Below are 72,089 nucleotides of genomic sequence, written 5' to 3'. Positions count from 1 at the left end.
GAATGTCAATGGGTTGATGATTCTTGTGATATATGATTAAACATAATTAGAAACTTACCTATATATTTTAATAATTAGATTATTGTAAGGTGTTTTAAAATATACAAATTATTTATTAAGCTTTTTTAATATTGGTAGTAAAGAGTAATGAAATAGAAAAGAATGATATTTTATGAAGTTAGATTGCTACATTAAACAATGGTTTAAATGACATATATTGCAATGGATCTTATCCCAAAATTTCATTCAACATTTTTATTTCTGTTTTCCGCCCAAGATAAAATAAAAATGATTTTATTTTATAATTATGTCTCGTTTGTCTTCTTGGAGAAACCTCGTCGGCTAATCGCCATCCCCACTTTCACTCGCTATGTTCATATGGCGTTGGGAATTATGGAGTGTCTCACTTGGCATTGGAAACTATGAGAGCGTTAACAATGACAGTAATGTTGGGCGCCAATATTGGTCTCATGGTCTTTCTTGGTTTTCTTTCGGTTTGTGAAGAATGGATGTCCACTTTCTAGGCATCAACACCCTTTACAAGGGGCATCTTTCTTCTTCTCACCGTGTTTCATCCCACTTATTCAGATACTTTTGTAGGTGTACCCAAAAAGCACAAAAGTTCAGAATGTTAAAGAAGCAGCGTTCTCTATGTTCCCTCAAGGTAATTCCGGCCATCAAAGATGTATTTGTAATTGTCAGTACGAATATTTATTTTGTTAATATCTAATTATTAAAATAATTCAAAAATAAATTATTTTTTTAAACTTTTTTTTATGTCACTATTAGGTGCAAAACTTAATTTTTATTATTTTTCAAAAAAATTTATATATCTAGAAGAAGAAACTTATATTTTTTAATATTTTTTATATTAAGCAGATGAAACTTGAAAAATAATGATACAATTTCATTTATACAGTATATAAAATTTATTTTTAAGTTTGATGTGTCATTATTGTTTAAGTTTTATTTATTTACTATTAAAAAAATTAAAGTTTAAATATGTGATTAGTCCCTGTAAATATAATGTTATGCAATAAGTTTTTATTGTATTTTTTATTAAGATTCAGTCATCGAAATGTTTAAAAGATAATATTTACTCTCTTCCATCAATTTCCTTCAATTAAATGCTGAGCTGATTGACACAGAACTAGCTCAACACTCACACTTGAGATACCCCGTTATTTAATTTTTAATATTTTATTATTTAAAATTGTATTTACAAATAAGTCTCTAAATACATTTTAAATAATCATAGACAAGTCTCTTCTCTTTCTCTTTTCTCTTTTTGCTACCTCGCTCTTCCCTTCCCTACATTCCACCCTTCTAACTCCCTTTTACCACACCCACAACTATTGCATTGATTTCCAATATCTTAAATGTAGGCAAAAAACCTCTATCTACAACATAAAATCCTACAACACAACCATTAATTTGTGTAAAAGTACAACCACATTGAAAAAGATAAAGTAATGTCATAATATCCAAGTGACATGGTGATGAACACTTGAAATGTCTTCAATAAACACAATGACAATTAACACAATGACAAATAAAATAAAAATATTATGAGATATTCATTAAATGCAATAAAGATAGAATTATGAAAAGTAAGTTGCTACAAAAAAGATACCGCCTCAATTAAATAGTTTAGAGACAAAATCCAAAATATAATTAGTTAGCTCACAAAAAATCACATAATTAAAGGTAAAGAAAGCTAATGTGAAAATCCATCGTATATATATATGATACAAATCTAAGTTATATCTCCAATATATCAAGACTTTATTTTAAAAATATTTTAATTGATCTTTTTAGTGATTTGGTATCGTAAACATGCTGTTAATATATGTAAATACTTGTACTTACCTTTATTAAGCAACTATTGCTATCATTAGGAGATTGTAGTAACTTTATACAATATTTCTTAGGTAACTGCGTTATGTATATATTTTTATACTTATTATTTAACAACACCATATTTTGACACACACGATTTTAGCATGGTATCAAAGCTTTCCAAGCCCTAATAGGCATCGTGTACAAGCAAACCTTTGCTACTACAATGACAGATGCAAGCAAGATAACTCAAATAAAAGAGAATGTGAAGAATTAGGGGGATGGTGCCAAGAAGGGTCTGTGACCTTGTGATTTGAATGCAAGTGATAATTTAGGAAATGTGTTCACGCAAATGCAATTGCGTGGAGAAAACTATGAAGAATAGGCATGTGCTGTGAAGGTCTCACTACATGCCCGACTAAAGTAGGGATTCCTTGATGGAACCCATAAGAAACTAGAAGAGGACACAACAGAGATGGAAGATTGGTGGACAGTTCAATCTATGCTTGTCTCTTGGATATTGAACAGTGTTGAGCCAAGCTTGCGCTCCTCTATCACATATGTGAAGAATGTGAAGGACTTATGGGAGGACATTAGGGAGCATTTTTCTGTGGTGAATGGACCATAAATTCAATAGTTAAAGGCTGAACTGGCAGAATGCAAGCAATAAGGGACAACTATGGTTGCATATTATGGAAAATTGAAGACCTTTTGGGATAAATTGGTAAACTACGAACAAATTCCAAAGTGCACATGTGGAAGATGCAAGTACAACATTGGATTACAACTAGAAAATAGAAGGGAAGAAGAAAGAATCAATCAACTCCTAATGGGTTTGGATGATGTGGGTTATGGGATAGTGCGATCCAATATTCTAGCCGTAGACTCACTACCTTCCCTCAATAGAGTGTATGCAAGCATGGTGCAAGAAGAAATGATGATGATCACAAGAATGAAAGAAGAAAAAGGAGTAGTAATGAGACTCTCAGTGCAGATGACATACAAGAATAAGAGGCGAACTAAAACAAAATAGCTCTTGTGCTCGCACTATAATAGATCTGGACATGATGTCAAAGGATGCTTTCAACTAGTCGGATACCCAGAATGGTGGGGTGATTGCCCACGCAATGAAGGAAGTAGTAACTGAAGGACTTAGAAACAAGGTGGATGTGGGAGAAGTGGGTCAATACACGCAAATGTTGCACATGTCGCAGCTGAAACATGTAGTAAGTAAGGAGGAGAACCTTGCGGTATGGTGACTGGGCTTAGCAACGAGTGATGACAGACATTAATTGATATGTTTAATGCCAACAAGAGAAACAAAGCATAAAAGATGACTGGTAAGGGATGTTATGTTTTATGGATTATTGATAGTGGAGCTTCCAACCACATGACAAGGAGCTCAAGGAATTTAAGGGAATAACAAGATGTGGTAGCTTGTGCAATAGGGTTGTCGAACAGGGAGAACGTTCTCACAAATAAAGAAAGAACAATGATCTTTGAAAGGGAGTGATGAATCCATAGTTTGACTAATATTTTAGTGTAATTCTAACCCATTTGATAAGGAAAACATGTTAGAAACAGCAAAAAAACTTAGAAAAATATAATGATTGAAGGTTTTCTTTTATTATGTAGTTAGTTTAACATTTGTGAAATTTATGCTTAGAAATTAAAAATTTAATCTTGTTTTTGTAGGAATAATCTGAGCAAGGTTCATGGAAATCGAAGATCAATGGAAAGGAAGGGGAAGAATAACAATTCTGGACTCCAAAACACAAGAACAATGGAATGCAGGCTAGGCGTGACCACTATTGTTAGTGAAAGTGATCACTCCAAAGCTCAAAAGAGAAGTGAAGCCTAGGCATAACCACTTTTATCATTGAAAGTGAGTGTTCCAGAGAAGTCTCAGATTCAGCAAGCTCTGCGTAACCACTTTTATCAACAAAAGTGACCATTCTAGAGAAGGCAAAATTTCAGAGTATTCTGCGTAAACACTTTTATCATTGAAAGTGGATGTTCCAGAGAGTCCTCAACTTGGCAAGTTATGCGTGACTACTTTTATTCATAAAAGTGTTAACTGACAACCACTTGACCTCCTGCGTTGCAACTCTTAGCAGCAAAAGTGATAGTTCCAGACTTCCAGAATCACATTAGCCTCTGCGTAGCCACTCTTATGGAGAAAAGTGACACCGCACACAATCGAGAATTTCTATAAATACGTGATTAAGCTTAGAACTCGAGGTCTTTTGTTCATTTTTTATTTTTTCTATTAGATTCTCGTTGAGAGAGAGTGAGAGAGAGGATTGGGGTCAAATTTCGAAGCTCCAAGAAGAGGCATTGGATTGGAGCTCGTGGAGATGACTTCTCTGCAATTCTTCTCTTCTTCTCCTTCTTTCTTTTTCTCTATTGCAATGTGTGCTTAATTCTTCGTAGTTAGGAGTTTATGGATCTTGAATTGATGTATTGATTCAAATTTTGCTCCTTAAATTTGAGTTCTTGGATTAATTGAGTTGTTAATTCTGCTGTTATTGCAATCTTTGAATGGAAATTCGTATGATTAATCAAAGAGGGACATTTGCCAATGGAAGTTGGGTTTGCTTCTCTGATCTGAATTAGCAACTAGAATTAGGAATTTCTTAGGGATAAGGGAACCTAATCCTGCAATCCTAAGGTTCTAAGGCTTAATGCAACTTGAAATTAAACTTCACCTAAGGGATTAGGGTGGTTTAGTCACTTGTTAGGGTCAATGATTTAAGAGATTAAACTTTGACTATTAATAAGAGAAACTGATGGTCAATTAACCAATTGCTTGAATGTTTAGAGGCATAATTGAATTGATATTGACATTCTTGTGAAATAAATTCTTAAGTATCATTCATCCATTTCTAATCTCAACATCAAAGTCTGTACTATGTTTTCTACATGTTCTTTACCTTTTAATTGTTCTCATTTCTTGATTTCTGAATGTTACAACTCTTACAAATTCTTATAGCTCAAATAGTTATTGTTCTGTGAATTGATAACTGATTTCCTAATTCCCTGTGGAGACGATACTCTAATCTTAAAAATTACTCATTAGTTGCTGCAATTCCTAGTGTACTTACTAGTGTTTAGAATTGTAACAAGTTTTTGGCGCCGTTGCCGGAAAATTTGAGTTTCAATATCATTAGTAACAGGAATATGACTAGATTGAGCATTTCTTTTTGTTGTTTTACTTTCTAATTTTTCTGCATAATTTTTTCCTACATTTTGTGTAGTTTTCTGCATAATTTTAGATTTCATTTTGCTTAGTTACTAATTCCATTTGAATTTTCTTTACTTTCTTTTTGTATGCAAGGAAAAACTAGAAAAATAAATTGCTTTATTGTTTGATGTTAACCAACATGTATCAGAATTTTCACCAAAGCCAAAGTGTAAGAACAAAAGCTTATGAGCAGATGATTTGAATGCTTTAATTAATAATTTTCAGGCTAGAGTTGCCCAAACTAACCCCTTGGTTTGTGATTTTTACAGTGAAAACGATTTGAATGAAGCCTATGATGTGGCTGCACCAGAATTTCAAGAAGAAATCAATTTTGGAGGAAATTTTCAAAGATCTGAATATACCTTTCCTTATTATTATCAGTGGCAAGCTAATATGAGTCAGACATATTATGATTGGAATCAACAAATGCCAGCTGCAACAACACCATTCTCCAGTCCTCAAATTTCACAGCCTTGTTTTCAAGTATCATATTCTCAATCTCAAAGAGGAAAATAGCCTTCAAAGACTCTTTCAAAAAGAATAAATGAACTTGAAGAAACTTTGCTTCAATTCATGGAATTCACTCAGTCAAGTTTCAAGAATCAAGAGGCATCGGTGAAGAAGATGGAGATACAAATAGGACAAATTTCAGAACAATTGTTAAAAAGGAATGATGAGAGATTTCCTAGCAACACCATGATGAACCCAATAGAGCAATGCCAAGCTACTTTCACAAGGAGTGAGGTAGAAACTTCAAGTCCAAAAGTTGTTGAAAAAAAGAGAGCATTAAGTAAATATGAAGAAAACAAGATTCAGTATAAGCAACAAGAGGATTGCAAGGAAGAGCAATTAACAATTTTAAAGAAAGAAAAACCAAAGGACTGCAGCAAGACACAACATGAGAAAAGAACCAAAAAGCAGTTGTTTGAAGATGCTTGCAAGCCAATAGATGAAGCTCAATGCAAAAAGTTTTCATTTCCTCAAGGACTGCAGAATTCTAAGCAGGGAAAATAGAATGATGATTCTATTTTAAGAGAGATGTTTGCTGGAATTAGATATGAAGATAATAAAGAGCATGAAAGGAAGCTTGTTGAGTATATCAAGCTGCTAGAAGTTCCTCCACTTTTATTTCATCCATGTTCTAAATTAAATTAAGAGCTACAAGTTGGTAAGAAAAAGGGGAAACGTTTCAAGATAGAGCCAGAGCCATTATCATCAAAATCATCTCTTAGAATCAAAGATCAATAGGCGTCAAGCTAGTGACGTTAAAAGAGCGCTTGTGAGAGGCAACTCACATTTTTTGACCCTTTATTCTTGTTAGGATTTAGTATAGAAACTTTTACTTTTTAGTTAATTTTGAATTTTAGAATTCTGCATTTTCTGAATACTTAGCTTGAATGTAGTGGTTAATTCTGAATTTTCATGAGCAATAATGAAATGTAATTAAAATTTTGATGATTGTTTGATAAGTAAGAACGAAGTGATGAAATTCTGTTTTTAAGGATGATAAGCAATTGAGTAATCACTTTAAGGCAGAAGTGTTGGAATGCAGAAGTTACATCATGAGATTGATCATTTAGGTTAACACTGTGAGTGCATAAACTGTCCACGCAAAGGCAATTACTCTTGGTTTTTTAGTTAAAAATTTGCGCGTTAACACTCTGGTCACATAAAGTGTTAACGTACAACTGAGTTACATTGGGAGTTGTCACTCTTAGTGCTCACAGTGAAAGCACGCAAACAATTTCACACTGGGCGTTACTACTCTGATTACTTAGAGTGATAACGCGCGCCAGAGTACAACTTTTGCATTACTACTCTGAGCATTTACAATTACCACGCGCGCCAGTGGTAAATTGAAAGTCTTTACTTCAACCACTTGGAGTAGTCACGTGAATTGCACATTGCATTTTAAGTAATAACCTTGAATAATTAGAGTAAGTACGCACACATGGCATTTCATTAAATTTTTTCAGAGTGCTTACTTTCCCTAATTAAAGTGGTTACCTGCTTTGCGTTTCTATTTAAACCATTCAGAGTGATAACGCAAAAGCATCACACCCTAACCCTCACATATGCACTGAACCCCAGCTCTAGCAAAATTGAATTTCTTGCTCATTATTATTTGCGTTTTTGTTGATTATATATTTCATCGTTATCTTCGAGTAGGATTGCATCATTCCTGCACTTCAATTTCAGGTATTTCTTCCTCCAATCTTAAAATTTCTAATTAGGGTTCTTCAGAGTTTGAATTTGGGAAATTTTGGGAATTTAAAATTGGGGACAATTTCTGTGAAATTACTGGTTTGAATATGAAATTGAAGATTGATAGGGTTCGTTTCATGCTTAAATTGTAAATTTTAATGGAAAATCAACACTGCATCAGGGTTTTTCGTATGAATGTGTTGCTATGATTTGTGCTTATATATGGACTTGGTTCCTGAGCAATTTATTGTGAAATTCATGCAATTTAATGTTAGAATTTGCTTGAAATATGTCCTGCATAATTCTGAAATAATTTTGATAGGTCAATTGTGTACAAGGGATTTTCAAAGTGAATCTTGTAAGTACTAATGTGATTTTTGGTACTGAAAATTGTTTGATCAAGATATTATGGATTATTGTTTTGATACATTGCATTGAATTGTTCTGAATTTTTTTTTTTTTACGATGGAACTTTGATTCTGCATTTGTTGTCATACTACTCTTCATTTAGCACATTGCACATGAAAATTAAGAGTTGAGCTGAACCTAAAAACTTATCCTACACTTGGACATAGCTATATACTGATGAATTCCACTGGAATTATAACTTGCTGATGGTTCACATAGTTTTAAGATAGCATATTCTCTGTATTTGGAGTTAGAAAAAGTGCTGCAACTGTTGAAATAATTCATGCACACTTGGTTAAATTCTGAACTAATTCTTCCTTGGTTTAAAATTGTGATATGTACAGAAAATGGCAAGCACACCAAGGAAAACTCCAAGAACTAAAAGGGGAAGATTTTCAGCTGGTCCCTCTTCAAGAACAATCCCTGACCATGACCCAAGATTTCAAACTATTGTACATGAAAACTACTTCAAAGCCAAGATTTTGAGGAGGAAGATTGTGCATGATAGAAATTTTGAATTAAAAGAGGGAGAACATCCTAAATTCTCTAAACAGATTCAGAAGAGAGGATGGGCGATTTTCACATCTATTGCAGGAAAAGGTTCCAAGGAAATAATTCAAGAATTTTATGCTAATGCTTTGAGGACCAGAGAAGAACATCTACTCTCCAATCACACTGCTGTTAGAGGCACTGTAGTAAATTTTTTTGCTGAGAACATCAATAAAGTTCTGAAAATTGCCATTTAGAAGGAAGAAGGACAACAAGATTTCTTAGAAATTGGGAAAGCTATGGATAAGGATTACACTGAAATTCTTCACAGAATTGGCAGACCTGGAACTACATGGGAAATGAATGCAAGGGATGAAGCTAAAAACATCTTGACACCAAAGAATATTATGACTAAGAATCTGCTACCTTTTGCCAAAATATGGAGTATTTTCATACTTAGTTCATTCATGCCGGTGATGCACAATTCTACACTTGCTGTCAAGAGTGCTGAACTTATATTTGCCATAGTTAGTGACTTCTACATTAATGTGGGAGAAGTAATTAACAGCAGCATAAAGGCAATTCTGAAATCAAAGAAGGATTCTCTAGCTTTTTCAGGTTTAATTACTTTGCTTTATGAAGATGCAGGGGTAAATCTTGGTGAATTCTATGAGAAAATCAAAGCTACTCCTCCCATCACAGCAGCCATGATCAAGGACATCTATGCAAATACTCCAGTTACTGCTGCCACACCAGTCTCTACAAAATTTAAGAAGGATCCTCCTCTCAAACTCAGAACACAGCTGCAACAAATTTTGGATAGACAGGATTCTTTAGCTGAGAGGAAAAATGCTCTACGTGAAAGTAATAAGGTTGGAGTTATGCTATTGGAGAATATTGGTAAGAAGTTAGGCATGTCCAGGGAGCAGCTCTATGAGTCAGAGGTGGAAAATGCACAATGTCTTAGAGCCTCTACATTCAACAACCTCCCTATATTCAACCCTTACTTCAACACTCCACTAAGAGTTAATTCGGATGCAAGTGATGAGAGTGAAGAGGAAGATGAGAAAAAAGAGAAGAGCTTAAATGAAGAAGCAGCAGCAGAATCGATTAGGATTTTTAAGTCTGTTGTTTTTAATTTCAATTTATGTAAATTTTAACAATTAGGGATTTTTGTTTCTGTAAATGCAGTAGTTGTTCAGAACAATTTTAATACTTTATAGTTGTAATGAAGTTCAATTTCTTTTAGTTTTAGAATTCTGCATTTTTAATTACCTTACTTTTCTGATAATTGATGTAATTTTGGTATTTTGTGCAGAAAAATGTCACAATCACACAACACTCACACAGAATGGATGCTGACACCTGCACAAGCTGCCATGAAAGGGGGTTATTCTTTACCTCTTATTCATGTGTTAGCTTCACAATACACTGAAATGTTCTGAAAAGCACAAAAATATTAGAGTAGATATTAAACTGCTTTATGTGAATCAAATGAAGTCTAATTGATAATTCTGTGAACTATGTTTGACTTTTCTTTTGAAGTTGTTTTTCCCATTCTCAAAATGAGATCACACTTGTATTTTTAAAATGAGGCAGTCTTGCCACTAGGTGCATATAATTCTGAAAAAGTGAATTGTGAGTTCATTGATTAGCATGTTTACTTACAAACCTCTAGTGAGACTTGAGCTGCATACTTTTCTTGCACGTGTGATTAATCATATTTTGCTGCACCCTTTAGAACTTGCCTGGTTTCTTGATTAAATATGCAATTTACAGTTTTCACATATATGATGGAGGCCTTGTTTGAATATGCCTAGTTAGCCTAAATGACCTCCTTTGTGCTTGATTGTCTTAGTTCACCCCTTTGAGCTTAATATCCCTTTTCTTGAAATTATCTCATTATAAGCCTTGCTGAAAAACCAATTTTACCATTCAAATGAAAAGAGGCATAGTGAGTCTAATCAAGAATGAATTTTAAAACTAAGTTTGGGGTGGCATCCACATTTTAATTGCTTGAGGACAAGCAATGTTCTAAGTTTGGGGTGGGGAATAGCAAGCTATCTAAGTTTTGAGTTCAAAAAGACAAAAAGAAATAATAAAAAGCTGCAAGAAGATATGCAGCAAAGATGGTGAAAATAGAAAAATGTGAGTTTAAAAGAAAGAATTGCAGCAAAGTACTGCAGGAAAAGGAAAAGAAAATCAATGAAAAGAAAATAGTGAATGAAAGTAAGAAAAGAAAGAAGAAAAACTAGAATTTTGCTGCACGAGTGAAATTATATGCTGCATTATTGAGGGAGTTAGTGAGAAATGATGCAGACCCATGCTAGTTTTAAAGTCATTCACTCAAAATGTCTCTGATCTTTTGAAATTGCATGAATTGTTTTGCATTTTGTTCAATACCTACCTTGACCTTAGCCCTATTATAACGTGCAAAAAGTCCTTTGGATGTGTGATTGACTATATTAAGCAGAGGAAATTGAGAATATGGCAAGCATATGGTAGAGTGTAGTTAAATTGATGATGTAAAGAGAAAACAATACCTAAACATTGTTGAGTGATGAGGGAAACACTTCCAAGTGAGCTGTGATCATGTTTATTAATTGTGCTCACATAAATTTTGATGAAATATATGAACTAAGATAACAATTCTTACTCAATGATGATTAATGCAGTGTGACTATCATGCTAAGTATTTGGATGAACAATTTGATTGAAAATTTTGCAGAAAACACATAATTGGAATTTGAAATTTATGAGAAAAGTAGTTTGTAAAATGATTTTTGAAAAATAGAGGAATTACCTTTGATTTAGTTTGATTTGCTTGAGGACAAGCAAAAGTTCAAGTTTGAAGTAGTGATGAATCCATAGTTTGACTAATATTTTAGTGTAATTCTAACCCATTTGATAAGGAAAACATGTTAGAAACAGCAGAAAAACTTGGAAAAATATAATGATTGAAGGTTTTATTTTATTATGTAGTTAGTTTAACATTTGTGAAATTTATGCTGAGAAATTAAAAATTTAATCTTGTTTTTGTAGGAATAATCTGAGCAAGGTTCATAGAAATGGAAGATCAATGAAAAGGAAGGGGAAGAAAAGCAATTCTGGACTCTAAAACACAAGAACAATGGAATGCAGGCTAGGCGTGATCACTATTGTCAGTGAAAGTGATCACTCTAAAGCTCAAAAGAGAAGTGAAGCCTGGGAGTAATCACTTTTATCATTGAAAGTGAGTGTTCAAGAGAAGTCTCAGATTTAGCAAGCTCTGTGTAACCACTGTTATCAACAAAAGTGAGCGTTCCAGAGAAGGCAAAATTTCAGAGTATTCTATGTAAACACTTTTATCATTGAAAGTGGATGTTCCAGAGAGTCCTCAGCTTGGCAACTTGTGTGTGGCCACTTTTACTCATAAAAGTGTTAACGCACAACCACTCGACCTCCTGCGTTGCAACTCTTAGCAGCGAAAGTGATAGTTCCAGACTTCCAAAATCACATTAGCCTCTGCGTAGCCACTCTTATGGAGAAAAGTGACACCGCACACAATCGAGAATTTCTATAAATACATGATTAAGCTTAGAACTCGAGGTCTTTTGTTCATTTTTCATTTTTTCTGTTAGATTCTCGTTAAGAGAGAATGAGAGAGAGGATTGTGGTCGAATTTCGAAGCTCCAAGAAGAGGCATTGGATTAGAGCTCGTGGAGATGGCTTCTCTGCAATTCTTTTCTTATTCTCCTTCTTTCTTTTTTTCTGTTGCAATGTGTGCTTAATTCTTTGTAGTTAGGAGTTTATGGATCTTGAATTGATGTATTGATTCAAATTTTGCTCCTAAAATTTGAGTTCTTAGATTAATTGAGTTGTTAATTCTGCTGTTATTGCAATCTTTGAATGGAAATTCGTATGATTAATCAAAGAGGGACATTTGCCAATGGAAGTTGGGTTTGCTTCTCTGATCTGAATTAGCAACCAGAATTAGGAATTTCTTAGGGATAAGGGAACCTAATTCTGCATTCCTAAGGTTCTAAGGCTTAATGCAACTTGAAATTAAACTTCACCTAAGGGATTAGGGTAGTTTAGTCGCTTGTTAGGGTCAATGATTTAAGGGATTAAACTTTGACTATTAATAAGAGAAACTGATGGTCAATTAACCAATTGCTTGAATGTTTAGAGGCATAATTGAATTGATATGACATTCTTGTGAAATAAATTCCTAACTATCATTCATCCATTTCTAATCTCAACATCAAATTCTACACTCTATTTTTTATAAGTTCTTTACCTTTTAATTGTTCTTGTTTCTTGATTTCTGAATGTTACAACTCTTGCAAATTCTTATAGCTCAAATAGTTATTGTTCTGTGAATTGATAATTGATTTCCTAATTCCCTATGGAGATGATACTCTGATTTTAATAATTACTCATTACTTGCTGCAATTCCTAGTGCATTTGCTAGTGTTTAGAGTTGTAACAACAGGGAGCTTAAATTAAAGAATGTGCTATATGTTTTGAAATTGAGATGCAATTTAATCTCAGCATCACAATTAACTGATGATATGAATTGCTTAGTGTTATTCACTAATAAGCTTTATGTGATACAGGACCTCGCTTTGAAGATGTTGATTGGAGTGAGTGAATGAAAAGATGGGCCATCATTACCTTCTTGAAAATTCATTCCTTTCTTTTTTTCCATCAATGCTTTCTTCTCCATTAATAGTTGGTCTTCTAACTGGGCATCTTGAACCTGTTCTAAAATGCCACTTGTAACCCTTAACATTCCAAACTTGAGGCTCATGATAATTTGGTTTGAGAAGTTGGAGATGGAGCAAATGTGAACTTTCTAAACTGAATATGGTTTTGTGGATTGGATATTCTTCTCCATAAATAATTTTTTCCCCATATTGAAACATCTCTTTCTCTGAAGATTAAGGATATGATAGATGACAAAGGGGATGGGATATTGACCACTTTATAGCAATCCTTACTTCTTTTGAGATCTCTTTGGTCATGGAACAATAGCCTCTAGTACCAAACATGAATGATAAGGTGCATTGGGACTATGAGAAGGATAGAGCCTTTACCATAGCATAGGTGTATAGGTTGATTACTAGAGGCATAACTTCACCAAATTCCCCTAATTTTAATCTTGTGTGGAAGTGGCCTAGGATGTAGAGAATTTGTTTTCTTTCGTAACGCGTGCTGGTTGGAGCTTTACTAATAAATGAGCTACGATTTGTAAGGCATGTAACTAATGATCCTAGATGTCCTATGTGTAAGGTGGAAGTTAAATCAATCCTTCATATTTTTTGCAATTGCAGTTATGCTCGAAAGGTTTGGATGAATTTACTTCCCTCGTTGTGAAGGCATCATTTCTTTAGGCTGCCCTTGAAGGAGTGGATGGAGCATAACCTAAGATGCACTACATATAATTACCATGTCCAATGGCAAGTTCTAATTGGTATAGCTCTTAATGAATTATAAACTAATGATAGATGCAAAGTGGTTTTCAAAAATCATGCAATGACAGAGTGCGCAATGGTGGGATGAGTTCAAGCATTGGGAATTTCATTATGTGGTGTTTTGGGGTTGTCTAAGCCTTGCCTTGATTCGTTAATATAGGCAATAGAACCCCTATCTAAATCGTATCCATTGTTGGAAGGGTAAGTGAAGCTTAATTGTGATGGGACTTTTTCATAAATCATAATCTAGTGGGGTGTGGAGGTATAATGAGGGATGATCAGGTAGGTTCCTAGCTATTTGCTTTTGCTACGAGGTTGAAGCCATTATTGGTCTTGTTCTCTAAACTTATAAGGATCAAGCAAGGTCTCATGCTAGTTGTTAAGGAAGGATATGACTTTTTAGTGGTGGAATATGATAATGCTGACGCAATAGAAGCCTCATGTATACGAGCTCATGCTTTTCATGATATCCACGCTGACAGACAATGCTGAGTCGCTATCAAAACACCTAAGTTTCTCTAAAAATTTTGCGACATAGAGCTCAACCTAGGTCGATTCATAGAGACATCTATTCAGTTAAATTTAATTTTAGGTTCTTTAATAATGTGAGTAAAGTTTGGGGGTTTGAAAACTTGGAATCAATTAAATTAAATTACGAACACAATTAACTTAAATAAAAATAGATTAAGAATTATCATCCACAGAATCTCAAATGCATGTAATTTTGATTATCACAGTATTTAAAGATTTTAATTCAAATTTGAACAATTACCTAATCCAATTATTAATTCAATCAAATAACCTAATTGAATTGGATTACAAATTAAATCAATTATCATTTAACATAATATGAATTTAATTATTAAATCAAAATTCAATCGAATCCTAATTTGAATTCTAACAATAGAAAAGTTAATTATAACCACAATTCACAAATCTGACATTAGAGAAAAAAAAGAACAAACTCAGAGCAATTAGCCCAAAACTCAAATCGGATTTACACCATCTGAATTTCATGGATTGATTGAGAGGTTTATCCTTCCATTGAAATACTTAACCCAAGCGAGAATGAAAGGAAGATGAGAGAATTCGAGAAAATGTAAAAATAAGGATTCTTATTAAGAGTCAAATATTAAAAACTAAAGTATAAAAAATTGCACACCCTAATTCAGAACCTTATTAGTCTATTTATAGGTTTTGATTAGGGTAAACTAAATGGCTAAAATTTGGGTTTCATATTTATAAGCCTAAATACAATTTTTTAATAACAAGTGTCCAAATGCAATCCTACAAAAATATTCAGCAAATCTACCTCAACTTCAAAAAATTATAAAAAATAAAAAATAACTCTAAATCCAGTTATCCATATATGCATTTTGAAGTCCTAGATGTGTAGAATCCAATGCAAATGAAATCAGCAAAAAAAGATATCTGTAGAAAATGTTGTGAAAAAAAAAGTAGTCAGAAGTTAGAATAACCGAAAATACAAAATTAAAGCATTTATTTGTAACAAGCCTAATTTATTCAAATAATTAGAAAATGGTAAAAATTTTAAAAATAAAGTACATAAAAAGTATTTAGAAATCAAAATAAAACTATAAATGTAAACATAAAATATGTTATATCACACACATCAGTGCTTCAAATTTAGAACTGTATCCTCTTTTATTTAGGCCAAGATTGTTAGGAGATCCAACAAGATAGCTGATAACTTAGCAAGTCACGGTAAACAAGCGAAAGGCTTGAAAATTTTTTATTTTGTTCTAAATTTTATTTCTCTTGTGTTATTTTATGATGGTTGTGGTTCATTTTATTGTGAAACATAACTATTAGTTGCTTAAGCCTTTGCCCTTTTTATTCATCAAATTTTTTTTTCTTACTTCCACTATTTAACTAATAATTAAAGATCAATTACTTTGAGATATAAGAAGTTTTGCTCTTAAAATAATATCTTATTCAACTTTATTAATCTAAAGAGACTAATTTTAAATATTTAAAAATAATTTTTATATTAAAAGATAAAATTTATTATTTTTAATATAATAAATATTTTTTTATATAAATATTGTCATTTTTAGTTTCTTATCTTCAACCCTAAAAATTAGGGTTAACATTTTTCAATAGTATAAGATATTAAGGAGAGATTCTTACTTAAAAATAGTTTTTGTGGCCATATTTAATGTTACATAAGACAACTAAGGTGGTAAGCAATGACTAATATAGTAACACCTTTTTGCTATAATAAAATAATACTTTTAAAGCAAATAAAATCAGGAAAGTTATTTAAATATGGCATTTGGTTATTAAAAATTACAAAAATATAATGTTTTTGGCATATTTACTAGGTGGCATTTCAAAAAATGCCAATGACAACTTTTGCAGGAATAGAACCATGGCTGCATGCTCAAATAGAGTTTTAAGTACCATAAAGTTCTCAAAAAATGTCAATGGCGACTTTTAGAAGAATGTTTGGAGGGAAATTGTATTCGTTAAGAAGTAATAAAGAGTTCTAAATTAAGTTTCCGAATTATCGTTCCACAAGGATTATCTTCCAATTACTAAGAATTTCTTTATTTGATTGTTTGAATGTAAAGGACTGATGAATCCACATTTTATTGGATTTTTACTTGTCTTTTTATTGTTTCTTAATAGAAAAAGTAGACTTAGGAAGTGTAAATAACACAAAAACACCATTTTGGTCAAATATCATAGGTTTCTTAATTTTTGGTTAATTTACATTGATTTACATATATATAATTTACAATTTTGATCATTTGAATAATTGTGCAGGAATTTCTACACTTATTCCATGGATTTTTAGCATTTAAGAAAGTTTAAGTTGAAAATGACCACTTTGGATTCCATAGTGGACACTACAGCAAGCTAGATCCAGAAAAGCAGACCAAAGTGATCACTCTGATTTTATAGTAGACACTACAGAGGCCCTAGTTTGAAGAGGTGATGCGCGTAGCTACTATGGCCCATAGTAGACACTCTAAGATGGACCAAAGTGATCATTCTGATTCCAAAGTGAACACTCCAGAGAAGACAAAAGTCACCCAGTTTTGCGCATAGCTACTATGGCCCATAGTAAATACTCTAGAGAGGGTCAACAACATGGTGACCTGTGCATAACCAATATGGAACCATAGTAACTACTGTGGGAATGTTACGCATCATCACTATGAACCATAGTAACTACTATGGGCGAAAAATCTCTGTACTATAAATAGAACTTTAGAAATTAGGATACGAGCTTTTTACACACTTTTAGCTTCTTTTGCCATTTTAAGGAACACTTGCAGAGCTTAGGTCATCATTGGGTGACAGTCGAGGACCAATCCTAGGGTTTGATTCACATTTCTTCTTTACTTTTCTTTAATTTTTATATTGATGTTATGAATTTCCCTTTCTTCTCATCTTAAATTTGTAAGACCCATCCTCATGGAGGGATAAACTTTCTTGTAATCCATAGTGAGTTCATGGATTCTTGAATTCCTGAGTATGAATGTCAATATAATTCCCTTTCCTTCATGAATTTATATTTCCCAACTCTTTGAATTGAATTAATGGTTGAATGGGGGAACATTGCTTAATTAACCCTAATTTATTTTAATGAAATTCTTACCTTGGTTTGCTTAATCCTAAGTTAATTTCTAAGATTGCGTAATCTTGAGGAAAAGAGTTGGAGTTCATTGTCACACTTCTAAGGAGAAGTTAATTTGACTAGCAAGTGTACTAGTATTATTGATGTAGCAAGTTATAAAAATGATAGAACTGTGTTAGAGTCCCAAGTATTGATCTCAAGGAACAAAAGTATTCAATTACCACTTCACAAGGCCATAATTAATTGAGCTTCACGAATTTCAGAGAGTATTTGGAATTAAAACTAACAATTGTTAAAATCAAAAGAAAAATAGAACAATGAACAAGCAAATGTGAGAAAATAGAGGTAGAGACCATAGCTAGGGAGTTGTTTCACCAAAACTCCAATGTTGAATCAATAAAGTTCTAAACTTACAAGTAATTGGAAAGAATGACAATCAGTTTCACGTTGTATTATTCAGAGGTTAATTCCTTAACTCAGTGAACCTAACATTCAATTAAATGACTCTAATTCCTTAGATCTAGTTCAATTTATTGTTGCTTTAAGTGTGAGAAACCAGAGGATTGCAAGATCAAGTTCTCTTATCCCTAAGAAAGCTATAACCTTGGTGATTGGTTTAGATCTGAAGAATAAATTCAATTTCCATTGACAAGAGTTCCTCTGAAATTAGTTAATCAAATTTCCATTCAGTTACTATGTAAGGTGCAGAATCAATCACTTAATCCATTCCAAAACTTGAAATCCAGATCCAGAATCAATTCAACATGTTCATTTTGGATCTACAATCCCTAACTATGAAGAAATTACACAGCCATTGCAGTAGAGAAAGAAAAAGAAAGAGAAGAAGAGGAAGAACACAGAAGAGCCATCTTCAGTCGATCCTTAATCTGATTCCTCTAGGTTAGAGCTTGAAGTCCGTCCCCAATCTCTCTCTCAAACTCTCTCCACACCAAGGAACAAAGTGAAAACAAAAAATGAGCAAAACATCCAAAGATCTGAGCGTTTCTTCAATTTATAGATTTCTCGCCATGAGCGCATTATCACTTTACTTCACAAGAGTAGCCACGTGCAGGCTTATCTGATGTTCTGGAAGACTAGAGTGATCACTTTCATTCATAAAAGTGACAATGTTGGAAGTCGAGTTGTGCGCGTATTCACTTTCATGAGGAAAAGTGACCACGCGCAACTTGCAAAGCTGAAGGTCTCTCTGGAATACTCACTTTCGTTGGCGAGAGTGACCACGTGTTTCTCACTATGTATAGAGTCTCTCTAGAACACTCACTTTCGCCAGTAAAAGTGGTAACGCGCTCTTTGTTGTGAATGAGATTCTTTTGGAATGCTCACTTTTGCTAGCGAAAGTGACAACTCGCTACTTACTAAGTCTAAAGTCTCTTTGGAACGCTCACTTCCACCAGCAAAAGTGACAATGCATAGACTTCACTTCTCATTTAAGCTTTGGATCATTCACTTTCACTGACAATAATGATCACGCCCAGCCCAAACTCCATAAACCTTGTTCTTTGAGTCCAGACTTGCTACTTTTCTTCTATCTTTCCATTAATCTTTCATCTTCATGAACTTTGCTCAAAATTTTCTACAAAAACATGCTTGAATTATTAATTTCTACACAGAAAATTCACAAATGCTAAAATAACTATTTATTTAAGGAAAACCTTCAATCATTCTATTTTTATGAGTTTTTCTGCTTTTTCTAACATATTTTCCTTATCAAATTGATTAAAACTATATTAAAATACTAGTAAAAATATGGATTTATCACTCATTTAATTTGCTTAAATTCGTATGAGGTTTTAAGGTTAATTCTCGCTTGTTGAGTTAACCTAATTCAGAGGAAGAGGAAAAGTATTGAATCTTGAGAGGAATAGGGATAGAATCACATGAATGAACTAAGGATTGCTACATTTCATTAATTAAACTCATTAATTTCATCACTTGCCTTTACATTAAAATTGGAATCACACAAAACCCCCTTTTTTAATTGCTTTCATAGAAAATATTTACAACATGTTCAATGTATGTTACCAACCAAAGTCATTGGAGACAACCTAGGCTTGCATCCTAGACTACATAAAAATTCTGCATATTTTGATGAGATTGGCGACAAATCTTTTTGCAAACGAAAATCGTATCATCAAATTGGCACTGTTGCTGGGGACTTTGGTGTTAATTTTGCATTCAACTTGTTAGTTACTCTGTTTTAGTGTTCTGTTTTTAATTTTTTTGCACTTTGCTCTGTTTTTGCTGCATAATTCTGCAGAATTTGTGATTGTGTGTTACGTTTTTCTTTGAATAGTTTGCAGTTTCTTTCTATTTCTTGTTGCTTAACTTCATTGCTTTATTTTACTGCACTTAGACATTAGTTTTTTGCATAATTGTTATATGAATTTTTCTGCATTTTTGCTGTGTCATTTAGTTTAATTCTTTTCATTATTCATAATTAGTTTTTAGTGCATGACCAGATCGAATCTTGGAAACTTGTATCTACTTGATCCAAAAATTGATAGGACATTTCATAGTAGCATTAGAATACATAGACATAATTCTAAACATTTTGAGGAACCTTTATCTCCTTCTTCTATCTACTCATCACCACATTCTTTAAATTCTGAATTGGACCAAATGGCTGATAATGAAAGAACATTAAAGGAACTGGTTGCACCCGATGTAACATACCAAACTTTATGCATACAGTATCCTGACATTGATGCTCCTTTTGTTCTTAAGACTGGATTGATACACTTATTGCCTAGATTTCATGGTCTTGCAGGTGAAGATCCACACAAACACCTCAAGGAATTTCACATAGTTTGTTCGACCATAAGGCCACAAGGTGTGCCTGAGGAGCATGTCAAATTGAAAGCCTTCCCTTTTTCTCTCATGGATGCAGCCAAGGATTGGCTTTACTATCTCCCTCCCGGATCTATTACCAGTTAGGACAACTTGAAGAGGCTTTTCTTAGAGAAATTTTTTCCAGCATCAAGAGTTGCGTCCATAAGGAAGGAAATTTGTGGGATAAGACAGCTGGAAAGAGAGACCCTATATGAATATTGGAAAAGATTCAAGAGGTTGTGTGCTAGCTGCCCCCATCATCAGATTAGTGATTAATTGTTGATACAATACTTTTATGAGTGACTGCACCCTATGGACCGAAGCATGATAGACGCCACAAGTGGAGGGGCATTGGTAGACAAAACTTCGGTTGCAGCCTGCAACTTGATTGAGAACATGGCTGCCAACTCCCAACAATTTGCAACAAGGAAAAATTCTTGTGTTACCAGAAATGTAAGTGAAGTGCAAGTTGCTGAATCTAGTAAGCTGGAACACAAGCTTGATGAATTAGCATCCATGGTAAAGCAATTGGCTTCTATGCAAAAGAGTGTTGCTGCATCTTCACCTCCTCCACCATCCATTCCAGTCATGTTGTGTGGCATTTATTCAGCTACAGATCATTACACTGATAGCTGCCCCACACTACAAGAGTTTGAAACTGATATGCTGTAAATATTTATACTAATAAATTTCCTTTTCCAAATTCGTAGCAACAACTCAATTGGGATCTATCTTCCAATGGATACAACCCAGGCTAGAGGAACCATCGAAATTTGAGATGGGGGAGCAATTCTCAGCAGCATAACCAACAGTAAGGCACTCAATATCAAGCATATCATGCTAGCCCAAATAGATCTCATCAATCTCAACATCAACCACAACAAGCCCTGCACCATCACCAACCATCTTCTTCACAACCAAGTGCATCCTAGAAAAATGAACCATCATTGGAGGAGCTCATGAAGCAATTGACCATGAACAACATCACTTTCCAGTAGAGAATTGAGGCTAGTATCAAAACTTTGGAGAATCAAATAGTTAGCCTCCTCTCTGAACCAGATGCAATTTCAAGGCTCAGGGAACCTTGCTACACAAACTGTTGTAAATCTCAAAAATGTGAGTGCAATCACCCTGAGATCTGGAAAAGTGATGCAAGAGCCCATAATGCCCAAGGAGAAGGAAGACTCAAGTTGTACCCCAACTACAGTTGGTCAAAATGGAGAGGAAAAGACTCAAGAGCAACCAAAACCTACACCTGCCCAACAAAAGGTGGCAGAAAATGTTGAAAGAGCAATTCCTCTACCATTCCCTCAGAGAGTTATCCAGCCAAGCAAAAAGATTGAAGATGCTGAGAAAGAGATTTTTGAGACCTTCAGGAAGGTAGAGGTGAACATACCTCTACTAGATGCGATCAAGCAAATACCCAAGTACACCAAATTCTTGAAAGATTTGTGTACCCATAGGAGGCATCTTAAGGGTAATGAAAAGGTAAATATGGGTAGAAATGTTTCTGCACTTTTTGAAAAATAAAGGTCCACAATTCCTGAGAAATGTAAGGACCCAGGAACATTCACCATTCCATGCATCATTGGTAATAATAGGATTGAGAATGCCATATTAGATTTTGGAGCATCCATAAATGTCATGCCACTGTCCATTTTTACTTCACTGTCTCTTGGTCCTCTACAGCCTATAGGTGTAGTTATTCAGTTAGCTAACAAGAGCATAACAAACTCGGCTGGGATTGTTAAAGATGTGCTAGTCAGAGTAAATGATCTTATTTTCCCAGCTGACTTCTATATCCTGGATATGCAAGAGGGAGAGTCAATGAAAAGTGCTACACCAATCATCCTAGGAAGACAGTTCTTGAAGACCACAAGAACGAAAATTGATGTGCATGCCGGGACACTTACTATGGAGCTTGGGGACAGCATCGTGCGCTTCAACATACTTGATGCTATGAAGCACCCATTTGAAGAACATTCTGTCTTCCAAATTGATTTATTTGATGGTTTGATAGATGAACAATTTTTTGAATTTTTAGAAACAAATTTTTCTTCTAATTTTACTGAATGTATAGATACTCTCATTTGTGAATATTGTAATAATTCCTCTTTGTGTGACACTTGCATTTTTGACTTTTTGAATGTGAATTCTGCAACTTCTAATATTGAAAAGATTGACAAATTAATAGGGGAAGAATGTGATATTTTGAATTCAGCAAGTACAATTGAATCTAACCATTTTGATTTGAATGTTGCATAGATTTCTTCTACTGAGAGTGCTAAATCACTTCCCTCTGTGGAGCAACCTCCCACACTGGAGCTTAAACCCTTCCAATATCTAGAGGCAAATGAAAAGCTTCCAGTGACAATGTCCACCAAGCTGAATATTGATCAAGAGGAGAAACTCCTTGAAGTGATAAAGAGGCACAAGAAAGCTATAAGCTGGACCCTTGCTGATATTCCTGGAATCAGCCCCTCTTTGTGCATGCACAGAATACTTTTGGAGGAGGGTGCTAAGCTAGTGAGGCAGTCTCAGAGGAGGGTAAATCACATTATTCTAGATGTGGTGAAGAAGGAGGTCACCAAGTTGCTACAAGCTGGGATTATCTACCTTATATCGGATAGCACTTGGGTCAGCCTGGTCCAAATGGTTCCTAAGAAATATGGACTCACTATGGTGAAGAATGAAAAAGATGAGTTGATACCCACCAGAGTCCAGAATAGTTGGAGAGTCTGCATAAACTACAGGAGGCTTAACTAAGTGACCCGGAAGGATCACTTTCCATTGCCTTTCATTGATCAGATGCTGGAAAGGTTGGCTGGTAAGTCTCACTATTGTTTCCTTAATGGTTTTTCCGGTTATTTTCAAATTTGCAAAGCACCTGAAGACCAAGATAAAACCACTTTCAAATGTCCTTTTAGCACTTTTGCCTATACGAGAATGTCGTTTGGCTTGTACAATGCTTTGAGCACATTTCAAAGATGCATGTTGAGTATTTTTTCTAATTTAGTGGAGCATTGAATCGAAGTGTTTATGGATAATTTTACCGTTTATGGCCCATCTTTCTCTGCATGTTTGAGTAATTTAGAAAAAGTTTTGAAAAGATACATTGATACTAACCTTGTACTAAATTTTAAAAATGCCATTTTATGGTAGAGTAAGGTGTAGTGTTAGGCCATATCATATCTGAAAAAGGAATTGAGGTAGATCATGCAAAATTAGATGTTATTTCATAATTGCCTTATCCCACTTGTGTTCAAGAGGTTCGTGCTTTTCTTGGCCATGCAGGATTCTATAGGAGATTCATTAATAATTTTTCCAAAATTTCCATTCCCCTGTCCAAACTGTTGCAAAAGGAGGCTGAGTCAATTTTGATGAAAAGTGTAAGGAAGCATTTAATATGCTTAAGGAAGCCCTGACCACCACACCCATCATCCAACCTCCAAATTGACCAAGCCCTTTGAATTGATGTGTGATGCATCCAATTTTGCAGTAGGGGCTGCCTTGACACAGTGAGTTGGTAAGTTTCCTCATATAATTTATTATGCTTCTAGAACCTTGGATTCAGCACAATGTAATTACACTACAATTGAAAAAATTTTTATTGGCCATAGTCTTTGCACTGGACAAGTTTAGATCATATCTTTTAGGGTCAAAAGTTGTGATTTTTACTGATCATTCTGCCTTGAAGTATTTGCTGAAAAAGATAGATTCTAAGCCCAGGCTCATAAGGTAGATATTCTTACTTCAAGAGTTTGATTTGGAGATCAAGAATAGAAGTGGAACTCAGAATTTGGTAGCCGACCACCTGAGCAGGATAGAGGAAGTTCTTGACCCTATTCCTCTTTTAGATGCTTTTCCTGATGAACAACTCTTGGAGTTATATGCTTCACAGGCACCATGGTATACTGATATTGCCAACTTTCTTATTGTAGGGGCCTTTCCAGCAGGTGCACCAAAAGCTAAAAAGGATAAGATAAGGAGTAACACCAAACACTACGTTTGGGATGACCCTTATTTATGAAAGTTTTGCAGTGACCAAGTCATTAGAAGGTGCGTGCCTAATGAAGAAATCTCATCCATACTGTAGTTCTGTCACGCCTCAGCTATAAGAGGTCATCAAGGACCTCAGAGGACAATAAGGAAAGTGCTAGATACGGGATTGTACTAGCCTTCAAATTTTAAGGACTCATGGTAAGCATATTCCACCTATGAAAGATGTCAAAGAGCGGGAGAAGTAATTACATGGAGACATAAGATGCCCTAATAACCCATCCTCTATTGTGACATCTTTGATGTCTGGAGTATTAATTTTATGGGACCCTTCCCTTCCTCTTTTGGCTTTCTTTATATACTTATTGTTGTTGATTATGTCTCAAAATGGGTGGAAGCTAAAGCCACCAGAACTAATGATGCCAGAGTTGTTGCAGATTTTGTCTGTGGCAACTTATTTTGTAGGTTTGGAATCCCTAGAGCCATCATTAGTGATCAAGGAAGTAACTTCTGCAATAGGACTATGGAAGTCTTGTTGAAGAAAAATGGAATTGTACACAAAGTTTCTGCTGCCTATCATCCACAAACGAATGGACAAGCTGAGCTCTCTAATAGAGAAATCAAGAAAATACTTGAGAGAGTTGTGCAGCCACATAGGAAAGACTGGAGCCACAGGCTTGATGATGCCTTGTGGGCGCACGAAACTGCATTCAAGACACCCTTGGGAATGTCACCATATAGGGTGGTCTATGGAAAAGCTTGCCATTTGCTAGTTGAGGTGGAACACAAGGCTTACTGAGCAGTGAAGCCTTGTAATATCCATTATGACTCAACTAGAGAACAAAGGAAATTACAACTGCAAGAGCTGGAGAAGTTGTGTCCTAAGGCCTATGAGAACTCCAAAATTTACAAAGAATAGACCAAGAGGTACCATGACAAGATGGTATCAAGAAAAGAATTCTACATTGGTCAAAAGGTCCTTTTGTTCAATTCTCGTTTGAAACTCATGCCTAGAAAGCTCAAATCAAGGTGGCTTGGACACTTCACTATTACAAAGGTATTTTCCTATGGTGTAGTGGAAATCATAAGTAACTCCACTAAACTTTATTGTGAATGGGCACTACTTGAAGCCATTCTTACAAAATTCAGCTACCTTGGAAGAAGTTGAGGAGATTGACCTGCAATCACCATGCACCAACTTCCATCCCAACCCTTGGCCTGCATAACTCACTTCATATGTCAAGCTAGTGACGTTAAAGAAGCGTTGTGTGAGAGGCAACTCACAAGTTGATTAAGAATTTTTGTTGTTCTTTACATTTAATAAGCATTTTCAAAATTGAGTTGTGATATGTCTGATAAATTTGACATGATTTCCCTGCATATTCTTAAACTTTTACAGTGGGTAATTGTAATTCTTGAACTTGATTCATGCATAAATCAAAGGAATTTCAAGTGTACAGAGACATGGTCACCCCTGCCACACAACACTGACCCTTTGGGGAAGAAGTTTCAATTTCAACCATCAGAGGTGACCACTTTCATTTCATAGTAGTCACTTTTAACTAAGGTAAGTGACTCCACTCTTTGTAGTTCTAACTTTCATACCATAGTAATCACTTTCAAAGGCTTTTGGGCTAATGGGTTTGCGCGTGATCACTTTCAGTTCTTAGTAACCACGTGTAGAGGCACTGGAAATTAAAGGGGTTCTCTATAGTTGTCACTATAGTTCCATAGTAGACACTACAGAGACACCCCCTTGGCACACATATGTTGCGCGTAGCTACTCCCATTTCATAGTAGCTACGCGCAACCCCTTCATAAATATTGAACAATAAGTGCTCTTTGTAATTATCACTTCCCTCCATAGTAGTCACGCGCAGCATCAATTTGGGAAAAACACAATTGCGCGTCCACTATGATTTGAAAGTGATAACACCTAAAGCCTATATAATTAGAGAGTGACCACTCTAACTTCCACTTTCACTCAACCTTTGAACGCTCTCACTCTCATCTCTAACCTTCCTGTGATTTCTCCCTTTCACCTTCACTGTTTTGTGCTAAAACCCATTCCATTCTGTGTTTCCGCAATAATCTCAAACTCCTATCTAGGTAAATTTTTCAATTTTTCTCTTTTTGTGTTAGGGTTTATAACTGCAGAAGTTAGGAATTTTGATCTGGGGCTACATGCTTTGAAATTTCTGTGTAAATTTTGTTAGTCAAAGTATGATTGCTTGATTGAAAGGGATTGGGGATGTTTAATTGTGATAAATTATGCATTTTGCCATTGCTCCAACCCTAGCATATTCGTTGTCAAATGGGGATTTTGATTTTAAACCTCATCTGTTGGAATTGTTACAAAAATTCTATTAATTGGAGGATGATTGTGTGTTTAAAAGGGGTTGGGGTACTTAAAATTGGGTAATCTGCTATGTTCTGCCATTGCTGAACCCTAGGGTAGCCACCCTCATTTGAGATGAACATTTTTTTTTATGCATTTTGATGTCATAGGGATCGCCTTAGGTTTGTATTTTGATGCCTTTTTGATGTATTCACATGTTCTGGGTGTGATATTATTATTGGAAAGGGGCTAGGCATGTTCATTTGATTCAATTCATGGCATTTTGGATAATTGACCTTGAGTATTTCCTGTCAAGTTGGAGATTTTGCTTCCAAGCCTTTGTACTGCAATTGTTGTGTGCATTCTGTTGTTTAAAGTACAACTATCTAATTGGAAGGAATTGAAAGTGTTTATCTTGGTTTAACTGCTGTCATTTTGCATGAGTTTTGCATGTTTTGCATTAAGAGTATTTCTTTCTGCAGGGTTTGATTTGGTTCAATTAATCCCGTTGTGCTTTGCATGTTTTGTATGTTCTACACCCTAGGGTGACCATTTTCATTTGGGGATTTCAATTGTGACAATCATGCATTAAAACTATTTAATACATTGTCAGTTGGAACATGGTCATATTTCCATAAAGGAATAGGGGTATCTCATTTGATGATGACTACTCTATGCCTATTTTTGCCATTGTCTCTACTCTGCATTTGTACCTCCTTATTGCACACATACATTTCTAATACAGTTCTTGTAGCCTCAAAATATCAAATTTCAATGCCACAATTCTCACTTTACAGATGCATTGCTTTACTGTATATTGGTTAATTCAGATTGCCACTTTCATTTCACTGATCTGTTCTGCTGCACACATGCATTCCCATTTCATTTCTGCATATTGGAATTTGAGACTGCACTGCTTGTAGCTTGATTGGTCTTTCTTGAAATTGCAGTGATATATATAGTGACTTGTCACACTGAATTTGGAATCCTGTCTTTATTGCTATAATTGTTTGCATACCCTGCATCTTGTTGCTGCATTACTGATTATGTCCATCTTCACACCTTCATGTTGTCATGTCTAACACTTTGTATGATCTTCCTCGTTCACTTTTAATCTGAATTTCACTTTGTTTGCTAAATACATCTGCTGTATCATATCAGTGTGCATCCAACTAAATATCTATTATTTTCTTCCTTGCAGCAACCATGGTCAATACCCCAAGGAAGAATCCTCCAAGGCCCAAGAGGGCCAAAACAGCTGGTGTGTTGTTACAATTCTGAACACTAGCAAGTGCACTAGGAATTGCAGCAAGTAATAAGTAATTTTTAAGATCAGAATATCATCTCCACAGGGAATTAGGAAATCAATTATCACTTCACAGAACTATAACTATTTGAGCCATACGAATTTGGAAGATATATAACATTTAGAAGTCAAGAACAAGCACAATTAAAAAGTAAGAAACTTGCAGTAAAAACAGAGTATGAAAGTTGTGATGAAATGAGATAGGAATGAAGAATAGTTAGGAATTTATTTCATAAGAATGTCAATATCAATTCAATCATGCCTCTGAATATTTATGTAATTAGTTAATTGCCAATCAGTTTCTCTTATTAATAGTCAAAATTTAATTCCTTAAATCATTGACCCTAACAAGCAACTAAACCCCTCTAATCCCTTAGGTGAAGTTTAATTTCATGTTGCATTAAGACTTGGAACCTTAGAATTGCAAAATGAGGTCTCCTTATCCCTAAGAAATCCCCAATTCTGATTGCTAACTCAGATTAGAGAAGCAAATCCAACTTCCATTGGTAAATGTTCCTTTTTGATTAACCACACGAATTTCCATTCATAGATTGCAATAACAGCAGAATTAACAATTCAATTAATTCAAGAACTCAAATTTCAGAAGCAAAAGTTGAATTAATACATCAATTCAAGTTCCATAAACTCCTAACTATGGAGAATTAAGCAAACATTGTAACAGAGAAAGAGAAAGAAGGAGAAGAAGAGAAGAATTGCAGAGCGGCCATCTCCAGGAGCTCCAATCCAATGCCTCTTCTTGGAGCTTCGAAATTCTACTCCAATCCTCTCTCTCACTCTCTCTTAACGAGAATCTAACAAAAAAAAATGAAAAATGAACAAAAGACCTCGAGTTCTGGGCTTAAACAGGTATTATAAAAATCCCAATTTTGTGTGTTATCACTCTTGCTGATAAGAGTGGCTACGCAGAGGCTCATGTGGTTTCTGGAAATTGGAACTATCACTTTCGCTGCTAAGAGTTGCAACGCAGGAGGTCGAGCGGTTGTGCGTGATCACTTTCGAGAGCAAGAGTGACCACGCACAACTTGCCTTGATATACGCCTCTCTGGAACATCCACTTTCACTGGTAAAAGTGGTGACGCAGAGCTTGCTAAAATTTTGCCTTCTCTAGAACACTCTTTTGCTGGTAAGAGTGACCACACAGAGCTCACGATGTCTGAGATTTCTGAGAGACTCTTTGAAACACTCACTTTCGCTAGTAAGAGTGATCATGCCCAAACTCCCTTCTTCTTTTAAGCTCTGGAATGATCACTTTCACTGGTAAAAGTGTTAACGCCTAGTGTGTATTCCTCTTTGATGTTTAGAGTGATCACTTTCACTGACAATAGTAATCACACCCAGCTTGCATTCCATAATTCTTGTGCTTTGAGTCCAGAATTGCTACTTTTGTTCTTCCTTTTCATTGATTTTCCATTTCCATGAACCTTACTCGGATTATTACTACAAAACAAGATTAAATTCTTAATTTCTAAGCAAATATCTTGCCAATGCTAAAATAACTACAAATTAAAATAAAACTTTTAACCATTCTATTTTTCTGAGTTTTTCTGCTTTTTCTAACATATTTTCTTTATCAAATGGGTTAGAATTACACTAAAATATTAGTAAAAATATGGATTCATCATGGTGCATCCTCGTCCACACCTCCACCTAGCCATGACCCCAGATTTCGGTCATTGGAGCATGAGGAGTACTTCAAATCCAACATTCTTAGGAGAAAATTGGTGCAGGACCGCAACATCGAGATTCAAGAAGGTACTTACTCCTAATTCGAAGAGGAGATTCAGAAGAGAGGCTGGGACCTCTTCACTACATGTGTTGGTAACGAGTGGAAGGAAATCACCCAAGAATTCTTTGCCAATGGTTAAAGGCAACACTCTCCCTCCCAGACATAGCATGGTGAGGGCAAAATTGATCAACTTCACTCCCTCCAACATTCAGAGAGTTCTAAACATCCCAGCCGTACCTAGACTAGCTGGCCAATTAGAATACACCACTTTCAACATTCTGGAAGACAAGGACTACAAGCCTATCCTTGAAACTATCTGCAAGGAGGGTGAGAATTGGGAGTTTGACTGCAACATGTAGCCCAAGAACTGACAACAAAACACTTAGTCCCTGCAGCAAAAGTTTGGAGTATCTTCATTCTCAGCTCCTTCATGCCACTCCTCCACTCCTCCACATTAGCAGTGAAGAGGGCAGAGCTTATCTATGCCATTCTCACAGACATGCTCATCTATGTTGATGAAGTGATCAGCAGTGCCATCGTAGACATCTTGAGCAAGAGTAGAAACTCTATGGGCTTTCCATCCCTCATTGCTATGCTATGTCAGGATGCTGAGATAGACTTTGGGGACTACCAACAGAAAATCAGAGCAGCTCCTCCCATCTCTACAGCCATGGTGAAGGAGTTGTTTAAGCCTAAAAAGACCACTGACTCAGGATTATCACTATCGGCTGACTACAGGAGGGACACTCCAATGAAGATGAGGGAGCAGATGGAACAACATGCTCGAGGCAGGATACCATTCATGCTGGACAGAAGGCATTCATGACCCTGATGGACACGATACTTTTGAAGATAGGGAAGAAGTTGGGCATAACTACCACATAGCTTTATGATGCCCTCACCTTTAGTGCCCCTTACCTAAGAGCAGTGGTCCAGAGTGACCTTCCACCTTTTAATCCCACTGCCCCTGCCGGAGTTGATGTAGATGGAAGCAGCTCCAGCTCCTCAGATGAAGAACCACCAACAGCAGCGGAGGGTGTTGCTGCTGATGATGATGACTCTTCTTTTTCCAGCTCAGATGAAGATGTCATTTAGTTCTTAGTTTCTTTTTCACCACACCCACTTTTCACTTACTTTATTCCATTTCCCTGTATATATTATTAGCTACCATTTCCATGTAATTATCATACATTACCGCTTTCATCTTTACTGCTTCAGTTTCATATCATCGCTTTTATTTTGAATAATTTAGGACATCCCCACTTATATATATATATATATATATATATATATATATATTTCATATTCCAGTTTAATATTTGCTCCTTATATTGAATTATGTGTATATTTGTGCAGAAAATGCCCTCAGTCCTATTAAAAGGAGCATGAATTTGACCCCCAAGTTGTGAATCTACTTTCTATGAAAATGGGGGTGATCTCTTTGCCTCTGTTTCATATTTTCTTAGTCTATATTCCTTGCACAGTACTACATGAAAATACAAAAGTATTTTCCTTACTACTTTTCTTTTAATCTAGTCCAGTTTTGTAATTCCATAGTTATATTCTGATTGCACTTCCCATTCAACTTATGATCAGTCCTTGTTTTTGAATAATTATCGTTCCTACCATATTGCACATATTTTCTTGTAAGGTGAACTGTACTCACATGTTATTAAGTAATTATCACCTTCGCCTTGGTAGCAAATTGAGCCTTATATTTCTTTTCTGTGTGCACTATAACATGTATTTTTGCATCTATCCTCTAGAACTTTCCTTGCTTCTTAATTGGATATGCATTGTGCAATCTTCCATCTAGATGATTAAGGCCATCTTTGCATACACCCACCCACCCTTGAATACCCTTGCACCTAATTTTCCTTGTTCTGCATTTTTCTTTTTGCCAAACTTAGTCTGCAAAATTATCTTCTTACCTTAAGAGAGGTATTTCTTTTGAGTTGCATCAAGAATGCATGCAAGAAACTAAGTTTGGGGTGCTGATTATGATTGTAATTGCTTGACGACAAGCAAACTCTTAAGTTTAGGGTGGTAAGCATTATATACATGTCAAAAAATGCTTGAATTTGAAGAAAAAAATGCTTGTCAAAGTTCATAAAAAAAATGAATGATGATAAAAGAAAGAAAAAAAAATAAAATAAAAATATAGCAAGTCATTTTGATAGAAAAAGAATTTCCACATAAGGCAAAATAATGAAAAATATGGTGAAAAAATGGTTGAATTTCATTTGCTACATCGTTTAATGCATTCCACTCTAAGTTGTTGTACTCACTCACTCAAAAGAATTCCCTTCTCTTAAAATACCCACTTGAGCTTTTGTCCCTCCTTGATAAAAAATTGAACTTAACCTAACCTCAATTGTGACCAACAAAGCCCTCATGATAGGTGGTTCATTGTATCTAGGCAAAGGAGATTGAGAATATGGGCAAGCATATGGTAGGGTGAGACAAAATGTATGAATTGAGGGAAAATACTTAGCCTAAAACATTGATGAGTGAAGAGTGAAACACTATCCTGTGAGCTAGATAATTTCTTTGCACTATGTGGATTGCATGAAATCTTGTTGGATTTTTTTTTTAGTTTAGTGGGACTTTGCTTGAAAATAATTAATTTGGGCATAATTTCTTTGTTGAATGAATCCATGATTTTGGAAACATTGGAAGTGTCAATTAGAGCCTGATCTTGGAATGAAAATTTTGAAAATTTTTTTTTGGATAAATCCAACCCTCTTACAAGTAACTTTATTGAATTTTGATTTTGCTTGAGGACAAGCAAAAGTTTAAGTTTAGGGTTGTGATGAATCCACATTTTATTGGATTTTTACTTGTCTTTTTAGTGTTCTTTAATAAAAAAAAATAGACTTAGGAAGTGTAAATAACATAGAAACACTATTTTGGTCAAATATCATAGGTTTCTTAATTTTTGGTTAATTTACATTGATTTACATAAATATAATTTGCAATTTTGATCATTTGAATAATTGTGCAGGAATTTTTAGACTTATTCCATGGATTTTTAGCATTTGAGAAAGTTTAAGTTGAAAGTGACCACTTTGGATTCCATATTGGACACTACAATAAGCTAGATCCAGAAGAGCATATCAAAGTGATCACTCTGATTCCATAGTAGACACTACAGAGGCTCCAGTTTGAAGAGGTGATGCACGTAGCTACTATGGCTCATAGTAGACACTCTAGGACGGACCAAAGTGATCACTTTGATTCCAAAGTGAACACTCCAGAAAAGGCAAAAGTCACCCAGTCTTGCGCGTAGCTACTATGGCCCATAGTAGACACTTTAGAGAGGGTCAACAGCATGGTGACCTGCGCGTAACCAGTATGGAACCATAGTAACTACTATGGGAGTGTTGTGCATCATCACTATGGACCATAGTAACTACTATGGGTGAAAAATCTCTGCACTATAAATAGAACTTTAGAAATTAGGGTACGAGCTTTTTACGCACTTTTAGCTTCTTTTGCCATTTTGGGGAACACTTGCAGAGCTTAGGTCATCATTGGGTGAAAGTCAAAGACCAATCATAGGGTTTGATTCACATTTCTTTTTTACTTTCTTTTAATTTTTACATTGATGTCATTTATTTCCCTTTCTTCTCATCTTAAATTGTAAGACTCATCCTCATGAAAGACTAAACTTTCCTGTAATCCTTAGTGAGTTCATGGATTCTTGAATTCTTGGGTATGAATGTCAATATAATTCTCTTTCCTTCATGAATTTATATTTTCTAACTCTTTGAATTGAATTAATGGTTGAATGAGGGGGACATTGCTTAATTAATCCTAATTCGTTTTAATGAAATTTTTAACTTGTTTTGCTTAATCCTAAGTTAATTTCTAAGGTTGCGTAATCTTGGGGAAATTAGTTGGAGCCCATTTAATTTACTTAAATTCGTATGGAGTTTTAAGGTTAATTATCGCTTGTTGAGTTAACCTAATTCAGAGGAAGAGGAAAAGTATTGAATCTTGAGAGGAATAGGGATATAATCTCATGAATGAACTAAGGATTGCTACTTTTCATTGATTGAACTCATTAATTTCATCACTTGCCTTTACATTAAAATTGGAATCACACAAAATCCCCTTTTCTAATTGCTTTCATAGTAAATGTTTACAACATGTTCAATGTATGTTACCAACCAAAGTCATTGGAGACAACCTAGGCTTGCATCCTAGGCTACATAAAAATTCTACATATTTTGATGAGATTGGCGACAAATCTTTTTGCAAATGAAAATCGTATCATCAAAGTTGAAATTAAAGATTAAAGATTCCAAACACTTATCAATAGATCTCAAAACCGAAATCAAAACACACGCCTTAAGGAAAGTCATAGGAAGGAAACCTAGGGCATATGGGTTTACTCATTCAATTCTTTATGTTCCTTTTCTAATTAATTCTAGATCTGATGTCTGTGTGATTACCAATCATTCATACAATTGATACTAATACTCAATGGTCATGCAGTATTAATATTCTTTCCTTAAAATCAATACCCCAATAGTCATACAAGATTTAACTGAGGGAAGCGTGAAAAACCTATAAACTTGTTAATCTAATAACGATTGGAAGGGAAAGAACGAGTTGATCCACTTAATCCTTTATCTCATTTTTTCTTATGAATCTAGTAATTAATCAAGGTACGGTCGCTTAACGATGTAATTAATTAGAATTATGTTACAAATGACTAGTTCACAACACACAATCAAGCGTAATAAGAGAAACTCTTATCATAACAGAAATCAAATCTAAATTTAATTATCAAAATCTTAGAGTCATGGAAAAGGGTTCCTATAGCCTAGCTATGGGTTTAGCTACTCATACTTAAGAAAGAAATCCAAACATTTGTAATTAAAGTCATAAACACAATTACAAACAAAGATGGAAAAGAAACTAGAGGGAAGATCATGTTCTCGAGGTTTGATCACTTGATGATCTAAATCCTACAGGAATGTTAGAGATCTCGTGCAAAGATGAGAGAATTATGTAGAACTTCAGTGTTAAGTTTGTAGAGAGAGAGAAAGAAGAAGAAGTTGATTATCTGCCCCCTTCCATCCTCTTTTATATCCCCCTTTTTTTGGATCTAAAATCATGTAAAATAAAAAGAACTACACAAGTTAGCATGGTCGTGCCATATGTATGCATGGGTGTGCTTTATATCAACACGATCGTGCTTGAAATCGAGGCATAAGCATGCTGATGAGAAAGGACTGAGCATACCTGCTTCTTAATTTCCTGATTTTTTTTTCAATTTGTGTGCTAAATCTCTAAAATTCATGTGAGTCTTCACACATGTCTATCTATAACAATCACCAAAGTAATTAGTGTAAAAATCCCTTTAAAACAATAATAAACGCACATGAGCATGTCCAAAAAGTGCATCAAAATATGGGCTTATCAAGGAACATAACTAGGTCAAGTATAAAATAGATATGCCCATTTACACGTGCTCCTGATAGATATAGTCCTTCATTAATCAAGAAGAAAAAGGGAAAAGGAGTGTAGTCTTATTAGTCATATGTAATTTAATTTTTATATTAGTAATTCCTATTGTAATGTTATTAATGAAATATTTTATTAAGGGTGAAAATTAAAGTATATTCCTGTAATGCCTCATATTTTTGTAATATAGTTTGATTATTAATATAAGTGTTTGCATTGACCTTTCCGTGTTGTGTATTTATTATGTATATAAAAACATATATCTATGTGTGATGTGAATGGATATTGGAGTTGCACTTAAGCGTGTGTGATGAACTTTGAATGCCAGTGTGTGTAAATATATTGTATATGATTAGATTGGATTGATTGGGCTAAGAAAACAGGTGAAGGGTATAATACTAGGGCATGAAACTGTCGCCTTCTCGTTGCAGCGAGAGGTCTCTCGCTATAGCAACAAAGCAATAATTTTGGGTGCATTTCTGGGTGCAGACTCACTGTAGCGAGATTCTGCAAAAACCAGAATGCAATTCCCTCTGAAATTTTTGCTGTAGTGAGAGAGGGTGTAGCTGCAACGAGGAAACCTTGCTGCAGCGAGAATTTCTTGCTGTAGCGAGAGTGTCGCAACCAGAGAAGATTTAAAGGGGCTAGGGCTTGGGAAACTCATTTTTTCCTTTTCTCTCTTCGAGGTCCTTTCGATTCTATTGACCCAAAACCATATTTAACTGATTAAATTGTTTCCAAATCCGTTCGTGAGCTAGATTGAAGGTTGGATTTGTGTTGAGAACACTTGGAGGTAAGTTTCCATGGTTAGGGTTTATGATTTCTCGTCCCCACTCACTGTTTCTTCTTGGGTTCTCATGGGGTTCTCACATGTAATTAGGTCAAAGTTCGTGTGGGAGAGCGCCTACCTTATTATTTTGGTGTGTGGGTCTTCACTTGAGGTAAGAGAGACTCTACCCTATCTCATTGTGTTTAATTTACCATTTATTTCATTGAATGTTATGATGTGGCTGAGATAGAGAGTAGGAAATGCGTGATTTGATGAAGTTATTATGTGTTTGGAGTGAAATGTGAATTGATTGTGGGGTTGACATATCCTTGATTGAGAATGTGTGTGAGCATGTTGAGGAATGATGATTGAATGATGTAAATGGTTAGAAATGGATGGATATGGATGACCTGTTAATATGCTGTTATGAATGAATGTGGGCATTTGTGTCGTGTGTGCGAACGACTATGGGCCTATGTGCCGTGTAATGTTAGTGCGAATATGAATATTGTTTGTAATTGAAAATATGTGTGTGAATGGGGCGTGTTGAACGCCGTTGTAATGATGCTATGAATAGTTTAGCGATACACTGGAGGTGTGAAAAATAGGAACGGTAGAAATACCTTGAGGAAGAGAGAGTGGTGGTGACACCAACAGTGAGCGTGGGTGCACCACGAGACACTCACTTTCCTCCTAACTAGACCTCTGATCACTACCTTTGCTGAGCGACCCGTGACTGCCCACGCAGTATCCTTGAGGTGGGGTAACCGGCGACCATTCATAGTGTGAAACTGTGATCATAGTGCCACAGTGAGCATGGCTAGGTGCGGTAAGCGCACGTGTATGAGATGTTGGTGCAGTGAATGCACCGATTGTGTCTTGAAATGGAATGAATGATGAATGATGATTGTGACTGAGATTGAGATGCTTGTCTTGTGGATGCATGATTTAAAATGTGTTAATGAATGTGTAGTGTTTGAGGTGAGTTTCTATGTTCATGTGTGTTGAATAGTGTAGAGTACTCACCCTTACATTTACTTTTCAAGCAACCAAGACGATCAACACCGGACTCAGTGAAGGAAAGATGAACTGCTATAGGACTTAGATTGTATTTTGAAATTATGATGTAACTAAATTAGTCTTGTAGCAGTCTTTGATATAAACTTGTAATCCTTTATTGTTTTGAACTGTTTTATGAAACTCTATGATGAGATCTTTTATTTAAATAAAAATTTTATTACTCCTATTTTGCGAAATTAATACTTGAAAATTAATTTAAGGTGTTACAATTCCCGTCCTCTTAAACACCATGACAAAAATTGTAGTGTGGTGGTTGCTTCATTTGTCATATATCCATTTTATTTAGAAAATGAGTTAATTTCGCATGACCTTTTAAACTACGCTTTAAGGCAAGATTAGGACAAAGTTTGGGACTTCAATATCTGCGCCACTTGGATTCGTTCCCAATAACCCAAAATTCCTTCTTGTAAACTTGCAAACTTCATAAATCTTATAGAGTTCGTTCATGTAAGCGTGTTAGTCAATGTTTTGACTACAACAAGCGGCAAGCACATGACAACGTGGGTATTTATCAGTTTGCATGTTTCCACAATCACAATAATTTTGTCTGAGATGAAGTCTATATTCTTAGCTATTGGATAAATTTTGAACATATAAAGCCTCATTCCATTTATCAAATTGAGTGACACAAAGGTTTCTTGACCCCTGCTCATTTGATTGAAGGTGACTTGTGATAGTATTAGAGAAAAAAATGTCTAGCATTTTTTCGTGCATAAGCCTCACTATCTTTAGTAACGACGTATTTTCGTAAATTTTCATGAAAAAAATGTTAAGCATTTGTGGTCTCACCCTCAACAATAACGAAAGTAATCAACAATATATTCTAATTTCTATCTTATGCAACTGCCACTAGTATATTTGTCATATAAATGTGTTTCATCAACCTGCACAAGTGGCTTACAATGTGGGATTGCTTTAATGCAAGGACTAAAACTCCAAAAAACTCGACGTAATATTTGAACATTGGAAACCAATTCATGATTGCGGTAAGCGTATGTAGCATCTAATTGAACAATAGGTCCTTGAACAACATCACACATTGCTATGCACTATTGTGGCAAAGCTTCAAATGAGGCTTCACACTTTTCAAATACTTTTTCAATTGCCTTTTGCTTTGTCAATCATGATTTTCAATACGTTGTCGTGTACCTAAATTGAGATTGAATCTCTCCAATCACTAATTTTATTTTAAAAGAATGATCAAATTCTACCATTAACTCAATATGTTAGGCAATTGTGTCTGGCTTTCTGTGATCTTGAGAAATGCTTTAACTAGTACAAGTATGTATCCTTTATATTTTCTAATTTCCCAAAAGTACTTATTCTTCCTAAAACTAGTTCAAAAAAATCACATGCAATCTATGTCATACCCTACACATTTGCAATAAAATGTATTTGTTTCTGACTTGAACACTTTGTAATATGTTCCTTTTGATATACTATAATACTTTATTGCTTGTATAATAGCTTATTTGTCACTGAATTGCCTTCCAACATACAATTCACCATCTATCTCTATGTTACCTATCAATAGCGAACATAAACTAATTAACAAAACTAAAATTAAATTTAGTAACATAATTATAAATTTTACATACTTAAGTTTGCATACTCTAGAAACTCAAAAACATTAATAGCATCAAGATCTAAATCTCACATGAAGAGTGACTCTCAAAAATAGATGTTGTCCAACCAAATGGGCTTTTCATCATCAACATCATCATTAAAATTCTTATCGCTTCCATATTCTCTTTCAAAGTCATTGTCATTACTTTTAGTGTTATTTTATTCTCATTCTATCTATGTGTCTACCATGTTGCTCGTATATTCTTCTTCAACCTCATTATCTTTTAAAATAACATACAACTCAATGGTACCATTTGGAGAATGACACTGCTGATGTATCTAAAACATTTATTGAACATCTATTAGAATTGTATGATATTGAATGAACCTTTAAATATCAAGATTGGACATCGATACATAATATTTTCCACCATTTTTAGAAACAGGAGTTTAATACATTGATAAAGCTAATACTTTAAATCTCAAATGATACATTATATGGAAAAAACAGACATGTTAACTTCTCGCATATAAATGTCACACCTTCATTCATATTTAGTACAATCTCACCATTAAAATAAATTACAATTACTACACTTATTTTTTCTTCTAACAAACACAAAATTTACCATTATAAGATTAACAAATATTTGAAAATATTTTAGGAGCAACTTATTATCCACAAAATTATAGTATTTATAATCTCACCAATTAAAAATCATCACTAACAATTTATTACTAAACAAAATTTCTTTAAGAATTTTCATGAGTCAAAGTCATCACCTTAAAAAAAATAAAAGCTTTCTTAATAGTCAAAAATTGTCCACGATGTTTTTTAATCTTATTATTTTTTTTAAATCTCACTAATGACAATTTTTAATGGTGAAAAATTAATATTTTTGTCAATTATGTGCAACTAATTTACTAACATGTAAAATGGTCATTATTATTTTTCGGAAATACCATGTTCAGTAAATTTGTAAAAGGTTATATTTTGGTAATTTCATAATTAAAAAAATGATCAAATAAAATCTCTATCAGAATTTTCGTTTTGTTTTTTTAGTTAAACAATAATAGTTGTAAAAGAAGAGGGAGAATCTCTAGAATGCATTACTTTGGCGATAAAAGTTTTATTTTGGTAAAAACAAATTTAAGTAAGGGCAACTTGTGAATGGGTGTGGGCCCAATGAACAGTGAACCGTCCTTTACCTCTCTACACTTTACCAATTGGATAGGAATGGGGATAAAGCTAAAGCAGCAGAAGTAGAACGACGCTTCTTGCGGTGGATCCAGACGAAAGAAAGAAAGAAAGAAAGAAAGGAAATGGCCACGCCGACAGTCAAGGTGTACGGACCACCCCTTTCAACCGCCGTGTCGAGGGTCTTAGCCTGTCTCCACGAAAAAGACATTCAATTCCAACTCATTCCTGTGAACATGTCCAAAGGGGAGCACAAGAGCCCCGATTTTCTGAAGATTCAGGTCTTCTATTATCACTATATAATTATTATTCACTTCACTTCAACCCTTTTTCTCACAATTGCTTTAATTTCTTGCAGCCCTTCGGGCAAGTGCCAGCATTTCAAGATGACGACATTTCCCTCTTTGGTGAGTCAAATTCCGCCACCCTACACCTACACTCACCTATCTTTCCGACATGTGTTTAACTTGATAATTTTTGCAACATAAAACAGAGTCCAGAGCGATATGCCGTTACATTTGCGAGAAATACGTGGATAAGGGGAACAAGGAACTGTTCGGGACGAACCCATTGGTAAAGGCGTCGATAGATGAGTGGTTGGAGGCAGAAGGGCAGAACTTCAATCCACCATCTTCAACTCTAGTGTTTCAGCTGGCATTCGCTCCTCGAATGAAATTAAAGCAAGACGAGGGAGCCATCAAACTCAATCAAGAAAAGCTCGCAAAAGTGCTCGATGTCTACGATAAGAGGCTTGCCGAGAGCCGTTTCTTAGCCGGAGACCATTTCTCTCTCGCCGATCTTTCCCATCTTCCTAACGGACACTACTTGCTCGCTGCCACCGACACTGCCCCGCTCTTTACTTCTTCTAGAAAGAACGTGTCCAGGTGGTGGAATGAGATCTCCAACCGTGACTCCTGGAAAAAGGTCGTTGAATTGCAGCGAAGTGCTTGACTTCACTCTTGTCTGTGCCCATCCTTTCATTTCTTTCAACTACTCCCATGCTTTTGTTGTTTTATATTTTGCCCAATCTTCAGATTTGGAAAATTATGGTTTCCTTTATTTGTGTTGGATTTGGATTCCCTAAATCGGAAAAGCTTTCCTGTTCAATAAAAATCAGTTAGTAATGTTTTTAAAGTAACTTTAAAATTTATCGTTTTATTTAGATGGAGTAACGCAGAAATAGAATTGTTGTTAAATATTTTGTTACTTATGACACTGTTTTGTTTTAAAAACTTATTTATTGACCGCCATAATAATTTTGTTTTTAATGGCGAGGAAACTAGTGGTGAGGTGTTGCAAGCATTTGGATGATGAAAATGTTAGTGTAGTAAATTTGGTTAAAATTGTAATTGTTGAGTTGAAGGCTAGAAATTTGGTCTTGAAAGATATAACGAGTGAAATTGAATATTTTGAAGGTGCCTTTTTCAACCAAAATAACAGGAAATTTTCCATCACTCTTCACGGTGCACCCGTGATCTAACTAGCCTCTACCGAATATGAAAATCCAACTCATGACTACGGATCATCATCTCAAGTTAATTTTATGGTGCTAAGGCCCAAGCAATACAACAAGCCCGTTTATTCTTATGACCCAAAAATAAAATAAAATAAAACAAATTTCTACCATCCTAGGTCTGTATTCTGTACACTGGATGAAACTTGTGAACCGAACACAAGTGAAGCATGAGCGTTACTGAAGGGGCGAGATTCATGCCCCTAAGGTGCGAAAGTAACTTGATGAAGTTGTTGTAAATTATAAATTAGCCCTGGTATAAATCAGCATGGTTGGGTGCGTAACGTGTTTTGGCTTTTTTTTGCATAATCACAAGAAAATGCATAAAGACCTCCTTGGCAGTTTCTACTATTAGAATGATTAATAAGTTGTTGTGATTGAAATTAATAACGACGATAGTGGAGAAACCATTTTAAGTTTCGAAGGTTGTTGATCCTGAATTCAGAATAATCACTGCTGGCATAATTTGCTTATAGAATTGAATGATTATATATTTCCCTTAACTTTATTGTGCCTTAGAGAATAACGCAGCTTAGCTATATTTAATTTGATCTTATTGGCACACTTCGGGTAGATTGAGGGAAGATTAATACAATTTATAATACTAATGAAAGTTCGTAATTAGATTACTGCATTTGCTGGAATTCAGACCACATGAATATCGGTGTAAAGTATAAACTGGGCACCGAAAAATGATAGGGATCTGAATTGAAAAATTAAGGGAAAATCAATACTTCAAAATGTAGATCAAACTTAATATATTTTCATACCCAATCAAGATTTTAAAAAATGCTATTGCGGTATTTAAAAAAACGACCCAGTACACGTATGTATCAATTGTATATGGACGACATTTTAAGCTTGTCGAGCAAATCCGAGCAGGAACAACAGAATGATCGATTAAATTTATCACAATTGCTCCCAAGAAAAAAAAAATTTAAACTGGTCACTATTGAGCAGTAACTCAAACATTAGAACAAAAAAGGACTCACAAAACAATTATTTTGTCTTTTTTATTAAAACTTTATTTGGGAATTAAAAAAGAGGAAAAAACTGATTATACAATATAAGAATGACTCACAAATCAATTCTTTTGTCTTTTTTTTAAAAAACTTTATTTGGGAATTAAATAAGAAGAAAAGTTTATACAATGAAAGAAGGACTCAGATCTATTTATTTATTTATTTTCATCGCACTTTATTTAAAAATTAGTTCTAAGAAGAAAGAGAAAAGAGAAAGTTTATATTTAAAAGTTTTTAAATAAAAGATATAGTTTATAAACATTCTAAAATATTTTTTAGTATCACCATTTTAGTTCCATTTTAATTTTTTTCTCTCTCTTTAAATTCGGAAATAAAGTTTAGAGTACAATAATTTAAAAAAATAGAAGATATAAGTGAAAAAATTAGCTTTGATAATTTATTTATAATAAGTAAGCATAAAAGGACGTTAAACATCTATTGACACTAAATTACAAGAAAAAATAAATATTAAACTATGTGTAATACTTAATTTTGTATTTGAAATAATAATTATGAAAGATAAAATTAAAAAATTGTTTATTTTAAACAACTTGTTCTTTTAAAATACTAATTAAAAATTACAGACTTATTTTCTGTGTAAATTCAAAAAATGATTGACTAATGGTAAAAGGGGGAAAGAGAAAAAAAGCAAATGACTCGGTAGAATGAGAGGTAATGTGTGGCTGTTGGATCATGCAAGTGTTTAAACACGATTAAATTAAAAAACGAGAGATAAGGAAGGCAAGAATCACGCGCGAAACACGTGGAGTGAGGCAACACTGCAGCCACTGGGGGATGCCGGGATGGGAATAAGAACATAGACACCACACAAAAACAAACCACCAAAGTACAAAATAAAACCACCAACACACACACACGCCCCAATCGCTCACTTCACTCCTTCTGTTTCCCAATGGACTCAGTCTTCCTCTTCTGCACCGGCGCGCTCCTCGTCGGCGGCCTCTACTGGTTTGTCTGCATTCTGGGCCCGGCAGAGCAAAAGGGCAAACGCGCCACGGCACTCTCCAGCGGCTCCATCTCGGCGGAGAAAGTCCAAGACAACTACAAACAGTACTGGTCTTTCTTCCGCCGCCCAAAGGAGATCGAAACCGCAGACAAAGTCCCGGACTTCGTGGACACGTTCTACAACCTCGTAACGGACATCTACGAGTGGGGCTGGGGACAATCCTTCCACTTCTCACCCTCGATCCCAGGGAAGTCACACCGCGAGGCGACGCGCATTCACGAAGAGATGGCGGCGGATCTCATCCAGGCCGAGCCGGGGCAGCGAATCCTGGACGTGGGCTGCGGGGTGGGCGGGCCCATGCGGTCGATCGCGGCCCACTCAGGTGCGAGCGTGGTGGGCATCACGATCAACGAGTACCAGGTGAAGCGGGCTCTGTCGCACAACAAGAAGGCGGGCCTGGATTCGATGTGCCAGGTGGTGTGTGGCAACTTCCTCCACATGCCCTTCCCCGACAACAGCTTCGACGCCGCGTATTCAATCGAGGCCACGTGTCACGCGCCGAAGCTTGACGAGGTGTACGCGGAGGTGTTTCGTGTGTTGAAGCCTGGGGCTTTGTACGTGTCGTACGAGTGGGTGACAACTGATAAGTACGGGGGGCAGAATGCGGAACACGTGGAGATTATTCAAGGCATTGAGAGAGGGGACGCTTTGCCTGGGCTGAGGAGTTACTCTGATATTGCTCAGACGGCGCGTAGGGTGGGGTTCCAGGTTGTGAGAGAGCGCGATCTGGCTCTTCCACCTGCACACCCTTGGTGGACCCGCTTGAAGATGGGTAGGATCGCCTACTGGCGGAACCACCTTCTCGTTTCTGCACTCGCCTCTTTGGGAATTGCGCCCAAAGGAACCGTCCATGTTCACGAAATGCTCGTTAAAACTGCTGACTTTTTGACCAAAGGGGGTGACACTGGAATATTCTCCCCCATGCACATGATCCTCTGCCGAAAACCTCTACCCTAGCTTACCCTTCCCTTCAATCTTTGTTATTTTAATCTGCTGTTACCGTCTACTTTGTGTAATTTTATTTTTCTTATTCTAATTAGCTCGCATACTTGTCGTTAAGGTTTGTTCCACCGGGTCCCTTTATCTTTTGCTCAATTGATTTTTTTATATTTTAATATTTTCCCAAAGCATCTCCTCATTGATCCGATCATGTTGTCTGATTAACTTGGTTCTGTTGTGAGGCCGGGGAGAAGCATAACGAGAATGTTCCATTGAACGAAGGATGTTTGAGTCTCTACATTGGCAACACTGGTAGCGTTATTTATTGTTTGGGTTTTTAGAATCAGAATCTCTGCTTCACGCATGCTTTGGATCTATCAATGTTTTAGTTGATTAATCATGGTTCAGATTTAGAGACAAAATAACTATTCATAATTTAATTCAATTCCGTTCTGTTTGAAAAGTGCTACATAATCACTTTATTTAACTGCTTTTTCTGCTTCATTTAAATTTATCAAAAGTAACATTTCTATTCTCGAGAGAGAATTGAGGCAAAACGGAATGAGTTGGGTTCATACGCGAGCCATGAAATTAAACATTTGCTAACTGGTTTTGTTCCTCTTAAAAAGGATACTTTGAATCCTCTTTTTTTCCAATAAAAAAATTAAAAAAAACTTGCGGGTGCATTTTATCAAATTGTTAATATTATTGCTTTCACCGGATGTTCTGGATTCATTTTTAAATATTCATATTTTATGTTTATTTTAATATTATTAGTTATAATATTTGTATTAAATTTTTATAATTTTTAAATATATTTATAGAACACGCACCTAATTTTTTTTCTATTTGTTGTCATCAATTAGCCTTTCCATTGACTCTATATACGAACGGGAGAAAGAACATAAATCAAATTGCCCATTATTTTATCCTCCATCAACACTTATTTGTTACTCTATTCTTTATAATAAAATAAAATAAAATAATGAAATTTATAGTTGTTAAAATTTATAATATATAAAATAGAATTTATGCTTATTAAAATTGAGAATATTTAAAGTCATTTTTATATATAAATGATAAATTTGTATATTATTTTATATATTTATAATAAAATTTATAATTATTAAAGTTTAAAATTAAAATAAATAAATAAAATTTGCCTTAGTATAAAATATAAAATATAAACGAATTCATTATAAATTACAATATATTAAAACTAACTGAAATTAATTATAATATTTTTTATAAGTTAAAAATTAAATTTATAATTAATTCATACTTATTATTTTTGAATTGTATATAAAGAAAATTTATTAGAATCGATAGTTATATTATGTTAAAAATAAAGAAAAAAATATTCATACTATAAATTGCCTTAAATTAAAGTTTATTGAAATTAATTATAATATTCTTTTATAACTTACAAATTGAAATTAGAATTGATGGTTATATTATGTTAAAAAAATTGCAATAACAAAACGATTGTGAATGACTTTTAATAAAAAGATTAAAAAAATTTATATAAAAAATAGTGAAAGTTGTGATGAGTTAGTAAAGTAAGTAACTCATAAATAAGTTAGCTCTTAAGTATTTCAAATAGTTCATTTTTTAACATAATTTTTTTAAGGTTAAGAAAGAACATAATTGTTTATTCAGGTGAAACCATATCATATTCTTTCAAACTCATTCCATCTCAAGAAAAGAATTTATTTTGTATTTTCAATGTAAAGTTCAATGATAAATTGAGTGGTTATGGTTAAAATTTTACTTGATAAAAGTTTAAAAAGAGAAATCCAAGGCAGGAGATTTAATGAAGTCACAAAATCCTCTTTTAAAATGAATATTGTCATAAAAGTTTTATTTAATTTCTCTTTCTTCTATTTTCATTTCTTCTTATTTCTCCTCTTTAATAGTATACAAACTTGTTTTTCACATCTACCCTAAACCTACGTAACCATTTTTCCTTTAGATTATTATACTTTCAAATGTAAAGGTTTCTTATTTGAAAACATCATATATTTATCTTAATTATCTTAAAAATTATCATTTTGGTTTGATCAAAATAAGGGTAATGACTCAAGATATTTTGTTGAACCAAAAAAAATGCAGAGAATTCACTTTGCTATAATTTTTGCTAAAGTCAAAGTTATCCACCTAAGTTAAATTTAGACAGATGAATTTAAATTTTTCGTCAAATTCACTTAAGTTAATACACATTCGCTTAAGCAAATAAAAAATAAAGGTGAATCTAAACTTTTCGTCAAAATTAGTTTAAATCACAACTCATGCGCTTAAGCGAATCAAAGATATATATGAATTTAACAAATATTCGGGTAAGCTAATATTCAACGCTTAAGCTGTTATTGTGTTGTATTTCATAGCTTAAGCGAATTATGTTCTGCTTAAGCGAAAAAACTTGGCTTGGCGAATGTTGTAGAATTTGTGCAATGCTAAAACGACCATTATACCGAGAGAACATACGAAAGATCTAAAAGAGAATTGAATAATGTATCTATACAAAATCTCATTTTCATGTTGAATTAAGACTGTAAAAGTGGATATAAAAGTTTAATTCTAAAAATCATTAGCTTCATCAATAGAGTTTATCGAAAACTCTAAAGATCTAACATAACATTCAATATTTTATTGATTCAAAAGTTATTTTTTATTATGTATTTAAACTGCATTTGAACATATATCTGAAAGCATACTTTCTTAAAATAAGATTAGAAGATCTAAGATATACAAAGGTGAAAAGGAAAAAACACAACATACAAAGTTTGAAGACCAATGATGTAATGCCCCAGATTTTAGTAATCATATTTTAATATGTTAATATAAGTGTATATGTGTATTTTCATGTATTTATGTATTTGATGTATATGTATATATGTGCGATGATGTGGATGATTGGAATTGAATTGGAAAAATTTGGCTAAGTGTCAGGTGCAGGGAGTTCTCGCTGCAGTGAGAGGATCTTGGGAAGAAGATGTGCAACTGTCGCCTTGTCGCTATAGTAAAAAGCTTCTCGCTGCATTGAGATAGCAACAGTTTGGAGCGAGAGTGTCACAACTAGAGAAGATTTAAAGGGGCCAGGGCTTGGAAAACTCATTTTTCCCTTTTCTCTTTTCAAAGTCCCTTCGATTCTCTCAACCCAAAATCTTATTTCACCGATTAAGTTGCCTCCAAGCCTTTTGGGAGCAAGATTGAAGGTTGAAATTGTGTGGGGAACGCTTGGAGATAAGTTTTAATGGTTAGGGTTTCGAGTTTTCATCCTATTCTCTTATTTCTCGGTTTTCCTTGGTTCTCACGAGAAGTTTCTATGTATTTAGGACTAAGTTCGTGTGGGGAGCCTTCTTATTGCCGATTTTGTGTGCAGGTCTTCATTTCAGGTAAGGGGGGACTCTACTCTATCTCATTTTGTTTAATTTACCGTTCATTTTGTTGAATGTTGTGATGTGACTGAGATAGGGAGTAGGAAATGTGTGAATTGATTGTGGGGTTGACATACCCTTAATTGAAAATGTGTATGAGCATGTTGAGCAATTGATATTGAATGTGATGAGTGAAATGATTGAGCCCAATGTGGGCAAATAAGTGTGTTTGCATGTCCTTGAATGCTGACAAAAATGAGTATAGATGGCATGTTGAAATGTTGTGTGTATGAAATGGACATGTGTGTTGTGTGTGGTAGATGAATGTGGGCCAGTGGGCCGTATACCGTGAATGAATATGGGCACTTGTGCCGTATGTGTGAATGAATATGGGCCTATGTGCCGTATAATTTTAATGGCTATGGAAAATTGTGCTGCGTGCTATGAATGAGTAATGTGTGTGGTTAAAATGTGAGTGTGAACGGGACATGTTGAATGTTGTTGTAATGATGTTGTGAATGGTTCAGCGATACACTCGAGGGGTGGAAGATGAGGACGGTAGAAATACCTTGGGAAAGAGAGAGTGGTGGTGACACTAACAGTAAGCGTGGGTATACCACGGGCCACACACTCTCCTCCTGACTAGACCTCTGACCACTACCTTTGTTGAGCGACCCGTGACTGCCCACGCGGTATCGGTGAGGCGGGGTGATCGACGACCATTCATGATGTGAATCTGTGATCACAGTGCTAGAGTGAGCATGTCTAGGTGCAGTAAGAGCACGTGTGTAAATTGTTATAATGTCGTGAGTGCATCGGTTATGAATTGGAATGAAATGCTTGAAATGTTGCTTGTAATTACCTAGACTTGAGTAAATATGCTAGAATACCTATAGATATACATGGTGAGACTCTATGTTGGATAGTTTAGAGTACTCACCCTTACATTTATTTTTCAGGTGACCAAAACTATCAGCACCAGACTCAGTGAAGGAAAGATGAACCGCTATAGGACTTAGAATGTATTTTGAAATTATGATGTAATTAAATTAGTCTTGTAGCAGTCTTTGATATAAATTTGTAATTTTTTATTGTTTTGAATTGTTTTATGAAACTTTGTGATGAGATCTTTTATTTAAATGAAAATTTTATCACTCCCATTTTGTGAAATTATTATCTGAAAATTAATTTAAGGTGTTACATGGTTCATATTTTTAAAAGAAAAATTTATTTACTATTTTATATTTTTTAGTTAGGCTCTTACAATTTAATTATTAAATGATTGATATGAGATTAGCTCTTTTTTTTAAGAATTATTTATGTATGACACACATACAAAATATTTTTCACACAAATATTTTCTTTAATAAAATCATATTGATATTTAAATTATAAAGTAAATGATAAATATCAAATATATGTAAATATTTTATAAATTTTATAATCATATAGTATTACTGTATGCTTATTATTTATTAATAATAATATTTAAATTTTATTTTTTATATTTTAATTTAAAATAATATTTTCCTATATAACATGTGCATTACAAGAACAACTATAATTTATTAAATTTAAATAATATTATTCTTACAATTTATTTACATTGAAAGAAATTTTTGAAAGATATAAAATATAAAAAATATTGTTAATTCTTATTTTTGTTATTTTAACTAAGTTTATTATGTATTTTTATTATAATTTAGTTGTTAAATAATTTTTTTTCAGATAAAAAAGTATAATTTTTTCTTTATATATGTATATTTTTTTTATTACAAAATTTTATTGTGACCATTTATCTTTTATTCAAACTTTTTCTATTAAAATTTATATACATTATAAATATTTAATTCATTAAAATAATTTTTCAAAAATTTATATTTTTGAAAAAAATACTTTCACGCAGTACATGAGTTAAAAATACTAGTATATATATATATAATTAAATATATTATATTATTTTAATTAAATTTTTTATTTTTCTTACAATTTCAGATTCAATTTTTTTTAAAAAAAATGTGTTGTGTGTTAACTTTTTATTATCTTTTAGTATTTGAGCTTCTCTACCCTAACCCTATTTTTAATCTCTATGTATTAGTAATCATGAATCATTAGAGATAGTTGTCAATACTGCCACAAGAGGTCACCAAGTGATCCCACATGGGAGGTCATCCATTGTGCAGATCCATCTTGTTGTCGCCCAATTCAGTATTATTGTCATTTGATCGGATTTCACAAAAGACAATGTCATATCCGAAAAATAATTTATGTGTTTAATTTTGCTTATAGTTTCTAAGAATTTTAATTTTAAAAGTTGTTGTATTAAGATACATTTATCACTTATGATCTTTAAATATTTGTTTTCTATCTATGCTTATACCTTCTTCGGCAACTACGTATTGAATTTTTGTATTAATATGCTTCTTATGTGAAATTATATAAGCATATATTTTTTTATAAACATTTTTTTTCGTCAAACAAGCATAAGTAATGGGTACAGGTATGGGGTATGTGAGTATCTAGAGGGTATGGGTATGAGAATTAAAGTTACTACCAACGCAGGTGTAAGGCTGGATACAAGTATTTTTTTTTTTTAAACCTGGATATGGGGATAAGTTCTATAATATCCTGCCCATACCCTATCCATATTCATTTCTACCTATTTTTCTTCCTAAAAAAAGATTTAGGCTTTACTTTCTTGTTTAGGCTTTAGCTATTTTCATCTTCTGAACCCTTATATGATCTAAGGCCAGTAGCCTCATTTCATCAAGACTATTCAATTCGGCAAACATAGCCTCTATGAATACTCAATTTTATCCTGGTCCCATATAAATAAAGTAATAAATAAATAAATAATAAAAATTAGATAAGATTTTGAATTTTAGATCTATAAGAGGTTAGGATTTTTTTAATTTTTTTTAAATATGTAGATATTTTGGTTAGTGAAGAAAAAAATGATTAGTCAGTAGATTTTAAGAAAAGTAGAGGAGACGGTTGAGGATATTTTGAGAGGTGGCCATCAGAAAATAAGAGATTATGGGAAGATAAAACCTTTTTTAAAATAAATAAATAACCCTATTAAATAGGATATAGAGTTTAGGAGGTTGGCTATAAATTAGCAGCTTAGGTCTTCAAATAGGGATAGACATTTTTATTTTTTACGGGAAACTAATAGAGAGAAAATTAAACTCTCTTGGAGAACACGAGAAACAAAGAGAGAAGAAAAAAGAGAAAAACTTGAGAGAATTTGGAGACAAAAAATAGAGCGAGAATTTAAGGTAGCACGACAAGACAAAGAGGAGAAGGGAGAAAGGGAACTGACAGAGTCAATAACACGTTATAGATTGAAGGAGGGAGTTCCAATAAAAGAACTCTAAGTCATCACGAAAGAGCCGACAAAATAAGTAATAGGGATAGCAATGAGTAGGGTATGGGTAGGGTACTATAGTACCCATCCTCATACTTGTGTTTTAAAAAAATACCTGTACCCGGCCCCATACCCGCCTGGGTATGAATATTAATCTCTGTCCCCGTACTCTCTGGGTACCCGCATACCTATCTTATACCCATTACCCGCGCTTGTTTGAGAAAAAAATATTTATAAAGAAAAATATGTTTATATAACTTCACCTAAATAGCATAATAATACAAAAATTCAATATGTAGTTGCCGAACAAGGTACAAACATAGATAAAAAATATTCAAAGATTATAAATGTTAAATGTATCTTAATATAATAATTTTCTAAACTAAAATTCTTAGAAACAATAAGCGAAACTAAACACATAAGTTATTTATCAGTGATAACCCTATCTTCTGTGAGATTTGATCGATTGGTAATGTTAGAGCGACAACGAAATAGATCTGTATAATGGTTGTCCCTTCGTGTGGGATTGACCTCTTGTGACGACATTGACAACTAACTCTAATTAATAATATTTCATAGTTGTTAGGTTTTAATGAGACAGACATTGACAATGAGAATAGAGTTAGAGTAGAGAAGTTCAATACTAACAACAGAAAATGTATACATAAAATATTATTTTTAACTTTTGAATTTAAAATTGTAAGAAAAATAATAGATTTAATTAAAATAATATATATATATATATATATATATATTAATACTAGTATTTTTAACTCATATACTATACGAAAGTATTGTATCAAAATTACAAATTTTTGAAAAATTATTTTAATGAATTAAATATTTATAATGTATATAAATTTTAAAAGAAAGAATTTGAATAAAAGATAAATAGTTACAATAAAATTTTATAATAAAGAAATATACGTGTATATTAAAAAAATTATACTTTTTTATCTGAAAAAATTAACAAATAAAAATTAACAATAATTTTTTATATTTATATATTTTCAAAAACTTCTTTGAACGTGAATAAATAGTAAAAATAATATTATTTAGATTCAATAGATTATAGTTGTGCTTGTAATACATATGTTGCATAGAAAAATATTATTTAAATTATAATATAAAAATAAAATTTAAATATTATTAATAAATAATAAGTTTACAGTAATAGTAGGTGATTGTAAAATTTATAAAATATTTACAATATATTTATTATTTATCATTCACTTTATGATTTAAACATCAATATGATTTTATTAACAAAAATATTTGTGTAAAAAATATTTTATGTGTGTCATATATAAATAATATTTAAAAAAAATCAATCTTATATTAACTATGTAATAATTAAATTGTATTAGCCTAATTAAATGATATAAAATAGTAAATAAATTTTTCTATTAAAAATATAAACTAAAATAATTTTTTTTGTTTACTTTATTATTAAATATATTTTAATATTAGTCTTATATAACTTCACATAAGTAATATAATAATACAAAAATTCAATACATAATTATAAAATAAAGTTCAAGCATATATATATATATATATATATATAATAAGTTTGACGATTCTCTTATAGGAACAGTTGAAACCAGCCTCGGTCAAGGTCCGATTTATTTCAACTGTTCCTATAAGAGAATCGTCAAACTTATTATGAGAATGTCTCTTAGACAAATTAAGACAGCAGCATCTATGCCTATGTCTTCATCAGAGGCAATGTCTGCCCAAGATTTCTTTGGTAGGCTGTTTAAGCTACCTTGTTGTATGGCTAGAAGTGTGTTAACAGGGAAAGCATAATCTGCTTTGGTTTGTTTGACACTCTTTGTTTTTGATTGGGAAGAATCAACCTTGTTGGATGAGTCTTTTTTAGGAATCACAGATTGCTGAGTAGATGACTCTACAATCTGGATGGCTTTCTGGGTGGATGACCCAACCGGAGTGGATGACTCCGAAGAATTAGAACAAGAGTCTGTTGTAACAGACTTGGATTTTGTTTTGTTGAGAGTTAGGGCGAGCCTAACTCTTCCTCCTCTGGACGAACCTCCCCTAGAAGGGGCTGTTGCCTTTCTAGGCATTCTATTTATCCTGTAAATATTCACGGGTAAGGTAGTCAGGAAGAGAGTTTGAAGTGCCTTTGAGATACTCGATATTAAAATCAAAAACACTTAAAATTGCTTGCCATCTTGCAAAGATTTGTTTTGAGGCAAGGTTTTTTACATCTTTTTGTAAAATTTCTTTAGCGGACTTGCAGTCCACTCTGATAAGAAATTTTTGATTTAATAAATCAGATTGAAATTTTGAAACACATAAAACAATTGCCAAAACTTCTCTTTTAACAGTAGAATAATTCTGTTGTGCAGAATTCCAATGTTTAGAAGTATATGCAATGATATGCTCATGTGACTCAATCTTTTGCTTGAGGATACCCCCGTAACCTATGTCCGAGGCATCAGTTTCAACAATTTTGAAGGCTTGAGGAATAGGAAGATATAAGCAATTTATCTTCCTGACTCTATTTTTGATTTCTTTGACGACGTTGGTATGAACATCAGTCCAAGAGGGAGGATTTTTCTTAAGCCTATCATGTAAAGGTTTAATGATGTTATTTAAGTGGGGAATAAAATCTCCTACATAGTTGAGACATCCTAAAAACCTTTGTAATTGAGTTTTATCAAGGATTCTGTCAGGAAATTTATCAGCGAACTCAATGGACCTGCTGATAGGAATGATGGTACCTTGGTGGATATTATGACCAAGGAATCTGACATTGGTTTGGAAGAGACTAATTTTTGATTTAGAAACGGCAAGTCCGTTTTGTTTAATAACATTGATGAAAACATTTATATGTTTGAAATGTTGATCAATGGATTGAGAGAAAATTAAGACATCATCAATATAGACAATGACGAATTTTGAATAAGGATTAAAAATATCATTCATAATTTTCTGAAACTCAGAGGGAGCATTTTTCAGACCAAAGGGCATAACATTCCATTCGTAATGCCCAAAGGGGACAGTGAAGGCAGTCTTGTACCTATCATTTTCACAAATTTGGATTTGCCAAAACCCAGATTTCATATCAAATTTTGAAAAGATCTTAGCAGAATTTAGCCTGTTAAGAAGATCTTTTTTATTGGGGATAGGATGCCTAATCCACTGAAGGGCTTGATTAAGGGGTTTGTAATTAATGACAAGTCTGGGAGTACCTCTCTCAATCTCTGCCGGTTTATTAACATAAAAGGCGGAGCAAGACCAAGGACTTTTACTTTTTCTAATAAGATTTTTGTCTAAGAGATCTTTAATCTCTTTCTAACAATAATGAAGGAGTCATTCATCTGAATAGGTCTGGCCTTAGTGGAAATCTGGCTATCCTTAAATCCTGACTCATAAGGAAGACTGATAATATATTTTTTCCTATTCCAGAAGGTGCTGGGTAGGTCAGAACATATGGAAGTTTGGATGTTTCTTAAAAGGGATTGGATTTTCTTCTGAAGCGAAGGATTTTGTAATTGTTTTTCAATGTTGGCAAAAGAAACTTCTTCTTTTAGAAAATTAATTTGATTGATTTTGTTTTGAATAGAATTAATATTTTTTGTAAATGGTTTGTTAGAAAATTTGAAGGTTATTTGTTTTCCTAAATGACGAGTGGAAATACCATCTTTCGAGATTTGTAGAGGGAAAAGGGCTTTTATAAAAGGTGTTCCGAGAATAACTTCATTTTTTAAATTTTTTACAAGAAGAAAGTTTGTTTCAATCTTAAGCCCTTGATTTTCAATTACAGCTTTAGAAAGCTTGTAATTAATTTTAAGCTTCGAACCACTAGCAGTACTGAGTTTTTCAGAAGTTTTTTCAAAATACTTTGTAGGAATTAATCCTTCTAAAATACAGTTTGAATCAGCACCTGTATCAAAGAGGGCTAAGGTATCAAGAACAAAATCATCAATAATGATTCTGATGTTAATATAAAATTTTTGTATTTTGACCTTGTTGATCAAACACATAAAGGTTTCTTCTAGATTATCAGAATCAACCTTCTCAGAATCATTATTTTCAGGAAGTTCTACTTTCTCAATATCAGATTCATCATCTAACTGAGAAAGAATAACTTGGTGAATTTGTTGTTGATATTTGATCTCTCTGATCTCTTTTTTGAGATTATTTATCTCAATCTGGAGATCTTGAATAGTGGTTGGTTTAATGCTAGAATTCTTTTCTAGTCTTTTGAAAATATTTGCAATGTCGAATTTATTTGAAGTAAAATATTCTTTAGGTTTAGGTTTATTTTCTAAAACATCTTTAAATTTATTTAAAAATTCTTTTCTATCTTGAGGATCCGAAATGGAACTTATTGCTTCAAAAAGAAGATCTTGTTCTTTTGTCAAAACATTGATTTCTGGAGTATCATCACTATCAGAAGAGGAAACTTGGTCGTCATTTTGAATTTGGTTGACATCTTCCTCAGATTCTTTAACAGAATCTTCATCAGAGGTATTAATAATAAGATTGTTAATCTGGTCTTCTATAGAAGGCTCAAGATTAAGGCTACTAATTTTCTTCTTTAACCTGCAGTATTTGCTAAGATGGCCGGGTTTACCACAATTGTAACAGGTTACGCCTGTTTTGGGTTTTTTGGGAATGTTGGTGGGGATGACATTTTCCCCTTGTTTCTTAGGATTAGGTTTTCTATTGTACCTACGTTTGTAGGGCTTTTTGTAAGGTTCAACAGCCTCTTTCTTAGGGACATGTTTCTTCTTATTGGGAGAGCAAGATGGAAGACCAAATTGCTCACAGAAAGATCCTAACTCTTTCTTGCTCAAGGCTTTCTCTTTGGCAAGCTGTTTCTGGAGTTTATCCTTCTGGCAAGCTTTAATACCGCTATGAATAATGATAGCAGTAAGCTGACCATAATCATAACTATCATAATTGATTTCTCCAGTAGGAATGACTTCGGAGTTTACTTCTAATAAGATCTCCAAAAGCTTTGGGAAGCCCATCTAGATATTTCTCTTTCCAGTAGGCTTGGTTACAATCTTCCCTGGTTAGGACCCTAGACATAAAGGTATCTTTATACCACTTGAAGTGTTCTAGGGAATCACATTTGAGGTTTGAAAGAAGCTCTCCTGATCTTTCCCTCCAAAGAGAAGGATCACCAAGGAAATGTTGGGATATTGTGTATAACAACGTATACACAGCATCAAGGAGACGCTCATTGTCACTGACAATGGTTTTCCCCTTGTCATCAATTTTGACTGCAGAGAGAATATTATCTCTGTCAAATTCAGTGAGATAATTGTCCCACCAACCTTTGAGTTGGCCAGTAAAACCAGCAACAAAAATATAAACAATGGTGTCTTCAGGCATATTTTAATTAGTAAAATAGCCCATGGCGACAACCGACATATTTTGGAGTTTGGCAATGATATTATATTTAGATAATCCATCAATATTCCAAATATAAATATCATTAGAATTGAAACTTTGGATAAAATCTTGTTTTTCTTCTAAAATGAGGTCAGGAGCAGTAGCTCTATTATAATAAAGTTTGGAAGAATTTTTCCAATTGTTGATTGGATTGATAGCTAAAACAGAATCTGTTTCAGAATAATGTTCTGAATCAGTTTTGGAGATAACATTGACAGTTTTGGCAAGAGACCTAGTCTTGGGTTTAGCACTAGATTCCTCAGAGGGTTGAGGAGTGTCGGGAATGGTAGTGAGGAGGCTAGTGATTTTACTAAGCAACTCGTTCTGGTTCTCTTCGTTCACTTTGGTTTTTTCTTTTTGCCTAAGTTCTAAGATTTTCTGCTTAGCTTTGGCACTAATCTTAAAAGGTTTAAACAAAGGTTTTTCTAATTGAGGTTGAGAGGATGAAGAAGCTGCTTCTTCAATTTTAGGTTTGACAGGATTAACAGAGATTTTTTCTCCTAAAACCTGAAGGTATTTATTGGTATAATTGGCCTGTTCCATAAGGCCTTGGATGTCATGAGGAGTGATAGACTCTTCAGGGTTCTTAGACTTAAAAGGAGTAGCAGTAACAGGGTTACCGCCTTTGTCTTTCAAATTAGGTAATTGGTATTGAGATGTGGGTGGTAGTTCACTTTGGACTATTTGTCCGTCTTTGATCTGCCAGGATATGACATTAGCAGAGGAGGTACTAATAACATCCTCTTGCCAGGGATAATCAATATTATTATGAATGGTATAAGCATGATACCAATCAAAGAATGGAATATTTTGTTTGATTTTTTCGAGAAATTGATAGAATTTCTCTTGGATATCAGACCTATCTTTTCCCCTATATTTTTGAAAGAACCACTCTCTTTGAGGTTTCCATTCCTCAGAGTAGAAATCTTTCCTAAGGGTTTCCTTATCTATAATGAATTTATGAAATAACATCATAAGACTCATTAAGGGAAGAGTAGGTTGGAGATTGGATACTCTGATTTTCGTCTTCTTTTTCAGAAGTCTGATAAACATTTCTAGGAATCCTAGAAGAAGTATCTAAACCTTGAAGATTTAGAGAAGGGTCATGATTAACAGACCTAGGAATATCAGGTCTAATATAAGATCTAGAAGAAAAGGATCTTCTAGCAGAGACAAAGTCAGATCGATTACTATAAGCATCGATCCTTGAGGAGAAAGAGTTTCTCCTATCAAAGGTTATTTCAACCTTTCCAGAATTGTCCTGCGAAATATCTTGTATTTGAGGAGCAGGACGAGGAACACTGGGTGAGGCTTTATCCATAACCCATTTTTCTGGGAGAGTAACCTCATCCCATTTGATAATTCTAGGTAGAGAAACATTGGCCTTTGTCATATCAGTGATAAACAAAGTAGTCTCTCCTTTTTGAGGTTTAAGAAGGACTCTAGAAGCACAAGAGTTCATGACCTTGTACTGAATCCTATAGATGAGAGCTGCGGGAATAGATCCCTCTTTCATGTCTAACCCATGAAAGCAAATATTGAGAAACAAGGAGTCTAGGATGTGTTCATCCATAAGATTCACAGTTTTGTTGGGAAAACAGTTAAAATAAATCGGACCTTGACCGAGGCTGGTTTCAACTGTTCCTATAAGAGAATCGTCAAACTTATTATGACGAATGTCTCTTAGACAAATTAAGACAGCAGCATCTATGCCTATGTCTATCAGAGGTTTGATAGCTACCTGAACACATCCTATGTGAAGGTATTTGTATTTTCTTTTATGGTCATTGAGAGAGGATTTAGACAGGAGATGAAATTCTTCTCCTATACCTTTTCCTAAAGGGATATTATTTTCAACAGTCTTGATAATGTAATCAGAACTGTTTTTCTTGGGTTGATCTTCAGGAACATATAATGTATCCTAAGGAATGACTGGGATGGTCCAGTCATCCATACTTTGGTTGATCTCTTCGAATCAGACTTCTTCGTCGAAGAAGTTGTGTTTGGGTGTGATTTCAGGAGAATGTCTCTCCTGATCATCAAAGAGATTGGGTTTTGTGGGAGAGGAAGAAGATGAACTAGAGCTAGAACGGAAGGAAATACGGGAGAAAGATCTTAACAGTCTAGACATAATTAAAAACATCTGACTCATCACCCTCATCTGGTTCCGTAACAATACATCTGTTAATTATTTATAACTTATTCAACTGGATCTGGTTATTTGTGGACTTTTTTTTTCTTTTTTTTTTTACAAATTTTGAAGTTCTTTTACTATAGTTACCAGCTTCTTCTGTTGTTAGTTTCTTTTGAATACAGCATCGTTAAATTAGCCTTACTGCCCTTTCATCCATACGGGTCTTACTGCTACAGCCCTATTCAAAAGAACTAAGAACTGCTGTACTTCTAGTAAAATATTTTCATAAACTTAAAGAACTATACAAAAGCAATATTTCAGAACCATTAGTTCGTGGCGTTGTTACAGACAGGGACGACCATAACTGGTCTCACCCGAAGGGCCTGTCAGCTGTCCAGCCTATAAACCATGGTTACAGAAATTTCATAAAGAAATTTAAAGTTCAGATCCAGAAGAGCACAGTTATAAACAATCAACAGTTATATTCCTACTTCCCCATCAGGCTCTGATACCAGATTTGCCCGAAGTGGATCAAGGGAACAAAAATAGAAATTAAAAGACTGAAAGGGAAGTAGGCAGTAGCAGGACTACTAAATGAAATGCAGAAATTAAAAGTGCAGTATGTAAATTGTAAGTTTAAAACATAAGAAACTAGAACGGTGGTAGAACCAACACAGATCTAGTGAGGGGAGAAGAGAAGAAAGCCGGACGACGGTAGTCCGAACAGAACCGGCTAAGAGGGAGAAGAGAGAAAAATAGTTTGAAACAGCAAACTTTTATTGAAAGATCTCAAAGAAGAAGGCTTACAAGGGATTATTTCTCAGAGCTTCTCTCTCTTAAATCTCTCTTAACTTGCTAAATGAGAGGGTACCTCACAATATAGTCGAGGCCTCCTTATATAGAAAATTAAAATACTGTTTGTATAGTTCCGGTAAATAACAGGAACTATTTGTACAGAGCCGGTTATAATTCTGTTATGTCTATACCATAACAATCATCTTCATTTTGATAGAAGTCGTCATCTTTGTTGGGATTAGACTCCGGTTTGGTAGAAGTTTTAGCTTCATCTTGATTTAGAAGAAGAAGGACTTCTTTTAAGTTTTTCTTCATTTTATCTTTAGAATCACATCCTGATAGGAATGCTGCAATTTTTGCTTTCTGATTCAGAAATTGGAAGGTTGCAGGATCAGCAAGTTTCAAGAGTTTTGGATTATTTCCAAAGAACTCATTAACTCCTTGAGGTCCAACATGTTCTGCGTTGAATTGATTCCACCATTTCACAAAAGCATGTTTGTGAATCATGGGAAGAATATCGTCTTCATCTGTTTTGCTATACCTGTACTGCCATGAGAATACCCAGGCCATTGCAAAAGTAGAGAAATACTTGAGATCTGCTCCAATTCTGTTAGGGGCATATCTGATTTTGAATATTTCAAATCCTTGTTTTACTGGAGAGGGAAGGATTGCCTCTAATGGTCCAAAGAAGTCCCACCATTGAAGGAACCAATTAGGAAAATTGTAATTTTGATTTTTCTTAAAATAAATCAACCAAGAGTGTCGATTGAGTTTGTTCTGGAAACAAAAAGTTCTTGTCCAGGCATCTATGTAGTCCCAGTAATTGTATCCGACCGGATCAAAAGGTTGGGAGAATTTCTTGGGTGTATTTGGATTGTTTCCAAAAATTTTTGGTGACAAGATTTTTAAAATCTGTATAGTCGAATGAGTGATTACAGAAGGATCTTTTTGGTCTTTGTAATGCTTAATAGAGACAGAATCTGAATCTATTAATATAAACTCATAAAATTGTCTAGTTTTATTCAAGGCGTATGGTCTAAAATGAAAACCAGGAGGGAAGGCTTTGGTGATGGCTTTGTATGGGTTTTGGTCCCAAAATTCGGGCTCCATTTGAATGACAGTGGAGAATTTTCCTTTTGCCATATAATGGTTGGTATTTGGGGTCTTACCCTTTTGAAGGCTAATGGCTTTCTCTGTTTTGTCTGGGAGACTTAATGTTTTTTGTGACTGGTTGAAGGACTGGATAATAGTGTTTAGGTTTGCTAAATCAATTTCCATGTGGATATGTGGGTATGGGGCGGGGTGAGTACTTAGATACCCATACCTGCACTCATCCCTATTAAAATTTGCGAGTTTTTACTCACACCCATACCCGTACTCCTATAGTGGGTAAATACCCTACCCATTGTAGGTAAATTTTGCGGGTGTCCATCGGGTACTTTACCCATTGCCATCCCTAATAAGTAAGGACTTATTTCATTTTTTTTAATTCTTCTTCTTTGGATGCTTTATTTTCTTTTTTTTATCTTCTTCTTGCTTTCACGATTCTCTCTCTTCCATGCATAAAAAAAATCTAATATCGTGAAATCCTAAAAAAATTTCCCCCTTTATTCTTTTCTTTTTATTAAAAATTTAATTTTATCATACTCTAAAAAACCTAATTCATAACAAATTTTATGTCTTCTTTTTGTCCCAAAAGTCATAAAATCTTTTTATGCTAAAAGGTCATTCTTTCTGTAAAACCAAAAAGAAGGACTAATTTTTTTTATTTATGTTTTTAAATCCCTTTTGCAATGATAAATCCTTAAAATTTTTAACCAAAAAAAAAAACTAATTCTTTCCCTAAAATTCATCCCTTTTGAAAAACTCTAATTTTCCTCCAAAATCCTTTCCCAAATTTTTTTTCCCTCTTAAAAATCATTCTTTTTGAAAACCCTAATTTTTCCTAATATTCTTTTTTAAAACAAAAATCATCCTTTTTGCAAAATAATAAAAACCCTAACTTCTTTTTCAAAATTATTTATTTTCCCCCTCAAAATCCCCTCTTAAATATCCCTTTTTCACAAACCCTAAATAAACCTAATCTTTTTTTTTTTTGAAAAAAAAATTCTTTTTTGCTTACCTAAAAAAGAATCCTTTTGAGAAACCCTAAACCTTAATTTTTTTTTTAACATTTAAAAATCATCCCTTTCCACAAATATTTAAAAAAAAATAACTTCTTTGTAAATCTTACAAAAATAATCCCTAAATTAAGAAAGAGTTATTTCTCCATTACTTTTGTTTGCATTTGTTTTCTCTTTTTTGTTTATTCTATATGTTATTCTTTATTTCATCCTTGCATGTAAAAAAGTTAAACCTTTGTTGTAAAAAAAAAATCTTATTGAATCCACGCAATAGCCAAACAATTTTGATAGAGTGGTGGATCTACCTTCAACGTTGTTTGAATCGTAAGGGTTTATTGATTAGCTTGTGCTAACTTGAACCCTATGCAAGAGTGAATTTACTTAAAAAATTGATAATAATAATAATAATAAAGTAAAAAATTAAGTTTTAAAAAAAAATCTTTGTAACTTACCCAAAATCAAATTTTAAAAAAAGTTTCAATAAAAAAATAAAGTTTTCCAAAAAATAAATTCTTGCAACTTTTGCAACTTATCTTAAACCTAATTTTTTAAAACAAAAGAATTATGTGGCTTTGATTCCCCTGTTACACGCGGAGAATACGTATGAGCGAGACCTGACTTGTTAGGTTCAAATTTTTTAAAAAAAAATTCAAGTCTAAATTAAAAAAAATGAAATTATTATATTTATTTTAAAAAAGATAAATAAACAAAATATAAAGATAAAATGTTTTAAGATTGTTTTCTTTAATACCAAAAATGTAAAAAAAAAAAGGAACAATATTCTCTAAATAATGTTTTCTCTCAATTCAAATTAATTTTTTTATTATGTTTCTTTATTTAAAAATATAAAAACATTTTTTACTTTAAGGAAAATAAAAAAATCAAGTTGAATTTTATTTAAATTTAATACAAAATGCAAAAAAATGATATTCTATAAATAATCCTTTCTCTCAATTCAAATCAATTTCTCAATTATGTTTCTTTATTTAAAAAATATATATATAAAAATGAATTTTTACTTTAAGGAAAATAAAAAAATCAAGTTGAATTTTATTTAATACAAAAATAGAAAAAAGAGGAATACTATTTTATAAATGATCCATTCTCCCTATTCAAATTAGATTTTTATTTTTATTTAAAAATATATAAAACTGAATTTTTACTTTAAAGAAAATAAAATATCAAGCTGATTTCTGTTATAAAAAAAGCAAAAAAGAATAATATTTTTTAAATAGTTCATTCCTTTAATTCAATTTAATTTTTTATTTTTTTCTCTAAAAAAATGAAATTAATATGTTTCTCTAAAAAATTAAAAATAAAATTAATTTTTTATTAAGTATGAAATTAATTATTTTTAAAATGAAATTAATATGCTCCTTGCACACACATCACTAACACTCACCTCACACCCATTTGGACTCTATACCCGAGTCTGTGTGATGTCTTGACTCCTGCTATTGAGGGGCTTAATGCCCACTTGGCAGTTGCTGGAGTATCACTCAAGTTGTTACTAGCATCATGGCTTAGCCATATTGAGAGGACATGTCCCTACTTGTGGCTATGTTATGAACTAGGTCCTTATCATTTGATAGGGACAATCTGGGGACATAATAGATTTAGGGATCAAGATCCACCTCAAAACCATGTACTGATTAATGACCATAGTGACCACCTCACTATAGGATTTCACCCAAAATAAGGACACATGAAGAGCTTACTCTCCTTTTCTCTTCATTCATCATAGCCTTAGTAACATGACATGCATACCATGAGCATACCATTTTCTTTCCTTTTCATCCAAAAATAAAATGAAACATTAATGAAAAAATATCTATTTTGTGAAAATCATGATAATTGCATTTAGCTTGCATTGGTAGGACATCTCCTAAGCATGATAGGTTACATTTCATCTCATTATTTTAAATCATTCCAAATTATCATGCATTCATTAAATTTACATATCGAACATCAATTTTATTTTACTATGTTATTTTTTTCCCTTGTTATGCTCATTTTTTTCTTATATAAAAAATTTAAAGGATTTAATAGCATTAAAAAATGAGAGAGGTTCAAGGTCACACTAGCACTGCATCAGGACCAATGAGAAGAATCAAAATCACTGTGCTGAGCAATGACCTTCAAAGAGTGAATGAGATCCGCTGATATATGCCCAAGGAAGTACACTCAAGCTTTGAAAGGAAAATACGGTCGACTCTTCGATTTGCTTTCTATCTCAATAGAAACACTGATGTTGAGTGCTTTAACCCAATTTTGGAATTCAAAACTCAAGTGTTCAGAATTACCCAACTTGAAACTTGATAAGTCTGTAATTAGGCCCTATTTTACAGCCCATGTATTCATATTTGACCTTTATTTTATTTGAGTTTTACACTAATTTATATATTAATTGTGCAATTTGGTATAAAGAGGCTGAAAGTGGATGTTGGGCGCAATTTGGGCCTAAATTGATGGAAGATTAGAGCTTCGCAGAAGTCAGCGCGCCCAAATCCTTTCAACAAGCATGGGGTACTGCAAGCCCATGCACAACCGTGCTTAAGGCCTTGCACGGTCGTGGTCATCTGCAGGAAGTCCAATTATGAAGAGTTTTTAGGGTTTTCAAACCCTATTAAAAAGGAGATCTTAGGCATCGTAAAGAGAAACCATTTTTGACACCTAGTCTTTGACACTTCTTATCTCCTTTCTCGTGCACGGGATCCTTGGCACATGCTTAGCGGGACTTAGAGCTTTGAGCGATCGTACTTGAAGATCGGAAACTCATTTCATTCTATTTTGCTTTTCTTTATGGCTTTGTTTATGATTATTTTAGTTCTTTTCTTTAGCATGAGTAACTAAGTCCATAGCTAAGGTTATGGGAACTATCGTTCATGAATTTATGAGATTTTGATGTCTGAATCTAAATTTGATTTCCGTTTCGTGATTAGATTTTATCCTATTGTGTTTCTTTCTTAATCCTAATTAATTATATCGTCAGGCGACCGTACTCGGTTAATTAATATATCTATAGTGTAAAACGAGACAAAGGATTAGGTGCATCAAACCAATCTTTCTCTTCTAATCATTATTAAATTAACAAGTTCATAGGTTCCTTAAGCTTTCTTAAGTTGATGTCTTACATGACCATTAAAGATGTTAATTTAGAGAAAAGAATATTAATATTGCATGACCATTGGGTATTAATAGTATTTGTATGAATGATTGGTAATCACAAGGAAATCAGATTTAGAGTTAAACAGAAAAATAACATAAAAGATTTTATGAGAAAACCCATATGCCTTAGGCTCCTCTCCGATAAGTTTAACCAAAATGTGCATTATATCCCTTGCTTTTAGTTTTATAATTGATTTAATAATTTCTTGTTTTAATTAATCTCGTATCTTTGTAGCTCAAACAATTGAATTAGGAAATTCTTAGTAATTGTAAATAAATCCTTGTGGGACGATATTTTGGGATTAATTTAAGAATCCTTTATTACTTCTCGATGAGTACACTTGCCCTCCGAACAAGTTTTTGGTGCTGTTGACGGGGACTGCTTTTTCAATATTAAGAAAATCTCAAATTTAATTGATTTTGAGCAATTTGTGTCTTACTTTATTTTAATTCTGTCTTGTTTATTAAATATTTTTATATATTTTTTATAATTTTTGTTTTTATTTTATTTTAGTTTTTTTTAATTATTTCATAATTTCTTTTAATGTATGCTCATTTGTTCTAAGTGCTATACACCTTATTTATTTGATTCGGAGATTGAAAGACCAGTTCGTAGACAAAGAAAAGAAGTGAGAGTGCAAAGAATGGCAGAGAGAAGAAGATCAATTCAAGATTACATGACACCTACCACTAGAGGCACTCCTGGAAGCATCGCGGCCCCTAGTATGGAGGCAAACAATTTTGAATTGAAACCAGTAGTCATAACCATGGTCCAGAACTCCATACAGTTTGGAGGCATGTCTAATGAAGACACCAATTTACATCTGACAAAGTTCCTATGATTGACAGATACCATAAAATACAATGGAGTCTCCAACGATGCTATTCGACTCTGGCTTTTCCCCTTCTCAGTATCTGAAAGGGTGAATGCATGATTTTCCTCACTCCCTGCCAATTCCATCACAACTTAGGAGGATCTCACTCAACAATTCTTGAAAAAGTACTTTTTCCCATCAAGGTCCTTTAAACTTATGACGGAGATATATTGCTTCCAACAATATGAAGCAGAATCCTTATTTGAGGCATGAGAGCGATTTGGAGAACTTTTGAGGAGATGTCCTCATCATGATTTTCTGATGTGGAGACAGGTGCAAATCTTTTACAGTGGCCTATCAATCCCCACCAGGGCTACGATTGATGCCACAGCAGGAAGGTCCCTCATAAAGAAAAGATTCGAATGATGCATACAAGCTGACTCTTACGACATCAAGAGGAAAGAGGCTGCCCCAGTCTACCAAGCAGAGAGCAACAACCCACTAATGAACCAAATTGCAGTCCTTGCAAAGCAACTAGAATCTTTGATGAAGGCTCAAGATCAATCTTTGATGAGCCTGCGTAGTATTAGGTAGTTGGTTAGGTAAAGGCTGACCAAGCCAATGATGCTTAGCTGGTTTTTTCGGATGATCAGCCACACTGGGACTGAGACACGACCAAATATGCTAAATTTTTAAAGGAGATTTTGACCAATAAAAAAAAGTTGAGAGCACATGAAACTGTGAAGCTCACCCAAGAGTGCTCAGCTATAGTTCTTAAAAAGCTTCCACCTAAGCTTAAGGACCCAAGGAATTTTACTATTCCTTGCACAATTGGAAAAACTCATATTGGTAAGGCTTTATATGATTTAGGAACAAGTATTAATCTTATGCCTTATTCTATTTTTAGGAAGCTTGGAATGCATAAACCTAAGTCGACCTCCATGTCTCTTCAGCTGGCAGATAGGTCGATCACATACCTAAAGGCATAATGGAGAACGTAGTTGTAAAAGTTGGGGAGTTTATATTTCCTGCTGACTTTGTGGTACTTGACATGGAGGATGATGATGATGTCCCTATCATACTAGGGAAACCGTTCTTAGCCAATGCTAGGGCCATCATAGACATAGAAGAAGGGAAGCTCACGCTAAAGCTAGATGATAAGGAAGTTGTATTTCAAGTTTTCAATTCTTTCAAGTACCCTTCTAGCCAAGAGTTGTCACTTTGTGAGCACTGTACATGTTGCTTCTCCTCCTCCAATTTATGTGAAGCATGGAACCACAAGAAGAAGGCTAAGGAGGAAGCAATATAAGAAGAAAAAAAAGACAAAAGCTTAAACCATCCATTAATAAGCCTCCTAATTCGAAGCTTAAATTTTCTTCTCTTTATTCTAATCCTCATCTAATGAATAATTTTTCTGATGTAATAGGTGTTGGGGAGGCAAAGTGATAATGATCGATTTTGTTGAGTTGTTTAAAAGATTTGTCGCAAATCCTCATCAAAATTTAAACAAATTAATGTAGTACTAGGGTTACCCTAGATTGTCTCCCATGAACATTGGCTATTAATATTCATTAAACATATTGAAGGCATTAATTGAACAAGCAATTAAAATAGGGGGTTTTGTGGTTTCAATTTAATATAAAGAGCAACAAGCAAACAAGTTTAATTAATTCAAACAATAGAAAACAGCAATCCTTAGTTCATCCACAAAGATTCTACCCTCATTCCACTCAAGATTTAACATTCATCCTCTCTCCCATGAATTAGGTTAATTTAACAAGCGAAAATCAACCTTATGGTCCCAACGAAATTATGCAATTTGTTAGGCTCTAATCTCTCATCCCAAAGTTACGCAACCTTAGAATTAAATCTAGAATTAAGCAATCCCTAATTTAGAATCTCCTTCAACGAATTAGGGTTAATTAAGCAGTATCCCCCTCATTCACCATTAATTCAATTCAAGAGACAAGGAAGAAGTAATTCATGAGAAGAAAGGAATTATATTATCATTAAAATCAAGGAACTCAAGAATCTATGTGAACTTACTAAGGATTACACAAAATTTAGCCCTCCATGGAAATGAGGGTCAAAAACGCAGTTGGAAAATACAGAAAATTCATTAACATTAATGTAAAAGCAAGAGAAATGAGAAACCAAATCCTAGGTTAGACCCTTGGCTGTCACCCAAGGTTGCTCTAAGCTCTGAAAAATTGTCCTAATTAAGTAAGGAAGAGAAAAGGTACAAAAAGTGTAAGAACTCTCTACCCTAATTTGGTAAAAATCTATTTATACTAAAGCTGACGCCCTCTGAAGTAATTACTCTAATTCTTTCATAGTAAACACGCACAGCATCAATTGGGTTTTGCATGTTCTGGAGTGACTACTATGAATATTCATAGTAACCATGCGCAGCACTGGGACATTTTAGACTCTCTAGAGTTGTCACTATGAATTTTGATAGTAAGTACGCGCAGCACCTTCAATTCTGCATGCTCTGGAGTGACTACTATGAATATTCATAGCAACCACGCGCAGGTTTAGTAGATTCTGGGTTGCTGTAGTTGTCACTTTAAGCTTTGAAAGTGATCACTTTGGTCCCTTTGCTGGAAATGGCTTGTTGTAGTTGTCACTATCAATTTTGAAAGTAGTTACTTTCACCTCAAATTCCTCAAATTCCAATAATTCTTCAAAATAAGCTTGGAGATTCCTGCCACATTATTCAAATGATCAAAACATGTAAAATAAACTATCTAAATCAATGTAAATTAACCAAAAACTAAGAAACCTATATTATTTAGCCTAATTGGAATATTCATCTTATTTACACTATCTAAGTCTATTCTTTTTCTATAAAAAGTAATAAGTGATGTATAAAAATTTAGTAAAATGTGGATTCATCACAAAGCTGCTGAGGGAGACAATTGCATATCAAGGGAGACACCTCTGAGACTCATATCTTCTTCCCACCATGATTTAACAGAAACGTCAGGCTCGTGACGTTAAACAAGCACTCCCAAGAGGCAACTTGTGTCTTTTATTTTATTAAAAAAAATTTTGTTTATTTTAATTTTTTATTATTATTTTATTTTTAGAATAAAGAATAAGCATATTGAAATATTGCAAGAACAAAGTTGATTGTTCCTGCACACACTTTTGAGCTTTGATCTGAAAGCACGTTCGTGCTCATCTCATACATGGTCGTGCATTCAGTCGCAGTTGTGAGAGAAGCTTTACATCATAAGCATAGGCGTGCTTAAGATTTCAGCATGGCCGTGCTCCCTCACCCAAAGCCGTTGCACCAAGAATTATCAAAGAACCTCTTTCCTTTTTATTCAATTGCCCTCTTTGTATGCTTGTAATTTGATCGCTTTCAAACATTGAGGACAATGTTTTGCTTTAAGTATGGGGGAGTAATTCCTGATTATATAATTGTTATTGCATGTTCTTGAGTAAAGTGTCTATACTATTTTTTTATGATAATTTAAAACTTTTTCCTTCATGGAACTCAATTTTTCCAGATAGAAGAGCATGTTGAGTGATTATTATTGGCATTATACTTTCATTTAGAAACTAATAATTAGCTAAGTTTCTTACTTTTATGCTTTACATTAAACTTTAACCCACAGATGTGAGTTTTGAGCCTTAAAAGGGATTCTTATCTTAATCTAATGAATTGTACCCTTTTTTTTCATTGTTTTGTATGATTATCTCCTTAGGATTTATGCTCTAGAACTTGACTTGGAACTGACTTAAGACTTCTCTTTTTAATTACATGTTTTAATGTGATTGAGGCATAATAGGATTTTTTATTCGTGGCTTTCCACATGTTTGAGATACAACTAGTTGTCCACTTTGAGCTTTATTGATTTTCTTGGTCCCTTGCGTTAAATTTATAGAATGTTTTGATGACCTTGAGTTTATGAATGGAGCAATTGAGTTGTTGAATTGTTTGATAAATTCTCCTCTATATCCCTCATGTGCAAAAAGAAAGAAAGAGTATAAAAAAGAAAGAATCTAAAAGAATGAAAAAAAAAAAAGAAAAAAAAAGGGTTATATATGATTGAAAGGAGAGAGGAGTAAAGCTATTTTTTACATACAAAAATATAAAAATTACTCCAAGAACTTCATTTGTAAACTTAGGGGATGTTGTAATTGTTATAATTTATTACCCTTTTGTATATCCCCTTTCTTTCATTTATCTTACCTCAATTATTATAACCCTTTCGCCACATTATAACCTGAAAACACCTCATGATTTTCACTTCCATTTAATTTACTTAGTAGAGAGTCGGTTCATAATCAAGCCTATGGTAGTACGCTTTTCTCTAGGAGAACTGAGTGATATCTTATTTTGTCCCTTAGTGAGAGAGGAAAGTAGAGTACCTCATTTTGATATTTGAGTGAAAAGTATGGAAATATAAGATTATAATTGGGAATCCTTTTGATTACTTATGCTCAGTGATATTACTCTTGTTGCTCTCTTTATCCCCTTCATCTCCGGTTCTTTGTGTGGTATTATGTTTCAAGTTATTATGTTATTCTTTTAACCAGCACTTTGCTTGAGGACAAGCAAACAAAAAAGTATGGGGGAGTTGATAAGTTTATAATTAGGCTCTATTTTACAGCCCATGTATTCATATTTGACCTTTATTTTATTTGGGTTTTACACTAATTTATATATTAATTGTGCAGTTTGGTATAAAAAGGCCGCAAGCGAATGTTGGGTGCATTTTGGGCCCAAATTGATGGAAGATTAGAGCTTCGCAGCAGTTAGCATGCCCAGACCCTTTCAACAAGCACGGGGTGCTGTGAGCCTATGCACGGTCGTACTTAAGGCCTTGCATGGCCGTGGTCATCTGCAGGAAGTCCAATTATGAAGAGTTTTTAGGGTTTTCAAACCCTATTAAAAAGGAGATCTTAGGCATCGTAAAGAGAAACCATTTTTGACACCTAGTCTTTGACACTTCTTATCTCCTTTCTCGTGCACGGGATCCTTGGCACATGCTTAGCGAGACTTAGAGCTTTGAGCGATCGTACTTGAAGATCAGAAACTCATTTCATTCTATTTTGCTTTTCTTTATGGCTTTGTTTATGATTATTTTAGTTCTTTTCTTTAGCATGAGTAACTAAGTCCATAGCTAAGGTTATGGGAACTATCGTTCATGAATTTATGAGATTTTGATGTCTGAATCTAAATTTGATTTCTGTTTCGTGATTAGATTTTATCCTATTGTGCTTCTTTCTTAATCCTAATTAATTATATCATCAGGCGACCGTACTCGGTTAATTAATATATCTATAGTGTAAAACGAGACAAAGGATTAGGTGCATCAAACCAATCTTTCTCTTCTAATCATTATTAAATTAACAAGTTCATAGGTTCCTTAAGCTTTCTTAAGTTGATATCTTGCATGACCATTAAGGATGTTAATTTAGAGAAAAGAATATTAATATTGCATGACCATTGGGTATTAATAGTATTTGTATGAATGATTGGTAATCACAAGGAAATCAGATTTAGAGTTAAACAGAAAAATAACATAAAGGATTGAATGAGAAAACTCATATGCCTTAGGTTCCTCTCTGATAAGTTTAACGAAGACGTGCATTATATCCCTTGCTCTTAGTTTTATAATTGATTTAATAAATTCTTGTTTTAATTAATCTCGTATCATTGAAACTCAAACAATTGAATTAGTAAATTCTTAGTAATTGTAAATCAATCCTTGTGGGACGATATTTCAAGAACTTAATTTAACAACCCTTTATTACTTCTTGTCCCTATCATAGAAGAATATGAAATGATGGTTAAATTACTAATCAAGGAAGACAACAAGTTATATCTCTATAGAGAAAATTACGTGGGACCTAAAATAATAGCTGCTTTGATTGGCCTAAGCACAAAACGAGCTGAGTTTGAGAATAGAGGATCAATCTAAGGTTGAAAGAAGAGCTATTCATAAGAACATCTGGAGTCTTTGTACAAAGAAGAGAATTGGGATAATTTCAATAAGACTCTTGCATTATTGATCTATGGACTAGTTCTATTCTCATTCACCTTAAGTTTTATGGACCAAGCTGCTATAGACATATTTCACCAATATGAGACAAACAAAGTGAATTCGATTCTCGCCATCCTAGCAGATACTTTTCTTTCTATGAAAGTATGTCATGAGAAAAATGGGGGTACATTACAATATTGTTCTCATCTACTGCTTATTTGGTTCACAATCTATCTCTATGCAGCAAACCATATGGGTCATATGCCCGATCCTTTGAGGAGTTTTCATTACATTCCAATAAAAAAATAGGATGCTCCAGTATGGAAAGAAGACTTCTTAAGATTCAATGCCAAAAGTTTTCCATAGGTATGCCCTTGGTACCACCCAGAGGGAGCATAGTATATACTTCGACCATAGCTCTCAAACAGCTCAAATGGACTCAAACCGAGTCAAGGAATGAAGAACTGGGAGGAATGATCTTCCAGTATACTAATGATGGTGCAAATAAATGTCTAGAAGAGATTAGAGCTGCATGGGAAAGTGTTAAAAGAAAGAGAGAGAAGGAGCTGGGTAAACCTCGTGCGACTATCTCACCATAATATCGAGAGTGGAGGGAAGCTAGAAGAACTCAAAATCAAGCCCCTAATGTAGATTGTCAAGAAAATGAATCTTCTCAAGCACTGAATGAACCAATGACTTCCTTAATGACCCAGTTGGAAGGAGCAAATGCACAAATGAGATTATTGGAAGATGAAAGACAATGCGTCAAGGTAGAGGTTGACAGCTCAAGAGACAATG

At 33.9% G+C, this 72,089-nt stretch overlaps 2 protein-coding genes and 1 non-coding gene across 3 annotated transcripts; 2 read left to right on the top strand and 1 right to left on the bottom strand.

Moving 5' to 3' along the window:
* The first annotated feature begins 39,617 nt into the window (after positions 1-39,617).
* Positions 39,618-40,706, top strand: LOC113847730 (glutathione S-transferase-like). Its single transcript, XM_027476984.1, has 3 exons — positions 39,618-39,857; positions 39,935-39,983; positions 40,070-40,706. The coding sequence occupies exons 1-3, from the start codon at positions 39,702-39,704 to the stop codon at positions 40,525-40,527; spliced, it is 663 nt and encodes a 220-aa protein (XP_027332785.1). The 5' UTR covers positions 39,618-39,701; the 3' UTR covers positions 40,528-40,706.
* A 2,252-nt stretch (positions 40,707-42,958) lies between these two features.
* LOC113848121 (24-methylenesterol C-methyltransferase 2-like) lies at positions 42,959-44,525 on the top strand. The gene has a single exon (XM_027477510.1). It carries the CDS (start codon positions 43,025-43,027, stop codon positions 44,093-44,095), a length of 1,071 nt encoding a protein of 356 aa, XP_027333311.1. The 5' UTR covers positions 42,959-43,024; the 3' UTR covers positions 44,096-44,525.
* A 20,974-nt stretch (positions 44,526-65,499) lies between these two features.
* LOC113848704 lies at positions 65,500-65,606 on the bottom strand. Its single transcript, XR_003501966.1, has one exon. It is a non-coding gene; the product is annotated as a small nucleolar RNA R71 (small nucleolar RNA).
* Between the last annotated feature and the right edge of the window lie 6,483 nt (positions 65,607-72,089).

The sequence above is a fragment of the Abrus precatorius genome, unplaced genomic scaffold (assembly GCF_003935025.1).
Source record: "Abrus precatorius isolate BTA unplaced genomic scaffold, Abrus_2018 Scaffold8, whole genome shotgun sequence".
Classification (NCBI taxonomy): Eukaryota; Viridiplantae; Streptophyta; class Magnoliopsida; order Fabales; family Fabaceae; genus Abrus; species Abrus precatorius.
Note: the sequence above shows the minus strand (reverse complement) of the source record. Positions and strands in the feature narration are given on the sequence as shown.

Bases quoted from the DNA above. Each gene is read 5' to 3' on its own strand.
- LOC113847730 (XM_027476984.1), top strand. From the start codon at position 39,702: ATGGCCACGCCGACAGTCAAGGTGTACGGACCACCCCTTTCAACCGCC. The intron at 39,858-39,934 runs GTCTTCTATTAT...AATTTCTTGCAG, and splicing joins CCGATTTTCTGAAGATTCAG to CCCTTCGGGCAAGTGCCAGC. The intron at 39,984-40,069 runs GTGAGTCAAATT...AACATAAAACAG, and splicing joins TGACGACATTTCCCTCTTTG to AGTCCAGAGCGATATGCCGT.
- LOC113848121 (XM_027477510.1), top strand. From the start codon at position 43,025: ATGGACTCAGTCTTCCTCTTCTGCACCGGCGCGCTCCTCGTCGGCGGC.